Here is a 72,089-nt window from a genome sequence, read left to right on the forward strand (position 1 = left end):
GGAATTAGAGACAGAAAGATCACTTCACAACAAGTATATGTTAGCTTCTTTCTCTAATTTATGGGCAGGAAGAAACTTCTAGGCAATCTCTGATTTTCCAGTTGAGTGCCTTTCAAAATTTCCTGCAGTATTCTCTGGCCCAAACGGTTCCACTTGATGCCACATAATTGGTTCCAAACTGAATTATCTCCCAGATAACGGTAGCAGCTTCTGCAACAGTGCAATTGCTTTTTGTGCTTTTCTGCTTCAGGGAGACAGCACACTGCCTTATTTTTTTCTTGTCATGTTTTGAAATTTGGTCTACTCTGGCTGATAGAGGAGTATCTGTTGTGGTGGGTCTGATTAATACTGTAAAGGAATTGTTTTAGAGATGTTTCTGGCAGCAAATGTATTTCAGTAGATGAACTGCTGGATATCTGAAGGTTTGACACGTCTATCCTGCTAAATACCCATTCTTGCTTTTTTTTCTCAAAAATGGCCAATCCACTACTTTTGTTTCTATTCTTTCTCATTCCCCTGATGCTGTCCTCCCCCATGGTTTCTGTGGCAACAGTTTCAGAATATATTCATCCAAGAGGTGTTCATTTTCTCAGCTACTATACTTTTGAAATATACAATTCGAGATGACAGGTATCTTATAAAATGGTTTTATGTGATATAAAACCATTTTCATGATATTTCAGGTTGCAATAGTGTTCATTTATAATACTTTCTAAAGTCATATTCTTTATGTTTCAGCTGAAGGAAGATTTACTCTTCCATTAACTTAGTTGCTAAACAACATGTACTTCTGAAGATCATAGAAATTGAAATGATTTAATGTCATAGATATTAAACCACTTTACAGTGAATAGATGTATTTATGAACAAGACCTAGTGTGCATTGACATTGTTCTTAATGCATCTTGATCTACTAGATTTTTCCTATGTATGAAAAAAGTCAGGGGGGCAGATAGCTAGCTTTGTGCTTCTTTAGTGCAGGTATCAACACCTTGAACAAGTCATCCAGATTTCTTCTTACAATCTGCAGACAACCAACATGGCTAAGCTCTTTCTCAAGTAGGTCCCTCGGTTACCTGGTATGACTACTCTGCACATCAGCTTTATTTTCCCACATGTCTGAGGCTGGCGCGCTGCGGTCCCTTCTAGCCAGACCCTATTCTGTGGTCAGGTATTGGAATGGGTTGCCCAGGGAGGCGGTGGAGTCGCTGTCCCTGGATGTGTTTTAAGAGGCGTCCCGACCGGGCGATGTGGCTTAGGGTCACAGTGCTGGGTGGACTGAAGATCTGAGGGATCTCTTCCACCCTTGTCGATTCGATGTCTCAGTACAAACTCTGGCGCCGCTGACGGATCTGTCGGTTCCGTCCTTGCCTCCCGCGGCGGCGGAGCTGGGCCGGCCCTTGCGGGGCGGGGCGGGGCGGGAGCCGGGCGCTGACCCGGCGGGAGGCGGGGCCGAGCCGGGCGGGATCGCTGGGAGCCGGCGGGCGCGGGGAGCGGCGGGAGGGAGGGAGGGAGCGGGGCTGCGCGGCGGCGGAGCGAGCGGCGCGCCCGGCCGCGGGGGCCCCGCGCCGGCGGGGGCGGGGGGTGCCCGGGGGGGTGCCCGGGGGGGTGCCCCCGCCGCCTGCCTTCACTGCCTGCCTGCCCACACTGCCTCCCTTCACTGCCTCCCTTCCTCCCTTCCCCTCCTGCTCCCGCCCGGCCCGGCTCCGCTCGGCTCGGCGCTGTGATTGGGCGGAAGATGGCGCTGGGCGGATGGAAATCCTAATGACAGTCTCCAAAATCGCCTCCATCTGTACCATGGTGAGCGCGGGGCCGGGGCCGTGCCGGCTGCCCGGGCTGGGGGCGCGGGGCCGGGCTGCGGGGGAGGCGGGCGGGGGCGCGGGGCGGGAGCGCCGCCGTGGGAGGCGGCCGGGAGCCGAGCGGGGTTAATCGGCTTTGGGAGACTCAGCCTGGATGCGGCGCCGAGCGGCTTGAAGCCGGGTCCCGCCTGCGGACGGGGCTGGAGCGCGGGGACACCGAGCGCAGCCTTTCCAAAGTGTGCCGAGAGCGGGGACAGCGCTTCGGGGCACCGCCGTCGCTCCCATTGCGGGGTTGTGGGGGTTACGGTCGGGCTTGTGGAAGAGCCCTCCTTCTCCCGGCACCCTCCGGAGCGTCCCTGCTCTCCCTCCGAGTGCCGCGCTCCTGAGCTGGGCTGGAATCGCCCATCCGCGGGCGCTGCTCCGGGTTACCCGCACACGTGCGGGCATCCCAGCGCAGCCGTGTGATCCGCCTGGGGCGCAGCGACCCGGGTCCCCACAGGAGGCTTCTGCCTGGGATTGCTTTCTCATTGCTCTCTCTCTCGTGGTGAATTAGAGCCATAAACAGAAGCACAGATGTGATAAAGCTCTCTTGGGTTGTTTTAAAGAGGGGTGGGGAGCTCAGTACATTTGGTGATGGAGGAGTGATGAATTTAAGGAAGGAAATATATCCCTTAGTCAGTAGAAGTTAGTGCTTGTTATGGAAGAGATGTGCTGATGGTTCATAGCAGAAGTTCTTACATTTGTGCTCTCTTCTACCTATTCCATGGCCATGTGAAAGTTCTTGTTACCAAATATGTTTCCAAGGGGAAGGGAAAAGATGAATAAGGGGAAGAACACGCTCTGTCATCTACTCTGTTAATTTGCTCCCATTATTATATCTCATCAAACAGTGGGAAATGCTTACGTTTCATATTATTGGAAACTGATTTATGATTTTCATAAATTGTGCTGCAAAGAGGTTTGAATGTCTCAAACAGATATTTTAGAGGTGGCCTGTGAGAATTTTGAATGAATATCTGTAAGCTCATAGGATGGGATTGCTCAGGTGGTGTTTAGTCACTGGAATAATGGGGTTTTTTTTGATATGGGAGATGACATATTTTAGTTTGGAATTGGAACAGTTTGACTTCTTAAATTTATCAGCTGTATATTTATCAGGTGTCATACTGACATCTTGGTGTGGCCAGATTGGTAGGACGTGTACCATGTGCTTCAGGAGTTTCCATTCTCTGAAGGCAGGTTTTAGGTTGCTGAGGAATCAGTGTGATTGTTCCCTGAGCTGGGGAGATCTTTTATTGCAATTCTAGCTGACATCTCTTCACCCAGAGCTGGCCGCTGGCCTTTGTGTCAGCATAGATTCCGTGCTGGCCTCTTGATTTGGGTCAAGTGTGAGACCTCACTGCTTGCTTCTGGACTGCATACAAACCATAGCCCTGGACAGGCAGACAGTTTGAGATTATTCTGTGTGTATGTTTATTAGAAATGATGTTGTGTCGCTGAGATTTAGGTCAATCCTGAAAGAAAATTTTCAACCAAAAATCTTCTTATTACTGACTGAAGTGTCTGTATCCATAAAGCTGAAATTCTCATGGCCATTAAATGCTATCTGTCCAATCACTGTCATGTGCACTGGGGTGGATCAACTCCAGGCATAAGTTTTTTGCTGAGCCTTTTTGATCCATAAGCTTTAATAATGCTGTGATATGGGATACCTAGCATAGGATACCAGCTGTAAAAGCTTTTCAGCAGTTAATATAAGACTGTGCTTAAAAGTATATCTGTAAAGATAGTGTGAAGGAACATGTAGTATTTACTGTGGTGTTGTTCAGAACCATGTGGTTGAGGCGAGGCAGATCTTTTTGACTCTAACAAGAGTCAAATACTTATGTTTAAGCATATGTTTTACAAAATTGAAGAGGATTAAAATTGATGAGTAATACTATTTTTTTTCTGGCAATGCTTCTTTGTGTCAACACACTTTGATAAAGTGCCAGACAACTACCTAAGAACCCTTACAAGTCTTTCTTGCCTTTTCTTGCCTGTTGCAAGAACTTTCAGACTGTTCTGTGTCTTCTTGTGAAGGCAAAAGTTCTTGTTAGTACAAAACCAGTAACAGGCAATTTTTGTCAAGAGACAGTTTGTGCCTACACAAACCTAGCATGCATATACACTTACAGTCTGTAACAGAGCAGTGTAGAACTGTATTGAAGAAACTCTTCCATTGCACTTCTGCTTTTCATGACTTCTTTTTTTTAATCCAAATTCAAGTTTTGCTTCTGCTGACCCATTTGCATTTTATGTGTCTTACCACTGTTGTTCAAGCCCCGAATATTACAAAGTAGTATATTGTGTTTTATAGAATGGGCAGGTTGTGTGAAGAGTGATAACCAGTATGTTTAGTTTATCTGTGGTACCTTTTGGGGATGATCTTCCAAGAGGACATCCTGTCTGTGTTGTTTGGTGCCTTTGTATATGCTGCATTTGTTCATTGGTCAAACACCTCAGTGTTGCTCCCAATGTTAACAGAGCTCTTTCTATAGTAATGTATCCTAGTGTTGTTTTGCCTTTCAGCTTCCTTAAAATTCTTTGCTGTATATCACCATTCACATGCTTCCTTGTGCTGTAGTAAGTCTTAATTACAAAGCTGGAGATTGTGGAAAAGCTCTGAAAATACCTTTGCCCTTGAGTGCTTTAGCCACTGTTCTTGTTGCAAAATGGATGAGGTTAAAATTGTGTGGTCTACTTTTAAAATTATTTTTAACATCTTTGCAGTAAAAGTAGAACTTGGTCTTTACCCTCATCCATGAGTAAAACTGCAGTCAAAGCCGTACTTGACTGAACTGTATGGGATTTTTATGCATGGCTGAGGAGGGATAAAGTAACCTAGGCTAACTGCAATGAAGATGTGCCCCATGCTATACTCACAGATGGCATCTAGTACTTCTGCTTCTGTTGTCTAGAATCCAGGAAACGCTTGCTAGCAGTTAAAGGCATCAGGTCTTTGAGTAGCTGAAGCAGAGAGAAGATAGAAATTACATTTGTAGCTTACAAGCTGTGAAAAGCCTCTAAGATGTCAGTCTCAGACATACGCAAGGAAGTTGAAATGGCAATAGTGCTTGTTTTCAGTGTTTCTTCTACAAAGTGGTTGATGATGTTGGCACAGCCTGAAAAAGCGTGATAATATTTTAAAACTATGCTAATCTAGAAGCTGTAGCATTAGACGTCAAAATCTTCATGTTTTGGGTGTTTGTCTCTGTATTCCCTTCTGTGTCTGCCTTCTCAGCATCTGACATGCAGGGTCTGTCACTGAATGCCTTCAGTGATTGTTTCAGCCCCCCAGCAGTGACATCAAACACACTGTTGGTGGTTAGATGTTGATTGTGTGATGTAACAGTGTGTTCTGCGGGAGAACCTCTGCTTATCTTACAATGCAAATTTTTGTTCTGTTTTTGAGAGGATTAAGACATGTGGAGTCACTCTGAATGGCTGGCTATTGTCCCTTTCCTGCCTGCCTCCCCTCGAGGGGCACTGCCACGAGCACACTTGTGTCCATTTCGGTCACGTTTCACAAGGGTGGAGATGTTTCAGGGGTACTAGAGCTGAAACAAGCATGTGTGAGAAAACAAGCATGTGTGATGTTTCCTCATCTTTAGAGGAAACAGACCCTGGAAGTTTCCAGCTGAGGGAAGGCTGAGGTGCGCCTACCTTGAGTGTCATAGAAGAGAGGCTTTATAAAAACTCCCCGATGCAGGAACATTTTCTAGCTGACTGTGAGAGAGGTGTGCATTTATGGGCTTTCTTACTGCTTCAGGAATTGTTTGTTTACAGTCGGGTTTCAAACCTGATTGTGAAATCTGCCCTTAATGTAAATTGATGTTTGCCAGAGTCTGCAGCCAGCCAGCAATGGCTATGATGTACTCAGTCCTGTCCTTCTAATTGCACTGTCTTCTCTGAAGCACACATTATAAAACTTAAACATTAATTGATGATCAGGTTAACAGATTCCACAGGAAACTATACAGAGCGCCCATGCTGGAAGAAAGGAGAATTGAATTACAGGTAGGAAAGAAAAGTTATGGGAAAACAGCTTCAAAATGGGAGGTGATGGCAAAAAACCAAGACAACAGCAGAGAAGGAAAGGACTAAAGTCAGACAGAGGAAACCACAGTATTGTGGGGTTCCTTTATCCAGCTGGCTGGCTTGCTCGTGTAGCACAGTTGGCAAGAGGGAGCGTGTGCTGTGTCTCAGCCAGTGCATTTCACTCTGGCACCATGACCTGCATCTGCGTGCTCCGGAGTGTTCAGACACGTGTCTGCTGTGGTGGCCCTGCTGCAAGCACAGGGGTTTCTGGAGAAGTATTTGTTAGGCAGTTGGGGTATTTTGGAGAAGTATTTGTTAGGCAGTTGGGGCAGGAGCTTGCACCACAGTGAGGAAGTCCACTCATCTGTTGGAGTTCTTATCAGGAGACACTTGGATGATAAACATGACATTAAGATTCAAGCATTTGTCATCATCATTTTTCTAGCTGTAACATGCTACAATAAAAGATGAATATTTATATTTGGTCTTTTTAACACTAGGTTTGTGGCACTGTTCAGTGTAATAATTAATTTAGACAAATTTGTTTTTAATTTTCATCAAAATAGGAATTTGACTCTAATATAAAACGATTGTCAAATATGAGACACAAAGAAAAAATTCTCAAAGTTACCTAGTTGTCAAGCAGTATTTATACCAGCACAGGGAATGATTAAGTTGACATATTACTTACTTGGATGATTTATGCAAGTGTTCCATTTTCTTTTTACCTACACACGTGTGTAGGTAATTAATCTTGCATGTTCTAAGCACAAGGAAAAATTAAATATGAATTTGGACTCTGGTCTTGGCGGCAGAATTTTTAGCTGTGTCAATGGGAACAACTGATCCTGTTACTAGACAAGGCTTGAATATTTAGATCGGTCAGTTATGTAGTCTTTGTATTTACTTTTTACATTCCTGAAGCAACTAATTTGCATTAAAACGTCTGGGAATGATTCTGTAAAAATGTGGCAAAAGGGGCTTTTCTATTCAAATTTCTTGAGGGGAAGAGGTGTATAAAAGCCCTGTGTAAGGGCTAACTTTTGTTAACAAGTGGTTTGTTTCAGTAAGATCTATCTTATCTTTCAGTTGAGGAAAAAAAGAATCTAGATATTTTCTGTAGTGTAAAATCAGAAGGTTGTATTAACATAAGTAGACCAGAATAGGAAAACATTTTTTACCGTCTTTAATAAACTCAAATTCTTTTTATGATTCCATGAAAATGGGAAGTTATAAAAGCAATATATTTGTTTTCTGGAAGTGGAATTATGTAAGTAATAAAAGCATGTGAAACACACCGCAGGATGCAGTTTATCAAAAACAACTATTGAGCAAATGTGTTTTCCCCACTCGCCCTGCATTTTGGGTAGTTAGGTGAATCTAATTTTTCTGAAATATTAACTTGTCTTTGACTTCAGTACTCAAAAGGAATCACACTTCCCACTTAGAAGGAAGTGCTGCTATGTGTAGTTGCTTGAAGGAAAATATATTGTGAATGTTCAGTGGGGCTCCAGTAGATGGGTTCAGTAGACATACGTAATGTGAAGAGAAATTAATTTTGTGCTTTGGTATAGTTTTCCTTACCCAGGCAGAAGTGTTTTTACTTCATACTCAGAAAATCTTTTGTCTTAGCTGCACTTGATAAGAGTATATAGGACTATGTCTTAGACTGATTAATAAAATAACACTATTTTGAAGTATTTAAAAAGCATTAACTGAAACTATCCAAATATTTAATGTATTAATAATGCATATTCTTTTGCAAAGAAATGAACAACAAGGATTATTGAATCCCACTCATGTTTCACTGCTGCTTCCTGGCTAGAAACAGTATCAAAAGAATTGTGTTTCAGTTTTGGTTGCCACTGAAGCAATAAATATAAGCTGATTTAAGATAGCTGTTCTCTTTGCTCTTAGTCCTGATGCATGTGAGTACACAGAAGTGTATGCATTCGCATATTCTGATTTAATGTAAGTGGAAGAGTAGAATTCTGCATTTCTTCTTTAGCAGAGAATTCCTGTCACAGTGCATTGGGCTGTGAAATTCTGTATATCTTCACTATTTGCATAGAGAAGGGAGAATCTTTCTAATCAGAAAAAAAAAGTGAAAGCACTAGTGAGTGCTTCTGTACTGAGATTTATTTTTGCAAATTATAAATAATTCCATTAATTTTACATTTGTTCAAGAACATTGCTATTCCTGATTACTGAGTTTCCCTTTTGTTTGTAATACCCTTCTGTCACTAGAAACAGTGATAGTTCTGTGTTGTGTGGTTCTTTGGTTCATTTACCTATAGCTAAGGTCATGTCTAAAAAATTTATCTTGCATATATACCTGTGCAACATGGTTTATTTATTTGAGTCACCTTTAATCAGTGTTGTTCTTGCTTCTTGAGTGAGGTGGAGAGCATTGTAGGGAAGGATCTAGCATAGATCATGCATAGTGCATGTGTGAAGGGAGAAATGGATCTTCAGGATGCTGGAGACAAATGTAAGTTTTCAGAAAAGGAAATTCTTTTAAAGGTGAAATTCTGATTTTACTCAGAAAATGTACAGCTTAGTTAAAGTAGAGGGTAAAGGTGTTAAACCACTGAAAAGATGACCCACCAAGCTATCAAGTGATCTTTATTGTAGAAAGGGGTAGATCAGACCCCCAATCCGAGGCCAATAAGCTGTGCAAGCTTCCAACACGTTAGGCTGGTTATGAATCAAGGCTTTGTAAGGGAAATTCTGCCTGCTAGGTTGGATGCTAATGACCAGGTAGGACACTTTAAAACTGCAATTGTTTGCCTGCTTGCTGACATGTTTTTAGGCAGTATTTTTAATGTAGGGCGGCATCTCAATTTAGCACGCTTCGGTTTGCATTTTGGGAGCGGTGTTAGAGTGCACAAATTAGGTGACTTTTGGAGGAAACTACATCAGACAACACGGATCAGCTGCAGCTGGTGTTCAGTCACAGAACCAGCCTGTAACCAATCTGGCAAGAATGCTCTGAAGCCCAAGGTGTGTATGTCAGATCCCAAGCACCAACTGATTTGTTTTACAGATTGGCTCTGATTATCTTACCCCTGTGTCAGCTGTTGGTGTGTCTCAGAAGGACTAGTTCAACATGAAACACCACAACAGTGCGGCCTCTGAGGCTGTGAGAAAAGGCAGTCATAAATGGCATTTCATGATACTGTTTCAGCAAGTGAAAAACTAAACAAACAAAAAAACAAATCTGCGTTTGTTTGTCTGTGCTTTATTTTTTTCTGCCCTTTTCCATTGAAATGTATGGCATCAGTGGGCTTTTTAGTTTATTTTAGAAATTTGGGATGATGTATATTTGTAAAACATGAAAATCAGGAAAATACAACCTTGCACATTTCAAAGATAATGCACCTTCTTATTCCACTGTATTTCCTGGGCTTTGATTCCTCTAAACTGAAATAAAACCCTCATCTACTTAGTGTCAAATGTGTTAATATTTACAAAACTAAAGCTCTTAAAAAAAAAAGTTGAGAAACTTACTTAAGGTACTTCCATGGTAAACACAGATTCTTATCCCTTCATTAAGAAATTAGCATTTAAGGCAAATGTTATAAATCCAGTAGTATAGCTTTTTGCTTTAACTTGATGGAGGAGATAAAGCAATTTATGTTCAGCTGATTTGAACATGATTAAATAAAGGTTACTTTACTTATCATTTTGAAGGATGAATTCTGTAGTAGTTCAGTTTTACACCTAACTTTCATTAGATTTGTGAAGGTTTTTGTGTAACTATTGTTAATTTAAAGTAACGAATAAAAAGCAAATCTTGATTTCATATTTTGTTCTTGTTAAACAGAACTTAGTTGCAGAACTTGCCCCATTTAAAGCTATTTTTTATCTACCATAAGAAATGAGTGTTTTGTCTGCCTGCAGTATTGTGTCTGTGCTGGAAGGGGGTCAATGTCAGGCAGTGCTTGGTTGTGCAGCTGTACAGCTTTTACACTGATGCTATGCAAAAAGTGGTGAATCCCAGAATTACAGCAATATTATCATCATCTTGAACTTCTGCTGTGCCCCTGTTGCTTCTCATTTCTAGATAATGACCATGTGTGCTTCCCCTCAGAAGGACAAGGGAAATAGGAGGTGGATGTGCTGACCAAACTTGATGATGTTCCTTTCTGTCCCCTGTGTAATACCAAAGCCAGGTTGCAGTGTGGAGACTGAACACCCTGTTGTATGTGTTATTAAGTGAGCCCCCCAAAAAAGAGTTTATTGGGGCATTTTCCCTGGGGATCCCAGTTAGGTGGCAGAGGAATAAGTTCTCTACTCCACAGCATATAGCACAGCCTGAAATTTCCCTGGTCTGGTTCCCTAGTCCAGTAACTCCAACTTGGCTGATGACAAGAGAGGCACTCCCACTTCTGCCCTAAGCCTGCTCATGTCCAAGAGATGATACAGTACCATAATAGTTGGTGCTGCTGCAGTGCTCTCCCCCGGCATCTGTTTTTGCATAATGGAACAGTCAGCTGGGACTGATGATGTGGACTGTAATCATGACTGGGAAAGACTTTGAAGCAAGGGATAATTAGGTTTTAAAATAGCTTTTATGGGTCAGTTGTGAAGATGCATTTCAGTGTGCTCTTGCTGTGTTTCTGCTCTTTGCAACCAGTACACTGTGCACAGTATCAATGATTACTTTGGAGGGAGAGATAGCATCCTTTATGACAGACAAAAAGAGAGCTGTAAAGGGAAGTCTGAGTAGCTCGGGGGGTTTTACACTGTTGTAAAACACCCGTGCTGGTTTGTAATAACATTCACAAACAACTGCATTTAAACATAGATGATGCCATGCTTTGAAGTCATGTGAAAGTCTGAGCCTTGAATGAAGCTTCTTTGAGTAATCAGAAAACCGTGACGATCTGGTGCTATCTCAGCATGTCTTTCTTATTGCCAAGTCAGATCTTTATTGTGCTACAAAACTAAATACAGTGTTCAGGTCTGCACAAACAGAAACATCAATGTTTATAGCATAATATTTACCTTTCAAAGATGGAGTTAAGTAGCTACTCCACCCTGGCTTTGAAAAGAGAAAGAATTTCCTTAAACCTGCTCTTGAATTTATTTTTAAAGAGGTAGAGATTTTAACAGTAATGTAAAAGTCCCCCACAGTTCCGTCTTTTTCATAGTTTATTTTTAATACTCACCTTGCTGGAGTTTGTGGGCGCATTTAAATAAGGCTGCAAAACTAAATATTCAGAATCTCAGAGTGCTTTAATCTTAAATGAAGGTTTATACCCCTTTTCCTTGCCACTCTAATCTCCATTTGAAAACACCTTCTAAAGTAATAAGCCCTGCAGTTAAATCCTCAGGAAAGGAGAGGCTTTATCAAGCTGGGTAATTGGAAGGGATGTGACTGATGACAGCAGCCAGGGCTGTGCTATGAATGGAGCAGAACTGTGTTGTGTCAAGCATGGAATTTTCCTGGCTTTTGCCGTATTCTGTTAAAGTTGTCACCTCCTCATGGGCCTTTGAGCACATGCTTCCAGTTTCAGAACTGCTAAGGTAGTTTGTGTAAAGTTCTGCCATGCCATGCCATGCCATGCCATGCCACATCATCATTTAATTTTAATGGTATACATTTTAACACAGTTCTAATATTCATTCTGTTTCACTTCTCCCTGTCTGTAATTAATCTGTGCAATACTGTGTGCTGGTTTTAATGCAGTCCATGATTTTGATGTAATTTGATTGTTGTAATATGTCATGTAATGGCTATTTGCTATATCTTGGGTGTAAAAAATGACCTTGTTGGGATGGAGTTGCGCCTGGTTTTAAGGTTCTTTGCTGTGTATTATCCTCTGTTTTAGCTGCACTTAGACCAGTTGGAATATTCATGCTCATGTATTAGTCTCACTGAGGATATATACAAACAGATATAAATATATAGATACCAGTTTTGTTGAATGTAAAAAGTTGTATACATTTCCATTTCTCTAAAAGCAATCAATGTAAGAGCTCATCCAAAGCTAGGGGTTTTATGTTCTCTGAATTTTCCAGCATACAAGCTTTTCTGTCTCTAAATAAAAAAAGAAAACAATGCTTTTCTTTGAAACACAGTGTTTACTGCATCAGTTCAGTCAGCAGCCACAGAGTAACCAAAGAAACATTCTCTGACTTCTTTTTGAGGATCAGACCAAACAGATTTTTGGGCAAAGGCTGCAGCATTTGTAATGCACACCATCACTAGCTGTTCCGCATTTTCTTTTGGTTTTACAAAGTTCAAGGCATTTAGCAAAGCACTTTGAACAACTTATATTTTGAGTGTAGGTGAATCAGACCAGTCTCTTTGCTTCCTGTGAACAATCTGCATCTCTTAATTTTTTCTGGAACATGCTTTACAGTATGAAAATTAGTCTTCTTAGGAGGAGCTCACCAGTTGGCCTTGCATCCTGTGTCTGACCTGCTTTGCATTAGTGCAAGTGTTACTAAAGTAATTTGACTCTGGAAATAATAAGTAAAGAACATTGAAGCAGTGTAATTGCGTGAAAATACATAAAAAGTGTATAACTTTAAGATGCTTTTGAACAGCAAATATTTGGAAACATGTCTTAAGGTAACTTTTAGTTGTAATCAGGTGTTTTGCAGGGTTTTTGTAATGGATGGTTACTTAGTTTTGTTTGTTTATCCTTGCTGAAAAACTCTTTTCCACAGCTGTTTTCACTGTTGCCACACTAATATTTTGCTGCTTTTGATTTTTTCCTAGGGCGCCAATGCCTCAGCTTTGGAGAAAGAGATTGGTCCGGAACAATTCCCAGTCAATGAGCACTACTTTGGTTTGGTTAATGTGAGTCTCAGACTGTAACTTACTGCTTTGGAAGGACAGGAATGGATTGGTTAAACAAGACTGGGATGAGTGAATACTTAAAATTCTGAAAGATATAATCACTGAATATTCATACTATTGAAATGTGTTTCAGTATTTAGTGTATTTGTTGAAATATGCTACTGGATTGCTAAAATGGGCTCTCTATTGAATACTTTTATTTAATTTTATTAGTTGTAGAGTAATTCTTACGTCACTTTAATGTTATTAAAATGTGTAAGTCATAAAGAAGGCTATTTAAAATACGTAGCTTGTTGTTCATAATGTGCCAATCAAGTAAAATAAATACATTAAAAGAAAAAAAAAATCTTATGAAAGACTGTGATGCTAGGAAGTATTTATATTAAGATTAAAAAAAAATACAGCCCAAAGAAGGACACAGAAAAAATATATTGGACTGCTTGAATCAATAATTATTTTTAAGGAATGATTTAAACTTTAATTTCTGATATTATGGATGAAAAGTGTATCTTGTTAGAAATTGAATTATACTGATGTGAAATATTAAATTAACTGGGCTTCAGAAATGGCATAGTTAAAACAGGTTGATTTAACCAGAGCTATTGTCTTGCTTTTCTTAATGGAACTGATTATTTAAAAGTTGTCCTGTTGCTGTCATGTGTCTCTACCTCCAGGTGCTTAGCACTGACCTGGTTTGAGAGTCTGCAGTCTGAACATGCACTCTGGAGTCAGTGAACACTGACAGGCTGACTTCCATGCATCTCAAAACACCATCTCTTAAATTCAAGTGATTCCTTTCCTTTCTCATGAAAGCTGCCAAAGCCCCCAGGTTACTTCTCTCAAAGAGGAGATGCAGCAGTTTCATTGTTAATGCCTGTCAGTTCTGCAGCTGAGCTGAGGCTTTCCGTTTTTCCAGTGACAGGGTTTTCTCAAATCTGTTACTCTGTTGACAGATAAACTGTTTTCCTAATTTCTTGTACAAGTCCAGAGAGGATTTAAGACTTAATGGTGAAATTGTATTGTACACCTAATCTTAAAATTTTACATAGTTTTTACCCTTAAGGTTCAGTAAAGGACAATCTTCTTAATATGTCATGAAGATCAACAAATCCTGGCTTTTTGTACTCAAGGGGGAGTAGAAATTTGAGTGGGTATGTGTCATTGCACTCATTTAAGAGGCAGGCAGCTACAATATATCAGAGTGCTTTTAATTTTCTGTGTTCTACAGGACTTTTGCTTATTTTAGCTTCAAACAATAAAATTTTATGGGCTAAAATTCTTTGAATTGTAACAAATAATAAAATGGGATCTCATTATGTTTATGGCATGCTGGTGCTGGTTTTCAGGTACAGTGATGGGAAAGGAAATTCTATAATGTTGATGCCTGAATGGTTTTCAGGTCTGTTCTGCAGGTTGTATTTACTAACACAGCACATCCAGACCATAAATGTGTAATGAACTTGCAGCATGTAAATCTGCCAGGAAAAGGGAAAGTAACTATGGCCAATGACTAGAAAGAATGACAGAGATAATGAAAAGAAATACTAGATAATTAGATAATAAATTAGTGCTATTAGATTGAGAAGTGATAGAAATCACAGTTTTTGCCTTCATTGATTTCTCTAATTTATTTGTAGCAATTACAGGAAGTGAATTTCCTAGAGGCTTATTAACATTTACTGCTAAGTTTTTCTAATTTGTTTATTGATTTTGTTTGTCCTAACTTTCTCCAGGGTAGTGGGAAAAAGGGAAATAATGTGGAAGTCAATAGCTTTTTTCTAACTGTGTGATAGGTGGCCATTCAAAGTGTCTGGAATACAGAAAAGCATTTTAGATAAAGATGACAATCCTGAAATAGAGATCAGTCAATTTTCCACATGTAGCATAAAAGAGGAGGAGGCAAAAGCCCTGTCTTACCTCTTTTCCAGCTTTGTGGTAGAATCCAGGGATTGTTCAGAGGATGTGCTGAAGGAGCAATTTGAGAGGTAAAAGACCTAAGAAAGGGCAATTATGGGAAACATATGGAAGACAAGATGGTTTATGGGAATGGAAAATTCAGCTTATACTTGAAGGGACAATATTGTTCCCTAAATCAGCAGGAAATATCTAAGATACATGGTAAGATGAAAGCATTAGGAATGTGATGTCCCATGCGTCTGGATGACCAGGGGCATCAAGTCTGCTTATCACTCTTCTTTCCCTCTTCAGTCCAGTAATGCAAACTGTTCGAATCTATGTGCTTCACAAATTACATCAATCATTTTATCCAGTGAGGACAAAATAAGATTTTTAATCTCAGAGAGCTGCTCTGGAAGCTCTTCAGCAGTGTACCAGATTTCTCGAGCAGGTTTGGTTATTCAATCTCTTGCAGTGGAGCCATGTGTTTTGGAGAAATCTTTTTCCCTGAAATGGCCTATTGCAAGGATGAAAAATTGTTAGAGCTGCCAGTGCATCAGAGCTGGGAGGAACCCCAGAGCTGCTCAAAAGCAGTGTTCCAAACAGATCTAAGTTCTTGTAAATCTTTTTGTTGAATGGGGTTCAACAGCCACGTTTCTTCCCAGTTGTATGTGCATCAGAAGAGTAAGCTATAAGATTATAAATGTTCATAGGTGTGCAGTGGTTTTGTTGCACAGTGTTTTTGTTTTGCCTACTGTCTCATTGCTCCACATAGGTTTGGGTGTTGTAACTTTGCTTTCAAAATTTAAATGAGATCAAGAAAAGGGGTGTGTGTGTGTAAAACATAGTGAATGCATTATTTTCCTGAAAGGAAACAATCTGATTTCTCAGAATTTAGAGCAGAAGAGCAGTGTGAATAGATAAAAAAGAAAAAAAGTGGATTTTTTTTTACATCTCTTAGTCATGCACAACGTAAGATGGTCCCAAAAAGGTCTTTTTGTGTTTTCTCCTGCTGTTCTGAGGCAGGCTGGACAGGCATGAAGTGCCACAGTGCAGGGCTTGACTCCCAGGTGCTGTGGCTCTGGGGCAGTGCTGCCTGGGGTGGGGAGGAGGAGGAGGAAGAGGAAGGTGTCTCTTGGCAGCCCAGCCCAGTGCTGAAGGTCCAGGATTAGAAGGCAGAGTGTGAGTGGGTGGTGGGAGCTTGGGAGACTGGAACCAGGTGTTGGGTGTTTCTCTAAAGTTGGGAACTGAAGTAATACTGGTGGTAAGACAAGCATTTGTTCATTTAGCAAACTGAGTTGTGTAGTCCAGAAACCTCCCAACCATTTCCCACTTGTTGCATAGTACAGGTACAGCCTTTTAAATTTTATTTCATGATTGGAAGCATTTATTTTAAAAATATTTTGAGTTTCAAAGTGATAAAGACTGATGCTTTAGAGATAAAACAAATGGGAACTAATTAAATTTTCTTCAGGAGTTTGCTTTCAAACATTCTCCTGTTGCCTGCTGTGTTTCTGAATCTGGTTGGAGAAAGCCTTTTATGAACTTGGTCTAGTTGCTTTTATTTCATACTCACAGGCATGTAGGTTAACATACATTCATATTAAATGAGTCTGAATTTTGTTCAGTGTTCTGAGGTCTTCATATTTTGTCTGTCTCTCACTGCATGGTTGCCATTCTAATTAATTCATCATCAGACTGCTCCTTTTTAAAATTGGAATCTTATGAAAATTCTAATTTGCTTGCTTTTCATCTTTTGACACTTGCTGTAGAAATTTTAGCAGTTTTCCAGTTTGATTAAATTTTAAGAACTTTCTTAGCACTTTAATGTAGTTCTCTTTTTACGGCTGTTTCTAATTAAAAACTCCTAAACAGCTTACAATATTAAATGTTTTGATTGAAGCCACTGTGTGATTTCATCAGCTTCCTTTAAGGTAAAAAGCCCCAATTTTCCTCTTAAGTTCATTGACTTATTAGCAGATTTGGACCACAAAGAAGCTAATATAAGCATTTTCCTAGCTTAAAAAAAGAAAAATAATGGATGTTAAATTCATCACTTTTTAATATGGATACCTTAATGACATCTTAATATTTTTTAAAATATGCTTCTTACTTATTCTTTGAGTGTGTCTTGGTTATTTAGAAAGTAGTTCTTCGTATTTCATTTGTTTAAAATAGAGGAAAGTAATTAATTTTTAAGTTTTGTAATTAAATTGCATGGTGCTCTTGTTTGTCTTAATTGGGAGAGAGCAAAAGCTATTTACTTTCCTGTTATTCCTAAGGTGTGAAAACTTTTAGTTCTTTTTCTCTATTGAAGGAACCTGCTCTTAAAATATCTCTGAAGGCAGTCTTTGCTATATAATTCTCCCCCTCACAATGATAAAGTCTCAGAATTTGCTGCCTAGATGTGCTGCTGTCTCTGTGTAACATAAATCTGAATGTTATTTCCACATTTTGCAGAATGTGTGCAATAAGTGGATGCTTCAATTTGCAGGTTTTGTAAATGCAGCTGAAGGGTTGGATTACTTGCTGAGGCCCTCGTAAAGATTTTTCCCACACTTTCAGTGTTGGATAATAGGTTCCACTGGAGGAGGGCAGCTTAAAATTAGGATGGCAGCATAAAATTAGGATGGCTTTATCCCCTGATGGCTCACAGCTCCTTCACAGGGTTAGTGGGGATGTTTGCAGTGCTGGGGGGAGCTGCAGGCAGCGTCAGTGACCTCAGGTGCCTGAAGGAGTCTGAGGAGGGAACACTGGGGTGTCCCACCTGGGCTGTCCTGGTACAAAGTGGGTTATGGATGCTTTTCTTGCGATTCTGCTTTCCTCTTTCAGTCCAGTGGCTTGTCTCCTTCAATGTGTGCACGTCCCATTTGTGTTCTCTTTTCCCTGCAATCTTGATTTCAAGCTACCAACTGCCATAGCTTGGAATTCTAAGCAGGCCATGTCACAAATTTCCTTAAAGAAATCTTGTCACCCTGGAATGAGAACTGAAAATGTAGGAGCAGGTTAAAGTAGTTATTTCAGACATTGATGACAGCTATTAAGATTTGGAGAATCTAGTTCCTGAAGTGTGTGAGGCACTCTCCATTTTCAGCTGAATTTCTTTGCAGTACAAGGTCATGCTGTGCATGTTCATTGCTGTTGTGACTGATGTGTGGTAGACAGATATTTTTACCTGAGCTTATTTTGGGAGTTGTGACATTGAGGGTATTTTTTGAACATTTTGACCCAAATACATAGAAAATATTACCAATAAGTTAAGTTTTAAGTGAGACAAAATTAAATAGTGTTGTTCAAATTAGCCTAGGTGTTTCATGCACTTACATACAGCATACTTGGTAATCCTTTGTGCAATGTCAATACATTTTTCTACCTTAAAGTCAGAAAGAAATGATTTGTAGAAAGTTGACCTCTGCTTATGCACTCTCTTACAGCTTGGAGTTAATTTTACCTCTCTACAGTAATGCCATGCAAACTTACAGATCTCTCTCTTATTTTGTAGTTCGGGAACACGTGCTACTGCAATTCAGTTCTCCAGGCACTTTATTTCTGTCGACCATTTCGAGACAAAGTCTTAGCCTACAAGAGTCAGCCAAGAAAAAAAGAGAATCTCCTTACATGCTTAGCTGATCTCTTCCACAGTATAGCCACCCAGAAGAAAAAAGTTGGAGTAATACCTCCCAAGAAATTTATAACAAGATTACGAAAAGAAAATGGTAACTTTTTTTTTCTTTTTCTTGTGTAACAATTATAGCATTTATAATTTGATTCTGAAGCTGACACAGTGTATGCCAGCTAAATGCCTATGTATCTGTGCTCTGTTGAGTACCTATATAGAAAGTGCTCTTGGTGCTGAAGTATAAACAAGAGGTAAGAGTGTAACCCCAGAGCAGTTTTGAGAGGGAATCCTTGTTTCTGTGTATTCAAATAGATCTAAAGTGCATTGTCATTTTGTCACTATCTGCTTATGAAATTGCTTGCTAGTTTTGTTTCTCTGGGAGTTTAATATTTGTAATCAAAATTCACTGTAAAACCTTTGCCCTTTATTTAAAAAAAATATTTTTTGAATGGAGGAATCAGTCTCCCAAACTGAGTCTGTGAAAAGACTTGCCCATAAGAATCCAGATTAAAGCCACCCCACCTTTTTAAATTGACTTAGAATTTATATATATTTATATAAAAGTAGTTGACCTCCTTTTAAAACCACTAAGTAGTTTTGGCAAATTATTTTTTACATGTCATCATTATCTTAAATTTCAAGAGATTTCTAGGGATTTTTCACATTTCTTGTTTCTTATCTGCAGGCCTAATTTGTCAGAATGTTCTAGAAAATTATTTGATGTTAAAATATAAATAAAGCCTTGTAATCTGCTATTCAATTTGGATACATTTTTATAAAAATACAAATTTTTTTCCTTAAGGAGTAATATAGTTAAATAAACTGTATGATGTCCTAAACGCTGCTGCAATAAACGTGTTCAGACTGTTGCAGTCTTTTCCAAGACCATGAATACACACTGAAAAAGCATTTAAATGATGACTATCTCTGTAGTAAAAACAAGAAATAAAATATTATGATGACATTCCTAGTTTGACATGGCTCTTCCAGCAAATGCACTCCATGAGCTGTAATGATATTGTTAAAAAAAATCTCTTGGGTGCTGTACAATCACTTGCCTGTGCAGAGCAGAAAACTCATTCCCTTCTTTGGCACGTATCTTTGGGTAAGTGTGCTTGTGTTTGATACATTTACAGAAACAGTTCATTATAACAAATGCAGAGAATCATTCAGATGGAAAGCAGAAAGCAAACCACAGGAGCCATTAAGTTCATTATAGAAAGTGTTCTTTGTAATGTGTAATTATGTCATGCCACTAAAATTCTACGCAGAGCAAGGCAATTGGAAACCCTTCAGTGGAGAAGTCAAATGTAGAAGTTCAACCCTTGTATTTTTGGGCCTCTTTTAATGATGATACTCTCACCTTTTGTACAAATAAATAACTACATTCAGGCTGCAATTACACGGGTATCATATATGCTATTAATGGTATATAATTTTGAGCCTTAAAGAAGAGTTAAAGAGCCAGGTGGGTGTGTCTAGAGTCTCTTCAGTCAGTATCCAGCTATACCAGGGTGATAACTGAGGAGACAGTCTTAGTGTATTCCAGACTCCAAGGCTGCTGCTCCGTCTTTATTTGCAATGTCTGAGTACAGCATGGATATATTGTACATCTCTGGGCTGGAGAGGAGCTTTTCACTGGGGTGTGTAGGACAGGACAAGGGGGAATGGCTTTAAACTGCAAGAGGCCAGGTTTAGTTTAGAGATTAGGAAGAAATTATCATCTGTGATAGTGGTGAGGCACTGGAGTAGGTTGCCCAGAGAAGCTGTGGGTGCCCCATCCCTGGAAGTGTTCACGGCCAGGTTGGATGGGGCTCTGAGCAACCTGGTCTTGTTGGAAGGTATCCTTGTCCAGAGCAGGGGAGCTGGAACTCAGTAATCTTTAAGAAGCCTTCTAACCCAAGCAATTCTGTGTTTCTCTATTAATGACCTTAAAGTTTAATTGCTTGGGAAGCAGCTGCTGGCTTGAAGTCAGCTGGAGGTGTACTGTTACATTTGCATGAATTTATTCTAATTGTAAAATGAGCAATCTGTAGCTTTCACTTTGCTGTAGTTAATGCTTATGACTGACTGGGCACAAAGCCCTGACAGGCCTGTGGTAGTACACTGTGAAGAACCTCTGAAGTCTTTTACCTCAAGAGACTTGTAGCTTTTGCCCTGCCTTGATTTACTTGATTAAATAAAGACCTTGCAATTGGCTAGATTGAATTCACTTGTCTCAAAAATAGTGTAGTAGTTCATTAAATAAACTACATGGTTCCTACTGTTGCCTGACCTATTGCACTACTTAACCTCTCCAAATGACCTAGATTAGCATCAAGGTTTCCCTACTTAGCTAATAACCTTAGACCTTTTTTTTCTATTTGAAGTTTATTCCTGGATGCCATCAGGTGAATGACTGTAAAGCTTCCCTGGAGTGCCTGTATTTCAAAACCTGAACTTCACTGAGTATCTTTTTCATTCATATATCCACTCCTGTACACTGAAGACCTGTCTCTTAGAACATTCTTGGACGGCCAGCAAAGTGAAATAATTGCACATTAAAAGATTTGTGTGATACTAGCTTGGGATATTGATAGGCAGGTAAATTTCCTCTTAGCAATTCCTAGTCAGAGAGAAAAGAAGTAACTATTACTGAATCTGTGTTGTCCAAGACACTGACCTAAGCTTGGCAGAGATAGCATAGTCTCTGTAGGAGATCCAGTGGCATCTGGAGGCTGGGCAGAATGACCTGTGCCAGTTCTGGCAGCACCCCATATACACCTGTGTTTGGGCCATTGAATTTTTGTGCCCTGCTTTTCTTGCAGTATGGTTCAGTTTTCAGGTAATTCCAGTCAGCTGGGTGATTTCTGTCAGTGCAAGCTGACTTGCTGTCCCCTCTTCCCACCCCCTATTTTTTTGGCTTAGTTTATCACGTAGGCATTTTGGGTTGGTGTCGTATTGCTGTGAATGATTCAAGATGTGAAATCTTGACTGGTTTTGAAATCTGACTCTGTTAAAAACCTTTCTGTAGCACAGCACTAACTGATCATTTAGTAAGCCTTGTGTTTTATCTCGCAGAACTGTTTGATAACTACATGCAGCAGGATGCACATGAGTTCCTGAACTACCTTTTGAACACCATCGCGGACATCTTGCAGGAGGAGAGGAAGCAGGAGAAGCAGAACGGGCGCCTGCCCAATGGCACCGTGGACAGTGAGAGCAGCAGCCCCCCAGACCCCACCTGGGTGCACGAGATCTTCCAGGGAACCTTGACTAACGAAACCAGGTGTCTTACCTGTGAAACTGTAAGTTCTCATGGGCTTTGTAAACACCAACGTGCCGCGTTCAGAGCTGCGTGCTTCACAGTTCATTTCTCCCAGCAGAACAAGACATTAGTTCCTTTCTTCAGTGATCTTTATGTTTGTGTGAATATTTGTGGTTTTTCTTTGTTAGTAAGAACATTCCAGCAGCCGATGCATGAATTGTAGGAAGAGGCATTTGGTCAATATTAGGAAAATGCCCAGTTGGATTTTTTGTCGGTGTGATCATAATCACCTTCAAAATTTAGATCAGAAAATTCTAAAGTGGTGTACTCTTAAACAAAGTAAACTCTGTGATTTAAGGGTGTGAGGTCCTTCTCAAATTTAATGTCTAAATAACTTAGTGTTGTGCTTACTGATGCATCTCATAATTAAGTATTATGAATCAGTTTCCATGGATTCCTGGTTTTTAAATTTAAAGCTGTTGAAATCAAGATACTAATGGTTGGCTTTTGGCACTTTGGTAGTAGACTGGGATTCTCAAACAATATACCTTCATGTTCATGAAAAGTAATCCTTCCTTAAATGTCTGTCCACAGGAATTCTTCTAATACTACATGCTGAGAAATAAACTCTTTCTCTGAGTATGCTATACTAAAATATTTTTGAGAGGTTCTACAATAAGAGAAAAAATGTATTTCATAAAAAATTGGATTTTACCAGCTTGAGAAAGAGTAAAAGCAGCACAATTGAAAAATTACAGTAATTCTGTTATGGTCTGTTCCTTAGAGATTGTAAAAAGCTAAATGGCTGTGGTTTTTGTATAACTTCACGCCAATTTTCTTTAACTTAATTAGGTAATGCAGATATGTCAGCATGACGTTGGAAGGCAGGAATTCATCAAATCTGTATATTTCTCATGTAATTTTCTCAGTCTTCTAGAAATACCCGTCTCTTTTATTTCAAAGAAAAGAGATTGATAATGTAATGTATAATGTAACTGCAGACTATGAGTAATTTAGGTGCTCATTCCATGCTACCATATTTTTTTCTAGCAGATTTCCCCTCCCTAATCAGTATTTCTTGGCAACTGTCAATTGTTTCTCTTCTAGTTCTTGAGCTGTTCTTTTTTTTTTTTCCTTGAAACATGAGTTTAGCCTGAGTCTTTTGACACAACTGGCATCATTACCTTTCCTCACTGTGGCATTATGAATTACTGCTGTCAGGATTTGGATCTAGGTACCGTCCTTAATGCAATTTTAAAGCACTGATATGCTCTTTGCACTGATAAAGCACTGATATTTTATTAGCTAACAGGTCTGTCACAATTTTGAGAATTCTACAAACACTGTGTAGGTTTTTTTTTTTCTATTAGCTGTAGCTAATAGAAATATTCAGCTATTGCTGAACAAGATGATAATCAAAGTAATCTGGAAACTATTTTATCAGGTTCTGTATTTTTTAGTATGTCAGCTTGTGTCCAAAACACAGTGACCTGAAAATGAGCACTTAGAAACACACTTGGACATATTAAATGGGCAATATTACTGTGAATAGTGTCTTATTTTTAAAAATAATGAGTATATATGATTGTTTTGATGCTTATTAGGAGCTGTTGGCATTTAGATTCTTTCTGTATTTAGAAATATAAGCTAAAATGTTAGGAGTACTTGGAAATAGCTCATGTACAAGATTACAAGCAATAGTGGATGAATTTCTGCTTCTTAAGGACAAGACGATAGCCCAATATATTTTCAATTTAAATTGGAAAATTATTGCATATTTAAATACAAAGCATATATTTATATTTATAATGACTGTCACTATCTTTGCTGAAAGTGACAGTCATTATCTTCTAATAGGACAAACCTCCTCAGTGTTCCTAAAATGAGCAAAATTTTATTCTGATTTGGGTTATCCTGGTTGTGGAAAAGAGCGTCCTTCCAGATGCACTGTTTCATTAGCCCATCTTAAAGATAAAAACTGAACTATCTAAAGATGCATCCTCGGTTTAAGTATGGACAGTGGAGTATAAGGAACATAGATATGATTCTTTAACAAAGATTTGTGTTGTGAATTAAGCCAATTTATGAAATTAATATGTTACAAAAGGATTGTAAGTTGTTTTTTCATGTTTTTAATGTGGTTTCTCTTTATAATGCTTTCATCCTTCCTGGACAGAGGCAGAATGATGAAATGAATGTAAATTTTAGGGCTAATTTATAGAAACTATCTGGAAGTTAATTGGTTTTACGGGTTTCTCTCATAGTTTAAGGAAGGATAACAGTAAACCAGAAAGTATTATAATTGGCTTCATTAAATTTTGAACAGCTAAATGTGGCCAGTACCTCTGCAGAGAAATATAGGGAATTGTCAAAACCACCATATCAGTCTCCAGGTGATGGTCTTGCTCTTGGGTTCAAATGACTCTACGAGGCATAGAATTCTTTGGCTCAGTTCTGCTTTGGACTGAGAGAAGGCAGTAAGGAAAATCCCAGTGTTCTCTCTCATATGAGTCCTACAGAGCCTTTAGCTCTGCTCGATTTTCATTTCTCCTTTTTTTTTTTTTTTTAACCAAGATAAGTCACACACTTTGTTTCAGCTTCTTTTAAAACTGCTTTCTGTTTTAGCACACACGGCAGTCTCTAGCTGCAAGAGCTCTTTTGCCAGTGAGCAGATTCACATTGCCAGTGAAATCCCCAGGTGTAGGAAATAATGGATTCTGTGAGTTTCAGCCTTCTGAGCTTTGTGTTCTGTGCAGCTTTGGTCATCAGAGTGCGGCTGAGCTGTGTGGGTGCAGATGATGTCCTTGACGTGGGAACAGCACACCATCCCCTTCAGCCAGAGCTCTGGAGCATCCAAAGTCCTCACTATTACTCAGATGTTCCTGTTAGGAGCACTCAGACAGCTTTTTGAATACATCAGGGCTCCATCCTGCAGGTGCTGAGGTTTTCTGATCATGCCCATCATTTTTTTCATTCTATAGATGATTGAAATATATAGAATTGCTGATTGTGGTCTAAGCATAGTAATGTTTATTTGAAACAGAACCTTTACAAAAAGTGGGGGGAGGGAAACTTGTAAGATTCCAGAGTGGCTTTAAATTTTTTTTTAATTAAAACTGTATGAGTTCATGTTAGAAAAAATCTGTTCAAATAGTAAGGCTCAAAGAATCTTAAAAATTAAGAATAACAATTTATAAATCACCAACCTAAATGGAAAAAATTCCACTTGGCTATTCTTGCAATGAAGCCTTTAATGGTTCCTCATGATCCTAAGTGCACAGTGGGCTGTCTAACCTGAGTGAGGTGTTTTAAGGCCATATTATCACAGAGAATGGAAATTGTCCTTTTGCAAACTTCTGTTTTCAGTACCAATCTCTTTTTGACCAAGTAGAACACATCCTTTCCCTCCTCTCCATTGCCCTTACAGCTTTTGTGTGGGATAAAGCTGTCTGTGAAATCTGTATTGTTTCACGTAATTTTCTTTGATTAGACCAAAAGAGGAAGAATTATCTAATTGCATGTCTGAATAACACTGATCACATGACTCCCTAATTCCAGCTGTCCTAGCTGAAGGCTGCAGCAGCAGAGTATTTTCTGGAACTGATTTTTTTTTTTTTTTTCTGAGCCATTCCTAATCCCCAGTTACAATGATTTCCACCAGAGTTCTTAGTATTATAAATGCAGGTCTGATAATTCCAAGAGTGATTTGCAAGGGGATATTTTGAAGAATTGACCACACAACTAAACCATAACACATCCCTGAATGCAGGAAATGTACAGCACCCTGAAGGTGCAGGTGGCTTTTTTTTCCCACTTTAAACATTCTGGAAGTTTTCCATATGTGCTCTGTGATCTCTCTAAAAGTATAAACATTATACTTGAGCATCTGAATATTGCAGTAGAAATGATGTGTACTGACTTAGTGGTGTTTTTTGACATGCACACTTAACTCTTGGAAAGACTAGGGACAGAACAGTGGGAGCCCAATCTTCTCACAGGTATTAACAGAAGCTTTCAGCTTAATTTCCTGGGTGTTTGGATTTGCCCTGTGTTCTTAATGCTCAGATATGGTTGTCTTGACCATCTGCCTTTTTCTTTTTTTCTCCATGTACACTGCCCTTAGGAGCTGTGTGTTTCTCATCTCTTGATTATTAGAGAACAAATTTCCACTTCCTCTTTTTTTTTTCCCCTTCTGAGTTGAAAAGGGAACATAAATCTCATATGTTTAAAAGATTCAACTTACATTATTTCCCTGTACCTATTTCACTTTTCCTGCATTCAGTCAAGAAATTGCAGCCAGGTATCTTTTCTAAAAGCATTTACTTCTGTATCTAGGCAGAGACCATTGTCATGAGTGGCATTGAGAATATTTAGATACAGAGAGGACACACTAGCAGGCAAAAGTTAAGGTTGCACATCACTGGTTTTTAAAACTTCAATAGCATAGTTGGTTTTCAGGGCAGCTGTGGATTTTTTCATCATTTGTCAGGGTTTGTGGTGGAATTTATTTTCTACTTCTAGAATGTTCTGTTTTACTTTCTTGTTACTCTTACATTTTTGTGAGAATTGGCTGCTATTCTGCCTGTGTCAGACCAAGCTCTCATTTGCCAAATTTAGTGTCTGCTGCTCCTTTAGGAGTATGAGTCTAGCCTGGAATAGGCTTCAAAATATTCATGCTGTTTATTGGGTACACTGTGACATGCAAATACATAACTTTTGGTTCAAGGGAGTCAGAGAAGAACAGAAGTGAGAGCACTAAGCAGAAGAATCACAGTGATTCTGTTCTTTTGAAAAATGTGAGGTGTAGAAGAAACTTGGCATTAATATTGTTGATCTGAAGTCACAACATAAAGAGAACTGGCATTACATACACCCAGAGACTCATACACACCTCACCCTTCCTGAAAAAAAAAAGAGAAAATACAGAAATCTCTGAAATAGGCTACTTGTAAAATTTTTTAAAAGGATATTATAGGGTAAAAGATACATTCTGTCAATAGAACGTGGTACTGAAAAACAGAGGTAAATTAGTATTATTTGTCTTAAGTCTGTTCTGTTGGGTCTTCTTTTCATGCAGGTAAGCAGCAAGGATGAAGACTTCCTAGACCTTTCAGTTGATGTGGAGCAGAATACTTCAATCACTCACTGTTTAAGGTAGGCACAAAAATCCAAATTTTTGTGATTTGCCCTTACCTGTTACCCAGAAAGCAGGAAATAAGCTGCCAGTTCTATCTTATGTAGATTGAAGTGTATTGTTTTGTTGATATTGTACATTTATATGGATATTTCATATTAAAGAATTAGTGTTTACAGCTTTGTTTTTTTTTTTACTCAGGGGTTTCAGCAACACAGAAACTCTGTGCAGTGAATACAAGTATTACTGTGAAGAGTGTCGCAGTAAGCAAGAGGCACATAAAAGGTACAGCACAGTTGGGGAAGGAGACAAATAACCCATGCATTCAATGAAAATACTCTGGTACTGCTTTTGTGTGTCTGTGTAAAGGAGAGAACACTCTTTTCCCCTTAGTTTTTCTACTCTTCTTCCACTTAAAAGTAACTTGCCTTCCTTTCTCTCGCTAGAATTCAATGTGTCTCTTTCCATGAGTAGTGAGAATCCATGTAAAGTGTTTTGGGACTCCTTTGATCATTATTTATTTTACAAATAAGAAAATGAATAGTCTTAAGACCAGAAAAAGTTAAAAAGCCAAGTCTAAACAAATTGTCAGGGGCTAATAAAAAATAATTGCCAATGTCATTGATTGCATGTGACTTCTTAAACTTAGTTTTGTTTTGAAAATGAAATAATTTCTCCAGTTGCTGGAAGATTCGGTTTGATAGCACTTTTTGTAACTGTTGTTGTTAACTGAGTTTCTGATTTCTTGAACATGTTTGATTACTTGTGCCAAACTGCTTGACAGAGCTCCTGGAAATCATCCGAAGCTTGGTGGAAGCCTGAAAACCATTATGTTTGTTTAAAACCAATTCCTGTCTGCCTAATAGTTCTAGTCTTGTTTACACCTTTGAAAAACCTGTCAATTTGTGTACTGTGTGGTTATTTATTACCTGAGAAAGTATTTGGCTGAAGGACTGGGAGCTCTGACATGCTCTACTGGTTATGCCACTGCTGCTGGTTATTTGGTTTACCATGGTTTGCACACACTGATTTTGCATATCTCATCTGCAAGTCTGCCTTCACACATTGCCTAAGCTTACTAATTGGTGTCTGGTAGAGGTTGTGGATCCAGGCCTGGCCTGTGTTCTGTTGCCTGAGCTCTTTTTCTGTGTGGGAGGTAATGTGAGCCATGACCAACATAAATTGGGTTGGCATAAACCTGTACTGTAGGCACTTCCATGGCAAAACACAGCTTTGATTGCTTATGTTTTGGGTTTCACGTGGGGTGTAGGTTCAGTTTCACTGCAGTCATACTTTTCTTCCTTTTCTATAAAACAGTTTAGCTGTGATGGGGACTACTCAGCTCGCAAAGATGGTGTACCAAATTTCTTCACCATTGAAAGAGCTCCAATTACCAAACACAGTTATATTGTAAGGAGAGGACTTAGTTTTGAAAAGAGAGCAGAAATTGTAGCCATAATATAATCAAACTATAACTCACCCTAAAAAATAGTTGCTTCTGTCATCTTTCTGCCCTGCTCCAGCTGTTTTCATTGCCTGGTCCCCTTGTGGGCAGTGAGTTACCAAGGAATTTGTCCACAGTCCCCTATCTTTTGAAAACCAGCCGTCTTTTACAAATTTCCTGACATTCTGAAAGTGTGGCCTTAATAGACCTGTCTGAAACCTGGGCTGTATTGCTGAGACTTTTGAGCTGCCTTTTGGGGCTGAAAGTTTGAAAAGGCAGCGCTGTGCTGGTCCAAGGCACTTGGCTGTGCCAGGAAGCAGGGAGCTCTGGTTTGGTTGCTTTGGTAGGATGGGCAGATTCATTGCCCAAAGATTTGGAAATCTGTGATGCTGCCAGGCCAGCTGTGGTTGGCTGAGGAGGATTTGTAGGTACTGATGTGAGATATCAATACCTCCTGCTAGGGAAAGGGGCCATTGAGCCCTCAGTAGAGCTAGGTCACTTTCTGGCTTTGACTGCTGTAAAACATTGCTGCAACATTTGTACCAAATTTTTGTGCCAGAGCTCAGCCTTATCTTGTTTAGATAGCAGGAGGTAGGTGCATAACAGCGGGCTATTTGTGTCCCTTGGAAATTTTAAATGAATGGCTTGGAAATGAATGGCTAGGAAAACTTGGGAGTAATACTTATGTGACAAAGTGGTGTAACAAAGCTTATTTTAAAGAGCTTGTTTGACTTGGCTGGTTTACTGGGAAATTCAGCTGGAACAGGACCTCTGAAATAGCTCTGTTGCAATACCTGCACTGTACATCACGTGGGATCTAGGTTTTACTTTTGGAACTCCGAAAAGCTATGGGTAGATAGATTTAAAAGTTGAATTCTATGCTGTGTGATCTATATGTCTAAAATACTATGTGAGCTCATCACAGTTGTTTTTATGTAGTATATCTTACTGTTTTAAATACATTTTCAGTTCTCTCTCTTTCAGTCAAAGATCTTTAGTTTAACAACATCGGATTGTTTTGGTTTCTTTTAATGCTTGCAAAGGTTTTTAAAAACTTCAGTAGAACAAATTTCTTGTTTTTTGCTACTGACTGAATTGTTTAGGATGAATATTGAAAATACTGCTGGTTTTTTGGCTTTGCTCTTCCTTTCAGGATGAAAGTAAAAAAGCTGCCTATGATTCTGGCTCTCCATTTGAAGAGATTTAAGTACATGGATCAGCTGCATCGATACACAAAACTCTCTTATAGAGTAGTTTTTCCTTTAGAGCTTCGTTTATTTAACACCTCAGGAGATGCCACCAATCCTGACAGAATGTATGACCTTGTTGCTGTGGTAGTTCATTGTGGAAGGTAATTACTCTGCTATAAACAAGGGACTTTTTTATAAACGTAACTGTGCTTAAAAGAACAACACAAAGCCCCCAATGTCATATAAATCAAATAAAGACCTCTTAGAAAGTAACTAACTTTTATAGGAAAAAAAGTGTTGTGGGGAAAAGCTTTCAGTCCTGACAGAAATTATGGCCTTGTTGCTTTGAGAGATCATTGTGAAACATGGTGACTGTATTTCACATTACAGATCTTTATATGAACTTAACTGTGTTTTAAAAAAACCCACAAACCACACATTATCATACAATAATATTTAAAAACAGTTTCTAAGGAAAACAGCTTTCTTAGGAAGGAAAGCATTATAGAAAGAATAATTTATAAATCATTTCCTTTAGGGTGTGGTTTTTTCCTTAAAGCTTGAGCAACATTTTCTGAAATATATCCACATATTATGAGTTTTGTTGATTACTTTGTTTCTCTGCTTTCAAAATAGGACTGTTAGATTTATATTTGATTTTGCTATATTCAACAAATGTTCTTGTGACTTCAAGAACATTTTAAACCAGCTTGTTCTACAAACTGCTTATTGAGTGGATAAAAGCCTCAAGTTGAAAATTTGAAAATTACAATTTGACACCTAGAATTGCAGAATAATTTATATTGTAAGGTTAAATACTGAAACTCAAAGCAGGGTTACTTTGACATTAGATTAGGTTGCACTGATCACAGTTTCATAGCTAGGAATCCTAATTTCGCTTTCTCTTTGGACAATTTGCTCCACTTATTCAGTTTTCTCACAATGACTAAAGAGTAGACTTAAGATAAATAGATCTCAAATTGGACAATTTTGGAAAAAAAGCCTTTGTGCCGTAGTTTTCTGGGACACTCTTGTTCTGGATTACAGGGGAAAATCTTTCTGGCCATTCTGACCGTTTCTGCTTTCTTGGGGACTTCTCCATTCTTGGAGCCACGAGCAGGAAGGAGATGCCCACGCTGTTTTCGTGGAGATCTGGTGCCCAGACATCTCCCTCAGGATGGCACCTTCCCTCCCTGACCTGGGCACAAAGCCATGGGAGTGCTGCTGGCCAGTTACTGGGGCAGTTCCAGAACTGCTTCAGCTGGGTTGTGCACTCTCAGTTGAAAGGTTCAGCTGCTTCAGAAATTGTGCTGTTTCCTTACTTGAGACCTGATGACAAATAAGGCACTCCTGCAGTTCTGGTGGGTTGTTTTTTCTGGCACAGCCGTGGAGAAATTTCTTGTCTGCCATAACTGAAGAGGCTGAGCATTGTGACGGTTTTAATTGGGAGCCCTTCTCATTGCTGAGCTTCTTGGGACTCCTAAGCTGCCCATTTAATTCAGTTTCTGTTTACAGTGGACCAGATGAAGAGACTGGAGATGAGCAGCAGCTCTACAGGCTTTTTCTTTCTAAAGATCAGAAATAGTTTGAGATCTGTTCTGTCTCTATGAAATATCAGAATGCTTTATTGATTTCACTTTTCTGTCTCTTTTTGAGATTTCATTTATATTGTCAGTGCCTGTGCTGCTCATTCCTTATTTGAAATTGTAATACTTTATTTAGCATAATAAGTAAGACTATTGTGAGGATGATGTAAGTAGAGAGTAAAAAGAAAAAACACGACACATCCAAACAGAAATTGTAGTGGTAGCCATTTTAATTACTGTTAAGTGCTGCTTTTCTACAAGAAAAATAATTAAAAGGAATGCATCTCCACATATATGTAAGTTATGGTTTATGTTCTTTCCTCATTTTGTTTTACAGTGGCCCTAACAGAGGACATTATATTGCAATAGTGAAGAGTCATGATTTTTGGTTGCTTTTTGATGATGATATTGTTGAGGTAAGCCCAACCAGAGCACATGCACCTCTCTTGTGGATCTGATTATTTGAAGTAGAATGACTGGTGTGCTGATGAAAAGAGGCTTCAGCCCCAGTCTAAATGAGCAATAATTGTGTGTGCAGAGCTGTGCGGCACAATTTGACTGTACAACGCTTTGCATTCCATTTAGGTTTTTAAAAAGAAACTCATTTGTTCAGGACCACTGTCTTTCACCATTGTTTAATAAACTGTTTTGTGGCAAGGCAAATAATGATATAGATAAAATGGGTTTTAGTTTACAGTACATAGGAACTTAATGCAATACTTACAGCAGCACTTAAGAATTTATATATAAAACATACATAGCTGCTACCCTCTGTGCAGTTGATGGCTGAGGAAAAGCTGAAACATAACAAATTAAAGAATTATTTGGATTTTATTGTGGTATGTAATTATGTGAAAGTTAATTTGGTTTTACAACAACTTTTAGAGTGGAACCTAATTTTATGTGTATATTATGCAAGACATTCCTACTTCAATTTTTTTTGTGTTTTTACATGCAGAAAATTGATGCACAAGCTATTGAAGAATTCTACGGGTTGACATCAGACATCTCAAAGAACTCTGAGTCTGGTTACATCCTCTTCTATCAGTCCCGGGACTGAGGGGGAGCTGCGGTGAAGAGAGATTCTTGTGTCTCACATCTTCTTGTCCTGGAGTGGAGCAAGCACTGAAGAGAAGGAAAGCAGGGAGCTCTAGGGGCAATAGCACAGTTTGCACACAACTAAGGAAAGAGTTTGGGGTTCTTAAAATGTTTATATCATTTTCATTTTATTTGCTCAGGTATCATGCTGACTACACATCTCCACTGCATCCCATAAAAGCAAAAAGAGAGATACCAGCCACACTTGCAGGAGCTTTCCTTTGGGGAATGCCATCTCAGTGGTCCCAGTCCATTCAAAGCCCATTGAAGCCTTCCATGGACTTCAGTGACCTTTGAATCAGGTTTGGTGCAGTTAGGAGCGTTAGAAATCTGTATTTTATACAGACTTTGTGTAGAAAAGGTAAAGGATTCCCTGTGAAGTTAGTTTCCTGTGCTTAGGTTTGAAAGAGTGAGGTTTGGAAGGTTAACATGTAAGCAAGAAGTTATGTCTGGGCCCAACTCAATTGCCTTCTTGATGGAAGTGGTTTAACTGAGGGTGTGAAGTGGTGTCAGGGAGGCAAGGATGCTTTGCTTCTCTGGAGAAGCTTACATTATTTATAACGTGTGATCGGGAACAATCAGTCAAGGTTATGGCTTTTCATCTCCGTATGGGGAAAGATTTGGTTTGTAATAGTTTATTTTTTATTTATAAATTATTGTAACTTAGGATCTTGTGTATTGTCCTTTATTCTAACAAGTATTGGAAATTTTATATATTAATTTGAATTTAAACTAATTATGTTTAAATATTAAAGGAGAGACAATAAAAATTACAAAAGCGACACCTACAATATCTGAAAATTTTTTAACACAGAAGAGAGATTTCCTTCTGGAGGAACTGGTATCCAACTCAGGTATTTTATTTAATAAAGTCAGAGTAGACTCTTCCCATTAACGGGTGAAAAAAGGGATGTAGAAGACTTAAATCATAAGAAAACGTTGGTGCAGTGGTGGTATACCAGTCTTTGTAGTTCTTTGATGATTTGTTAATGGTTCATACTCCAGGCAAATTAGAATGATTTGGATCGAAGTAAATAATTTTAAGAATATTATTTCCTCTCCTAAAAGCAGATCAACTTCTGTTAAACATTAAATTAAGTCTGAGTAATAAGAAGAAATCGGTTTGGAATTTCATGAGACTGAAGGTATACCACATTCTTGTGAAAGTAATAATATTTAAGTCTTGTATAGTGGAAATTTTTTGAAACTAAGCAGTTTACCTTGCTTTAAGCTTATGAAACAGCGTTAAGAATTAAATCTTGGCAAAACACCTGATCTGTAAGAAATGTGAACTGCTTGACATTCTTCACTTAGGAGTACATTGTCTGACAGTAGCTGAATGTAATTTCTGGAAGGTCATTGGATGTGCATTCCAGATTATGGCAATCAGGTCTTGGATGTCCTTGTCACTCCCTTGTCAGCTAGTGATTTTTACATTACTGTAATTTTCTAAGGTTATTTTATTGGTACTGTTACAACTTTTGAAAAGAATGTCTCCTGTCTGCTGCTATAACTGACTATTTACTTACCTGTATCTTTTAGCTCAGGAAATGACTTCACCTATTCACTCAGTTGAACAAATCTTTAACAGGGTCACTAAATAAATTGGGCTATTTAGCAACTGTCATACTATAACAAATCGCTTTTGTAAGATGCAGAGTTTCTAACGCCTTGGTTTGGCTAGAATTCTTTTATAGAAGATTATGTATCATGATTAAACTACCAGCATTGTAAAGTAAAGGCTAAATATTCTGGGAGGTGCAGAAAAATATGATTGGATTTTTCTGAAAGGATTCAAATAATGTTAACATCTATTTTTTGGCTTTCAATAAAAAAAGGTTTAAGGGGTAAATCAGTTGCATAATGGTGCATGTTAGAAGGATGAAGTCCTTTGCATACTAAAGGTACAGTATTGCAAAAGAACTGTCTATTACCTTTTGCTAGTTTGTTTGGTCTTTTTTTTTCTTTTTCTTTTCTTATTTTTTTTTTCTTTTGTTTTAATGTAGTTGAAAGCTGAGGCTAGTTGATAAATGTTTTATACTTTAACAAAATTCAAAGCATTTTTGTTGTTTCACTGGTTTTACTCCTGCTATGTATTTTTATAAGATACTGACTTTTATTTTGTATAGGGGTTTTGAGATAGTATTCCAAATTACATATTTCGTTTTTCTTTTAGTGCAGCTGAAATAATTATAAGTTCTTCATTAAACTGATATCAGAAGCTGCAACTTAAAACAGAATTAAAAGAGACAGAAATATGAAATATAACTGATTGGTATGTAAAACATTATAGGATTTTTTCTTGACTGTAATACAGTGAGGAGTGTGGGAAAGTTGTCAGTTGTTGTAAATGGTGGAATTTATTTGCTGTGTACCTATGTAAATGTCAATTGGGATTGCAGTCCCTTATTTTGTATATTGGAGCAAAAAACTTCTATTAAATAAAGTTATGTTCTCTAAAGATACATGCTGTATCCTTTGTGGAGTCCAGATGATCAGTCAGCTGCCTTTTGTACTTTATGATGTTTTTTTTAAAAAAAAAAAAAAAACAACTATGTGGAACTTGCTGTGCTAGGCCAGCTGCCCTGAGCCCTGGGCAGAGAGATGTGTTTAAATACACTGCATTAAGTGTCTTAATGTGGTGTTAAGGAAATCACAGGGTGGCAGCTGTGTTTGGGGTGGAGTGCTTCTCTAGCAGTAGTTTTTGGTAAGTCCTTGGTCTCTGAGCTAGAAGAGAAGGGAGTTTTAAATACTGTTCTTCCTGGATTTCTCCTCCCTTAAAAATAAATTTGTCCCTTGCCACAAAATACGTGTCCGAGTTACCCAAGGGATTTCTTGGGTGGCCACCTTGTGGGAGGGAAAACAGAAGGAGAGAAAAATGGGAGAATTTACATCATTGACATGTGAGAGACAAAGGACAGGAGTCCAGCTCACAAATACAAGCTGTAGCTGGTTACAGTGTCCATGGATGATCCGGGATCTTTCTTTGCATGCAGTCCTCTCTTCTTCTGTGATGCAAGTGAATAAACGCGAGGTTTCACAAACAGCTCAGACCATGCCATATTTGTAGTTGTGATGACTGTGTCTGTAGCCTTCCACTGCCCAGAAATGGTGACTTTTAGGTGTTGGGGTACATGTATGAATGGTTAAAAACCAAGCTGTGTTTTCAGAATTTAGTCATAAACCAGATTGCATCTCCTTAGCTGGCATTCAGGTGGTGTTAGCACACAGGGATTTGGGGCCACTTCAGGTCCCCACCACCTGTGCCATCTGCGTAGGGCTGGCAGATTAATGTGGGATCCACAGATCTGCATCCCTCTGAAGCAGCAGCTTGAAGCTGGGTAGGACATCCCGACGTGTTCCCTGTGGAAAACGGTGGTGGTTTCTATCTGTGGGTTTGGTTTTTTGTTTTCATTTTGTTGTTGGTTCGGGGTTTTAAAAAGTCATCTGAGAGCAATTTCTTGAAATTGTGTTCATAGATGAAACCACCTCTTTGGTTACCTTTGTCTGTAAAAGAAGGAAACGTCTCAGTGCATGTTAATTACCTGTGGGCTGCAGTATTACACTGACAGTACTTTCGTGACTTTTCTAAAAGTTTAAACAGTGCAGGTATTGATTGTTTGCTTCCAAAGAGTGGCTGTACTTTGTAAGGTTTCCAGTTTTCCCCACATTTGTCTGAGTTGATCTTAACTTTGTGTGTCTTGGAAATTCAGGGGTTTTTTTCCCTCTTGGCAATACAATATGCACTATTAATGGTTTTGGTCTTACAAGGCTTCAAAGTCCTCTAACCTCTCACAGCATAATGTGAGATGTATAATACATTAGTTTCTTTACCTGTGAGTCTCCAAGAACTCAATTATTACTGAATTAATATTCTGCATAATCTGTATTCAAGGGTGGTTCACTTTGCAGCAGCTTTGCCACTGATTGATTGCTATAAATGAACTGTGCAAGTCAATTACCATGCAAACAAACACAAGCTTCATAAATACAGAGATCCCTGAAATCCATTGTTTCCTGTTTTAATGATAGAGTGTGGTGAGGCAGTAATGAACTTTCTTTGGTATTTGTTAACATATATTCTTTGGGGAACTTCTATACTAAGAGTGTGCTGGATATATAAGGAAGATTGTAGATATCACCAGTTTTGAAATTAACAGAGTAGTATCTTTGGCTTTTTTAATAAAAGTACAATAAATAAAATTATATTCTTTCTTTCTCTCTAGTGGCTTGTGATTGCTGCCTGCATAAGAGCTTGTAAGGGCTCAGAAGAGGGTAAGGTGCTTGGTACCCAGGTCATTGTTATAGAACCCATGTTGGCATCATTAGGGAACTCTAAATACAGAAGGACCATCAGTCTTGTCCTTGATCTGCATTCTGCAGGTTACATAATTCAGGATATCCAGGAGAGAGAATGCACAGCAGGAATCCATCTGGAATTAGAGAGACGTAGCTTTACAATTATTTACTGGCACAACAGATACAAAAGCAGCATTCCCCCAAAAGACAAAATATTGTATTTAGTGCAGATTTTTGGTGTTTGGAGAATTTAGGGGATGCTCAAAACATCCTGCCATTCTTGACTTTTTCATGCCTTTGTGTGTGTTTAATTTGCTGTTTGATATTTCTGTCTGTACACAGATACTTAAGGTTGATATGATTGTATTAATGAGTGCTCCTCCAGAAACAATTTATGCATATATGGAGTGTAATATTTTAGTAGTCTAATCTACAAATATTTTCTGACTCTTCACTAGGAGTCATTTGTGTATTTTCTGTAACTGATTTTAGGAAAAAATAGTGAAGGTCTCAGAATATTTTATTATTGTATTATTAAGTGATTCATTATCTAGGGATGCCTCTGCTCTCGAGTTCATCAGCTGAATTTGAGTGTCATTGGGTCATAGCACAAGGTGATGTGCATCAGCTGCCTTGAGGTGTGATTGTTATGTTGCTTCAACTCTGTTTCACTGAGTGTTGCTTTGTTGCAGTGGCTGCCGTGATCAGCTCTTACAAGATGTGCTAACAGCATTCAGCTGGCGTTGCCTATTTCCAAGCTTGCACATTTATTTGGCATTCTGGAGAATCATTATCCCAACGTTGTGTCACATCCATCTTCTCTGCATCTTCCATGTCAAGGAAGATTGCCAATACACAGCCTCAGACAGTGTTTGGTAAATCACTGAGTTGTATGTCAGAGATGAGATATAAGGTATTTGCACTGACAATATCTGGTGCTTTCTGTTTTTGTCATGTCTCTGTGGTGAACATACTCTTCCATATAAAAAAGATAATTGGAATCATGGGATTGAACAAATGCAACCTTGGTGTACCCTTTTCCTCCTCTTTTTAAGGAGACTGTGAAAGGCATGCAGTGTTTCCCCCTATGATTGCTACATAATCAAAAGCATATTTGAAAAATGAAATATTTGTTTTACACAAGATGCCTTTTAAATTGTTTTTGAGCTTATTTAGAGTTGCATGGCATGGCAATGTTACACAGGGGTCATCAGAAGCAGGTTATGAGAAGACCTGTTAGGAGCTAGATGCCAAAGAGGTGTCACTGTAATTGCTAACCCCAGTCTAATGTGGCCCTAAATTTTGCCAAACAGCTACCAAGAACCTTCAGTGAATATTGGGAGAAAAACTGCATTAATCAGGACTGTACTTGCTGCATATGCAATACTCTGAGACTCTTTTCCAATTTTTTTTCATAAAAGAGAGACAAACCATTTTAAATGTAAAATTTCAATATTTATAGGATGTGTGTTCGCTCTTTTTTGGTTTGTTTTTTTTTTTTTTTTTGGTGAGGGTGTTGTTTCTTTGTTTTTAATTCTGGTAACTTTTCCTGTATTGGAGAGTGTTAAAGGGAGATACTACAAGCTGAGATCAACAGGTGTGTTCCACAAATATATCACAACACCAATTAGCTTTTTTTCCTCCCCATATTTTGCATGTAGAATTATTCATAATTCACCAAAGGAGAAAATAGACAAAAATTACTCTAGTTCCTAAGTTGTCTTTTGTCTTTATTCATTATTGGATTGTGTGCAAGTTAATATGTATTTGTGGGGTTAAAAAATTTCAAAAATAACTTGGCCATTTAAAGAAAGTAGAATGCATGGTAATTTTGTGTTTCAGTGAGTAAAGACATTTTTTTGAAAAATATGAAGCAGTGAAACACTGCTTTTGGACAAATTTGGTAAATTTAAAAAATAATAGTAAAAAATAATGATAAAATAAAAAATAATACCAAAAGATTGTTAATAAGGATTACAGTGAGCGGAAAAAAGCCCCAGAGCCTTGAAATCTCTGAAAGCAGTGACAGGCTGGCTGATGGGGCAGTCTGTATGACACCAGTTATCAGCCTGCACTGTGAATCCATGTGTCCAAAACTGGCGTCTCCTGGTGGTTTTGCTGTACATCAGGTACATCTGCACACACCAGGAGACACAGCTGTGTGTTCAGCTGGAAACTTCCACGGGGAACACAACTGGGATAGTAGTGACAGCACAGCAATATTTGTCTCTAAGTGCACAAATGCCCACCTTCATTTTGGAAACAGAGAAGGAGGAACGTGAGACTGCGGCTGCCAAGTGTCCCCCTCGCAAAAAAATAAATCTCCGATTTATATGGGGATGCTGAGTCCTGAGTAATCCAGTCCCACTTCAGTGTTTTCCATCAAGAAAATGTGCTTCAAACAGCTGCCACACATCTCAGGAGGTCTGGCCTGCCTGGCACTTGTTCTCCTGTGTTCTAGTGTTGCAGCCACCTATGTGAAGGGCGATAAAAATTCCATCTTATAAAACACTCCTTGCAAAATTAGTGGTAAGCCTGGACAGAAAGCTGCCTGAACTGGTTGCCTGCTCTTCCTCTTGTGTGCAACAGGCATAGCAGCTTCAAGGGCTTAGCATGTGCTCAGTGGTTTTCATAGTTGAGACATCTTGTTCCAACTTGCTCAGTTTGGTGGTTTAACTGAGGGGCATTTCAGCATCTGCTTGTGGAAATTATCTCGTTGAACCATGATCTGACTCCAATTTCCATTCCTGGCTGGGCATGCATATCAAACATTTCCTGATGTTCTGTGCCTGTTTACCTAAGTACTAAGAGCAGAACTGTGAGGTTTTTTGTTCGATTCCCTCAAGGTTTGGGTAAGATTGTAGGGGTCAACATGCAGGAAGGTTACAAAAATCCAGTTAATCATTAAATTTAATAGGAGTTACATATTTTAAAAATTGTTGTTGATGAGGAAAACAGATCATGTTAAAAAAAGGCATGATTCATGGGAAGCAAGGAGTGATGAAAGTTTGTGGCCTTGAATATCTGAGAGAACAAACCTTTTCAAGTGCTCCCTAAGAGTATCTGGACCCTCAAAAAGCAACATTTCTCTCTGAGCATTATCTGATATGGTGATTCAGTGCAGATCTTACCTTTTCTGGTGAAATGAAAAGCAATGAAGTATTTTTCCTATTCTGCAGGCAAGGTCTGCAGTAATTTTGGGGGCTTGAGGTGTTTTTCATTAAAAATCATTTTGATGTTTTGTGATTAATGATTTACTGGAATCCTTACAGATGATTAAATTTGGTGAATTAAGGTTCTAAGTCGCCTTGTATCAAGGCTGGTTTCCCATTGTTGCTGTTATTTTTTAAATTATATTAAGGAAGATGTGAAGATCAGAATCCAGCTGTCACATTAATGTTCCATTTATTTGGCTGATTGCTCTGTTGTGGATGTCTAGATAATTATATGTAAATCACTGACTTCTTGCTAATGGCCAACTTGAGGGGTTTTTTCCACAAATCTGTCAGTTCTTGAATGTTTCTCCTAAAGTGTGAAGGGGAATTAAAAAAACGTTTTGACATATTCATGCAAATGTAGGCTGAATGTAGATGTGCAAATGCTTAAAGTGTGCTATCTGAACGTGGCTGTTTTCAAACTGCTGCTTTTGAATGGGGAATCAGGCTACGTATTTAAAAACAAAAACTGATGAAATGTAAGTGCCTGAAACTAATCATTGCAATATGATTTAAAATCCTGCTTGTCTCCTCAATATTTTTTCAGTGTCAACAGTAAAAGTCCCCTGAAATGAAAAGGAGCTGCATAATCCCAGTGTCTTTGGAAAGGTCATTACAATGTGGGTGCCTAATACGGAGTTGGAAGCTTAACTTTTTATACAGAGTTGGCAATTTTGGCCTGACTTAATAAATAGAAATTTTCTGTAGTTTTACATAAGATAAAGAATCCATTTTGTGCCTGGTGATGAAAAAAATTTTTGCATTAAAAAAATCCCTGTTTTCATAAAATCACTAGAAATAGCAATGGCCAAAGCATTAGGGCTGTCCTAAGTGTGGCATATTTAAACCTGTGTGAGCAAGGGCTTGTGTTTATGGATGATTAATACTGTTCATACAAAAAGACTAACATCAGCAGTGAAGCTTCCACATGTTGTGTGTGAAAAAGCAGTTCAGTTTTAAAGAGGCTTTTGAAAGCAGTCTTTGCTCATAACTTTACTGTGCTCAGCTAATTGAACTATTCTTTCTCATTCAGATACCAAGTGGGGCTTGGAACAAAACATTTACAGTAAATTTGGATGCTTTTATAAATTCAAGTGAATAAGTTTCAGCCTAAAACTGAGTGAAGTATGCAGCCAAACATAGTTATAATTATTTCATTCACATGTCAGTAATGGCTGACTTATCCCATAGAGAATTTTAAATCTTCAATACTCAATTAATAAGCCTTGGAAAATTGTGCTTAGTCTGTTTTCTTATACTGTTGACCTGCAGGTTTTTTGTTTTGAGAAGAACAGCTTCCTGCTAGAATATGTTATAAACTAAATGATAAAGTTAATTAATATAGATATATCATTCTGTGAAACTGTATAGCTTTCATAAAGTACTGGAATAAACCTTGATAATGATAATGTTGACTAATAAAGTGCAATTCCAAGCTACAGAATGGCCAGCTGACTGGAGGGTTTGGATTTTTTGTTCTGTAAGTCATTCTTTGGTTGCTGGATGTATACATGTGCCCATCCCTATGCCTCCGCTGTGCCCTGAGATGAAAACCTAAAACTGATTTCCCTGTTTCTGGATTAGGACTGATAAACCATGAGGAATAGTGACCATTGTGGACAATAGAAACAGGCATTAGTGTTGCCCCATATTGCTGAAGAGGCAATGCTGTGGTTGTGCCTGAGGAGAGCAGTGGTCCCACCAGGATACCCTGGGACCTGGGCCCCAGGACTGGCTCTGGCTGCTTTGTGGAGGGACAAACTCTGTTGCAGAGTTCATACACATTAAACCAGTCCTGCCAAGGCAGTGCCTTCCTTGTATATGTACTAAACACTCAATGTCATCAGGAATTTTGCTGATGACTAACGGTGTACCAGGGATTTTTTCCTTTAGAGTGCTGTTGTGAGGAAAAACAATTGCATTCATGTCATTAATACACGCTTGTAAAAGCAGGGCTGCAAGAGCAGCTGTCTGAGAAAAGGGAATCTGGTTCTGTTGAAACATGTTTCTCTTTCCACATCAAAATAAAACCCAGCAATTTGCTTGGGCAAACAATGGGACTGGAGAGGGAGCACAGAAGGAGTTCCAGCTTGTTGAGCATGCGGTGGCCACCTCCCAAGCCGCGCTTGTCACAGCAAACACAGCACCCAGCATGCTGAGCCCTGTGCTAGGGCTGTCCTTCCAGCAGGACACTGCCTCAGATCCACTGTGCTCTTCCTGGTCTTCAGAGCACCAGCAGAATGTGTCTCAGCTTCCTCAGAGCCCTTCCATCTCTCCCTGAGTCCTGGTGGGTTGGAGATCACCAAACCACCAAGGGCCAGGGTAAAATCCGCTAATGGTGTGTGGCCTTTTCTAGAGAGGGTCCACTCCTGTTCTATTTATGGACTTGTGTCTTCAGAGCTATCACTGGGGAGGAATTTCCCAGCAAAGAAAACTTGGCTAGAAATTGATTTGTGGAAACTGAAGTGTTTTGTGGGAACATAATTCACCAGTTTTTGGTGAAACAGCTGCAGAGTGAAGACAGTGATCCATTCACTTGCCTGACAAGTCATTGGATGGGTTTATGGGCAGTCCAGATTTCTGGAGCACTACAGGGTAGTCATGAGGGTTTCAGACAGTATAAGTATCTTGAGTCTGCTGTGCTTGTTTAAGTTCCCCACAAGATACAGTGGTTTCAGATGAAACATTTGATAAGCCTGATAACATGCATGCACTAAGAGGCTGGATTGAGACTGCCTTCCTCCCTTTGCTACCTTTGCATGCTTGGCTGGATTTCACTAAAAGACCTTTCACCTTCTGGATTTCACTGAAAGACAACAGGGAGAAGCAGAGGTGGTTTATTGTGCTGATAATTTATCAGTATCTAGAAGAACTGAAAACTTTGGATATGTACAGGAAACCCATTGGAGCTCATAGAGCAAGAAATAGGATTATTAGCTTCAGAAGACTTTGGTATTAAAAAACCATATGAGATAGCAAGGGAGTTTCACAGAGACTTTTGAAGAAAATAAGTGACCTTGGAGTAATCTTTTGACTCCCCGGGGTGAAGGGGATTGTTTCCCACTTAACCCTCTTTTTTCATGTCTGCCCATGGCAAGTTTTTTGGAATTATCTTTCAATGCCATCCCCTTGTTTGCTTAAAATTGGTTAGTGAAAGAGCAGGAGCTATTCCCTTCCCAAATCTGTGTTCAAACAGCATCTCTGGTCATGCCACGTCGTTCAGGGCTTCGTCCATTTTGGTCTTGAAAATGCCCAAGGCAAAGATGGTACAGCCTCTTTGAGCATCCTGTGTGACTGCTTGACTGTTCTTGCTGTGAAAGTTTCTCCTTGCAAGTCTGAACTTCTCCCTCTTCAATTTATGGCGATGATCAATCATCCTCCCACTGTGTATCACAGAGAATAGCCTGGTTTTCATCTTCTGTGTTTTAAAATCAAAGACCTATTGTTATTTAATGTGACCCCTTGTGCATCACAGAGCTGTAAGTTTCATCCTGCTGCTCCTGGGGGACACCTCTAAGTGGTAAATTCTCCTCATTTAAGGTGCCTCTTGCTGGCTTTCTTATGAGGCTACTTGTAGCAGCTCAGTACCCTTCTGCCTTCAGAATTTTCATGTGGCCTTGTACATGGTTGGTTTGAGCCAGTGATTTCCTCCCCCTGACATGGCTCATCTCTTCTTCCCTGTGTTTGCCCTCACCTCACTCTCCCTGACTCTCCAAGTTTCTTTGTTTGTGTCTAAGTCACATGTTCCACAGGACCTGCTCCCCATCTCTGGATGCTGCCTCAGAGCAGATGTCTGCACCCACATCATTCTGCTTTCTGTTCCTCCCTCTGTCTTCCTCAGCCTCAACTCCCAGCCTAGCCCATCCCACCAGCTCCAGCCCTGCTCTCCTCTTGCTCTCTTCCCTCTCCTCTGGGGTAGGTCTGAGATTTGGCTCCTCTGCATTCAGCCTGGAAGTTCTTGGCCTCTCCCGACCTGGGCTCAGCAGCAGGATATTTCTGCTGCAGATGCAAAGCTAACCCCCAACCCCAGAATTTAATTTGTGACTCATGAGTTCTGCCTTTGAGAGCTGCAGGTTCACAGGCTGCAAGCAGTCCATGTCACAGGGGGATAACCTTCACCAGGGACTGGGCCATGCTGCTTGCCAGAGGGGACATCACCACTTACTCTGTTTTCAGCCTGGAAACTCCTGTGCAGTTCTTCTGTCATACCATAGAAAGCTACACATTCCAGTTTTGAGATCTCCTACCTGTCAGGGTCTGCTCCTCATCTCTATCTGCACTTTGGCTTGGGCAGCTGTGCCAGCTTCATTTTCCTAGCAAAGTCACAATAACTTTTTCTTCATCTCCATTTACGATTAACATGAGGGCTCTGCTTAAGATTTAGTAATTTGTAAACTAAAAGCATTGGAAAGATGACTTCACTTCATGATCTTCTTCTCAAGAAAAATAATCCTTGGAACACCTGTAAATTATCTGAGGTACTGTGTCTGCTGCTAATAATATCCTATTTATTCTCATTTTCTACTTTTGAGTTTGCACTGCTCGTATCTATTTATATCTCCCAGTGAGTTGCTGTGTTATCCTGAAACTGTAGGAGGATCAGGCTATTTCCACCAGTTCATACAGCCTCAGTCCAGTGGGGCTGGATCCCTACATGCTGGAGAAGGTAAACCACAGCAATAATTATCTGTGGCAGGAGGCATTAATTACACAGGATTCCTCATTCTCAGCTGCACGTAATGCATTGCCATTTTAATTTCCTGTGCTGCACAGCAGACATACTGGGCTTTCCTGATGCTGTGGTTAAGTCATGGTGGTGGAGCTGGGGCCATGAGGGGGTCCCAGGGAGGCAGCAGTGGGGTGCAGTGCTCCAGCTGTGACCCCCAGCCTCAGGACTGGGCAGCTTGCACAAACTGTTTCACCTTGAAGCCCAGCAGCTGCCAGGTAAGGCAAGAAGGAAACGCTGAGATAAAACTGTGCTACAGCAGCTTTCCTTCCCTCAGCTGTCCTCCTGCTCCTGGATCTAACAGCAAGCCCAGAACTCCTCAGTTCTGCAATAACAAACCAAGCTTGCAGGGATGATTTCTGCCTGGCCAAGAGCATGTGGCAGCCCTGAGAATTTCTGGTTTTCTGTCCACAAGTAATGACTGGCTGCAGGACAGACCCCTGAGAAGTGGCGGGGAGCAAGTTGTTAACCATCCATCCAAACAACAGTCCGGTTTGACACACTGGTTTTCGACAAAGTTTAGAAATGGAGTTTTCCCAGCCCCTTGCAGAGCAGAGGATGCTGCTGCTCCTGCCTTTGGTGGCAGCTTCTTCCCCAGCTGCTGCTCCAGCGGCTCCCCCAGCACAGCCACACCAACCCCTTTTGGGAGGGATATGGCTCCCCAGCACCCCTTTTCCTTGTTGGTGTATGAGCTCTTTGCCCCCAGGGGAGGTGAGCAGCTTGGCAGCAACACCAAAGCCCTCAGACACTAACTCTGGGGGAAGTGTTTTATAAACATCACACTATTTTTTACAAAATGTAGTGAGACTGTAATCAGGAGTAATGAGAGGAGGTGCAGCTCCAGCATGCTGCTAATTAGGCACTAAAAACCTGAGCACAGTTGTCAGCACCTCTATCTCCAGTGAGAATTCAAAATGTGGTATTCCTCCTCTTCCAATTCCCCCAATGAATAACTCAAGTGACATTCAGTTATAATCACAAAAAGTTATGGCAAAACCTATTCCCTTTAAGCTGTTGCACATCCAACAGTCCCTGGCAAAGTCAAGAAGGCTTATTCCAATTATTGAGAGACAAAAATATATTGCTATCTTTTTTATAAACAGTTAGAGAAAATTGCACTTGTTATTTCCCCACAGCTGATGGGGGTAGTGCTGCTTCCTCGTTTGGCTGGAATCCAGCCCCAGCCTGAGCCTGCCTTGGCTTGTTTGGGAAATCAGTTCCTGAGCTGTAATTTGTCCCTCCAGCTGGTGCCTGTGCAGTGCTACTGAAGGGATGTGCTAATTACCTTGTATTAACTCAAGCTGAGACAAGCAAAGTGCACTTTCTAATTTGTAGGTGGAATGAAGATGTTGGACATTGGTCCTGTCTTTAACAGCCTTTGTGCACACATCCAAGCCATGATCATTCCAGCTTCTCCAGGAGAATGCCATGGGAAAAGCATCAAATGCCTTACTGAAGTCCAGACAGACAACATCCACAGCCCCTCCCTCATCTTCTAAGCTTGTCACAGAAGAAGATGAGGTTGATTGAGCACAGCCTGCCTTTTGCACACCCATGCTGGCTGGGTGCGTGCCCTCATTGTCCTCATGCTGCATGGTGCCACCAACCTGCTCCGTGACCTTTTCTGGCACCAAGGGCAGGCTGACAGGCCTGTAGTTCCCTGAATCCTTCTTCCAGCCCTTCTTAGAGATGGGCATCACATTTGCTGACTTCCAGTCAACTGGAACATCCCCATTGAGCTAGGACTGCTGGTAAACCATAGAACTGTAGAATGGATTGGGTTGGAAGGCACCATAAACATCAACTAGTTTTAACCTCATTGCCGTGGGTACCGACATCTTCCACTACACCAGATTCCTCCAAGCTTCATCCAGCTGGTCTTGAACATTTCTGAGGATGGAGCATCCACAGATTCTCTGGGGCAACCTGTTCCGGTGCCTTATTGTTGCCATCTCATTGCAGGGGGTCCATACTCTTGTCTCCTTATCACAAAAGTTCCATACCTTCTCAGTGTTTCTCATGGTCATCTCCTCAGAGCACTGACTCTTTCATCTTCACAAAGCAGCCAACTGACCCCAGTTCCCTTCTCACCCAGCCACCCCACTCTTTTATAGCACTCTTCTTCTCACTGGCTACAGCTGTGGCCTGGTAAAGTCAGGCCTGTTCCTAATCTTTGATAGTTGGCCCAGCTGCAACTCCTTAGGGGTAAAATTACTTTCTACACCATCTTTATTTTCTTATATTCTATCCCCCTACACCTTATCACTCTCACAGTAAAGAATTTCTTCCTAATATTTAATTTAAACCTATCCTCTGATGGAAAGTTGCTTGATGAACACTTGATCCAGGTCTCTGAGTTCCCTTGGATGAATCCTCTCCAGCCCCACAGACTTGTTTCTAAATGGTGCAGCAGGTGAGGATAACTAAACATTTCCCTTTGGAATCTGAGGGCTTCACTCCGCTCCCCATCCCTGTCTTCTGTCTCAGGGGTGAGCCCTGTAAACTCCTTTAGGCAGGCCATGTTGCAAAGGCTGTGGGCTGTATTTATTGCTGAGATCTTGCAGGAAGAGAAAGTGACTGCTTTTCTTTAGAAAATCCTCACTTTTCTAGATCACTCCCTTGTCTTTTGAAAATCCCTAAATGGAATTTAGGATAAAAACCCTGATAGTTGGCATTCCTGATCCTAGAAACAGGTTGATTAGCTGGGATATCCAAGGGAGTGTGGCTGTTCATCATCCTGGCCTGTCATTCCCCTGCGCACTGCCAGGGGCTCAGGACCCTCTCCCCTTGTCACTTCTGCTGCCAGCAGTGCCCTGGGGCAGAAGGACACTTCCCAGAGCTTTGAAGGCTGGGAAACTGGAGGTGAAGATGTTTACTTCTTCACCTGACATTTACCACAGAAGTAACAATGAAATCCAGCAGTGGCATACAGCTGGCAGGAGGTGCTGAACCCGGGAGTCTGGTGAGACAAGCAGATGGGTGGCTTTAGCTTCAGAGAGGAGTGGGTTTGTGCTCTCAGCCCCCAGAGATGTGCTGGGTTCCAGCTGCTGCCCCAGGGGATCCCACAGGATCCTCTCCTCACCCTCCACACCCAGTGACTGCTTGCTGCAAGGCAGATTTCCTCATCTGAGAGACCATCCTGTGGAAAAGCCTTCCCCCAGTTTTGTGCCTCACCCACAGCCTTCCCCCCGTGCTCTTTCTCCAGCAACTTCTGAACCAAACCCATGCCTGACTCAGGAGTCTCAAAGGCCATTGTTAGGAAAATTAATCCACAAACACCAGGAGTTTTTGTCCTAAAAGGAGACAGAAGGGTGCTTTTACTGTATTCAAATAAAGTGAGAGGCCATGGGGCATTCCTCTGGGGTCTCTCAAATTTTTAGAGGATGCAGCCTCCCTTTTTATCCCAATTTCCCAGCCACATTTCCCTTCTCTCTTTCCCCATTGGCTGAGGTACTTGAGAGGTTCCTGATACACCTGATACTGAATGTATAACCCTCCCTTTTAATTTTTAATTCTTACGGAATTTAGGGGGTTTTCTTCCCCATTGTTTCTTTCATCTTTCAATGTCTAATTTCATTTATCAGCAAACCTAAAGTTTATTTGTAAAGGCAAATATCCTTTTCCATTCATCAATCAGTGGAATCCTTCCCATTGTTTCTTTTATCTCCCAGTGCTAGTTTTATTTACCAGCAGACCCACAGCTTGTTTGCAAAGACAAATCCACTATTCCTCTCATAATCAAGTTTCTCCAAGCTTCATGCATGGTGTTGGGTGGGTAAAGGAGAAGACACAAATAATTATTTCCACTAGTTGTCTCTTTTAAACTTTTTATAACAGGTTTTCTTGAGGTATTTTCATTATTGGGGAGTGAAAACCATCTCTGAGAGCTGAAGAGGAAATAAAAAGCTCCCTGCCAAGTGTCAGTGACTTTACCCAAATCCCAGGGACGTCTCCTTCACACCACTACCCTACCAAGCTTCTCAGAGTTCAGGCTTTTATAACAGCATGACTCTTGTACCACGGGGACCATGTATTTTTGTAGGCTGGATCTCATTTTTTTTCCATCTTAGTTTGTATTTTCTATTTATAAAATTATTCTTCTTCCAATATCTCTATCAAAACACACACCAGGGCTCATTTTTCCTAACTATTTATAGTCCTTCACTGCATTTGAAGTTTTTTTTAGGGCCCTCAAAGCTTGGCACAAGGAGGCTGGCCAGGGGTGGGGCAGGGTTAAGTCACGGCAGGATGTTTTAATTCCACGCATGACGGGAAAGCATTAACCCCAGTATCAGTGCCTTAGTTTTGGTCAATGTGCCTTGCAGAGCTTACCTGGCGTGTAACTCTCTTAAGAAACATCCTAAACTAGGGCATATTCTTGGTATAAGCAAAAATACCCCGGAGTTTGGCACTGCCTCTGCTGTGGCCGATGTCCTTGAGATGTGAAGATGCCTGGGCAGGGAGCATCCCGCCCGCCCTGGGGCAGCCCTGGGGCTGTGCTGCCCTGCTCCAGCCCCGCACACAGCCGGAGCCGGCTCAGCCGAATGAATCCTCCGAGCTCGGCAGCCTTTGCATTTCTGTAGGGACCCGTCTAAGCCCTTAAATAGCCCTTGCTGCTTTGAGGCTAGACACAGGTACTGAAGTCCCGCAAATATTTCAGCTGTCATCAAAGGCAAGAAAGAACTTGAGTAGGCAGCGGCTTATTTTTAGACCTGATGATACACCCATGGAAAAGGTTTTGTGGTTGTGTTGTGAATATCCTTCCACTTAATAAGACTTATTCACCCACTCTGCCACAGTTTGCTTGTCTGGAGTAGGCAGTGACTTGGAGTTTCAGTCACAAATCCTCACCCTCAGTTTCTGAGGATCTCTCCCAGCAAGGTCTGCTCCAGCCATGTTGGGGACAGCGCTGGTGTCAGCCCTCCAGTGTGTCTGATAAGGCAGGGAAAGCCAAGTAGTCTGTCATCCCTCTGTTATCAGCAGCAGGGAGGGACACCTGGTGAGCAGAGTGTGGGGACTGGGACTCTTCCCCTCTCCCCAAGCAGCTGAGGGTTGCATACTGCTTGCTGTTAGCAAAACACTCCATCCCCCTCTTCTTTAACCGTGGAAATTGTAACCTGATCTTCTGGCAGTGCTTCTAGAAATCTCTGGGCAGCAGGGTGAGAGTGTCCCTAGCAGAGAGGCACGCTGGCATCATGATGGCTCAGGTCCATGTGGTTAATCAGTCCCTTGGATAATTAATGGATGTTTTTCAGATTGGTAGGTCCTGAAGATGATTCTATTATTCAAGGTAGTAATACTAGAGAGAAGGTGGGAAGAGGCCTCTGGGCTGTGATGAGCAGTGGGTGTACATGGAGCTGCAGTGAGCAGGGGGGGTATGGGTAGCACAGCAGCTGCCAGCCGTGTTTGCCCACGTTAGTTAGAGCCTCTCTGAGAATCAGGTTGCTCTGAAAATGCTAAAACCTGCTTGCAAGCAGTCCTAACAGCGACACTGAAACTTGAACAGAGATCAGCTTGATCTGGAATGAGATGAAACGTCCCTGGGTTTGGATATGAGGAAGGCCTCCATCTCCAAGTCTTGCTCTCTGCAGCATTTTCTGCTGACTTGCTCAATGCAGCTCTCTCTCAGATGGCAAGACTCTGGTTTTTAGAGTTGCTTGCCTGCTCTGTCTATGCCACCATGTAGAGTATTTTATTCCAGTGGGGGATGAGAGATAGAAAGGGAGAGATGCTGCAAGCCTGATTGCAAGTGCCTCAGTCAGCAGACCTTTCAGTGAATTCCTCTCACCTCACATGAAACATTCTTATTTCAGGTATGTAATGTGAGAGATGTAATTAAAGAATGAGAGGCCAGGCAGTGCAGCAGTGAGCCCCTGTCCCACAGGAGGTGCTGCCTGCAGCCACAGAAGCCCTGAGGAGCTCAGTGCTGGGCAGCTGGGGACAGCCACAGGTGGATCTGTTTGCCATCTTCCCTCTGCAGAGCCCCAGCTGCCCAGGGCTCAGTAGCCAAGCTCTCCTCTGGACAAGGATGTTCATGTCCCCAGCAGACAGGGCAGTGCTAACGTGCCCTTCTGGGGGGTCAACCAGAATTTCCCCAAAGACACAGCCAGACCCAGCCTGGGTCCTGAAACAGCACATTTATTTTAAGACAAGTAAAAGATTCAGTAAGACCTACAGGAAGGTTTCTAAAATGCTTTTTATTTTTTTAAATCTAAGTCTACAGGAAGCAAAGATGTTACATTGCAACACTCACACTGGGCTGTTTGATTTAGTAGGTCAGGTTGAGCACAAATGTAATTTTGTCTGTCCCTCTCTGCCTGCTGTCCTCAGATATAGGCCAGCTTCCTTTTAGATACAGTCTAATGGTAAAAGATCTGATTTCCAAGGGCCCGACCTAGCTGTGCCACCTGCTGCCTCCAGCAAAGTTCAGGAGCTCGGGGGTGTGTGAAGAACCAGAGTGCCAGCAGCACATGGCGCACACAGCCTTTCCCTGCAGGTCTGCCAGGGCCTGGAATCAGCTGTGGTGTGAGATCCACGCAGAGCAAAGGCTCATCCAGCTCAGTGACTGGTTCAGGGCTGTCCTTTGTTCTCCTCCTCTGCTCGTGGTGCCGCACTGAAGGGTATGAAAGGTGTAGGAGTGCTCATCCATGTGCGGCTGCTTGGAAGGGGAGTGGGAAGGGAAGGAGCAGCTGGCTCTGCTGGTGTGGGTGCTGTGAGAGGCAGTCGTGGGCCTTTGGGGTTATTTCTGGTGGGGACTGCAGAATAACTCGGAGAAGCAGCATGTGAGCACCAGGGCCTGCCTGCTCAGTGCACGTGCCTGCTGGGCTCCCTTCATCACCTCTCTTGTTGTGCCTTTTCCATGAAAGGCTGTTGGGAGCTTGGAGAGGCTCTTCTTGGGGAAAAAACTGCAACTGCCAAGAGGAAAGAGAGAAGAGGGGCATTAAAAGGAGACCTCACAGGTGGAATATCCTTCTACATCCAGAAGAGCAGCAGAGCAGCAGGAAGACAGGAGGTCTTTATGCTACCTTTCCACAGTGCCCTTAACTTGCCCTGCCTCTCTGGGGGAGTGACTTCAGCAGCACCGACTCAGAACCGAGTGTTTGCTTCTCCAAGTCAAGAGATAAGCACGAAGGGTTTTGTTGGTGTTGCCCACATGGGAGGTATGGACACTACAGCAAGAACAGGAGAATAATTCTTGCTACACAAATTTGCTGCTGGATGAGGGTTGGAGATTTTCAGGGTGCCAGAGGGGTGCAAAAACATCCATGCTCTGATCTAGGAGGGTGGGGGCTCTGGCAAGCCAGACACGGCTTGTGTGTGAGAATTCAGGACATCCCTCTGGCTGTCCTGGATTGCCAGAACCCCTGCCAGGGGGCTCAGAGACCCTGGCACAGAGCCCAAGACACCTGTGACTTTGATTATGATCCCTGGAGCAAATTACCAACCTTATATGAGGATCTGCAAGCCATGAAAGTCTGAGTAGAAGAATAATTAGTTTGTCATGGGGTGAAAAATAGATTTTTGGGGGTTTTTGAATGTGGGTTCAGAAGGTAAGATGGAGGAATCTGGCCGTGTCCAGCCTTTCTCCTTCTTCTTCTTGGCCTCCATCTTCTGCTGTGATGCTGGCACTTTTGGATTGGTTTAGAGTAGAAGCTCACTGTCTAACATAGGTGATAGATATTGGGAAGTTATGGTAAATAAAGTACATGTAGTTTTTAGTATAAAAAGATAACACCGCCCTAGGGGCAGGCAGAGTGCCTCTGACTGTCTTGTTGAGCAGAACTCAGCAGGTCAAGAGAAAGAATTTTATAGATACAATAAACAACCTTGAGACCGAGAAATGAAGAGTTCTGACTCCTTCTTCGAGTGCCAGGCTGGGAAAAGAGGCTTTCTGACGTATCTCAGGGTCACTCTGACCAGTAAAGTCCTGAGACTCGTGGACAGACAAAGCCTTTTGCTGCAAGACTTTTGCCAAGCAGCTGTGCTTCTCCTGTCCACCTGACTGGCAACATGCTCCTGTCTGGCTCCCTTTCACAGAACCACAGAATATTTTGAGTTGGCGGGCACTCCTGAGGATCACTGAATCTAAATGTAAAAGTGCATGGCCCATATGGGGATCAAACTTGCAACCTTGGCACTATTAGCACCATGCTCCCAACAACTGAGCTGATCTTGGGGTCTTTACTCCCACCAGCTCCTGTGCGGCCTGACCTGCCTGTTGGGATTGCATTAGTTCAGCCATAAATACAATAGCTCTGCTATTTATTTCAATTAACCTGTTTGCTGATTAGAGCAATCAAGCTAGCAGTCACACATAGAAAGTGGCTCAACATATTTTTTCAGTGGCTAATGCTGCCAGCTGAGGTCCCACAGGAACCTGGGATCCAAGGGCTCAGGTGCCTGGGCTTGCTCCTTCCCTGGTGCTGTGTCCCCTGCAGATGCTCCCTGCCACCCAGCTGAGTCAGCATGTCAGTGCCACCAGCGCTGGCACAGCCATGAAGAAAAGCTCTTTGCAGGAGCATCACTGTCTTCTTTTGCAATCTGTAGTGTTCAGGACAGCACCCACTCAGCTCCTGGGCTGAAAATGCGAGTGACAGTAGATAGGATCATAGAATGGATTGGTTGAAAGCTCACTCAGTCCAGGACAGGCTACACCTCCCACTAGACCAAGTTGATTAAAGCCATATCCAGCCTGGCCCTGAACACTTCCAGGAATGGGGCATCCACAGCATCTCTGGGCAAGCTGAACCAGTGCTTCACCATCCTCACAGCCCAGAATTTCTTCTTAACATCCAATCTAAACCTCTCCTCTTTCAGTTTAAAACCAATCCCCTTGTCCTATCACTGCAGGCTTTTGTAAAACATTACCCTCTCCATCTGCTGTATGTGGTATGGGGCTGTGGTCCTTCTTGTGCACTCCCCAAAGTCTGTCCCTGCCTGCAGCTCAGGTGGGGAAGGGCCAGGAGGTGATGGCTGGGAGCTGTGGCAGCTCCTGCCTGTACTCCCCCCGTGGGTGCAGGATGGCTGCTGGGGTGTCAGGAATATGTCTTGTGCCTACAGACGTGGTGAGAACCTGCAATCTTGTTGCTTTTATCCTCAACAAATCCTATGTAGGTGGAACCAATTATATATAATGTACTTCAGCTTCCTAAATGCAAAGCATAGGAGGCTAAAATGTGCCCCAGACTGACGTCAGGAGTATTTCAAGTGTATAGCTGAAGGCAGTATCCCTTTGATATCTGTCTATTAGTATCTGTTTTGCTGATGTCATGGGTAGCTTTTTCTTCCATTCATCTGTTTAGAGGGTTTTTTAAACTGTGTTTTAAGTAATCATTTTCACCAGCAGAATGAAAGAGAATTAGCTAAGCCCAGGATGGGAGTGCATGTAGCTGTTGCAAGAATATGATGCCATGGAAAATACTCCCTTGAGCTTCCTGGGTTCAGAAATAAGCTCAGAGTCACATTCTGTGGAGGTGCAGAGCACATCACGCACAAGCCAGTGGACTTCAAACTGTGCATGTGTCTCAGCTCTTGGGGATTCAGGTGATGATTTTATTTTCATAAGCACATCTATTTGGTAAGAAATGGTTTCTCAGTAGCTCTGGAAATCCAAGGGCTGGCTCAAAGCTGGGCAGGCAAATAAATCCATTTCTGTTTCAGGCAGCAGGGAGGGGGCATGTGGGGGAGTGTGGGGGACATGTGGGGGCATATATTGGAGTGGGTTGAGGATGGAAAACAGCCTTCAGGGGACAAGAGTGGGGCTTTTCAGGGGCTGCTGATTGGGCTTTTCATCCCAAATCACCTTCTACCTCATCTCCTTGGGGAAGGGAACACCTCCCATTAGGGTCTCACAGGTCCTGGGTGCCAGAGCCACCCTCATGGCCGTGCTGCTGCCTCCCATCGCCCCACCGGATCAACCCACGTGGAGAAGGTAAGGGATGCACAAGGAGTCAGGGAATGCAGCCCCCACAGGTAAACAGGAAAAAGATTCTCCACGGGTAGTCAGACCTGAGAAGGGTGTGAGATGCAGACTTTCCATAACTCTCAGACCTTAGGCAGACAAACAGGAGTCCTGGGATTGCATGACAGGCTATTGGAAGATGTGCACTTCTCACTCTTATTGAAAATGCTACCAATTAATACAAGGACAGAGATTTATTTATGAGATGCTGGGCTTATTTAGCACACTCAGTAACCAGACATCTCCTTTTCACCAGTCAAGGATTTCCACCAGTTCAGGCCAGCCCCAGTGCCTGCATCTTTAACTCCCACTGACATTTCCACTGCATGGGGAAAAAGATGGTGAAAAATAACAGGAAGATTTATCTGTCTTCAGAAAAGGCCACATTTTCAGTAGCCACTGACAACCTTTACATTTAATCTGTAGCATCTGCTAGCACTGTATTTGTAGTAATGCTTCACACTGTGGATTTGGTATAAACAGTGGCTTTACATAAGCTGCTGCTTCAGAAAACTCATATCAAGCAGCTAATAAAGTGTAATTAGTAACCTGGGCCTTTCGTGATGTTACTTTAAACAGATTGTTCTCTGTGGATGGTAACTGTCAGTCTGTTCTCTGTATCATTTCCTTGAAAGCTCTCACAAGTAGCTCTGCCCTCCTGGTAAGGGCACTGCTTGGGGAGTTGGGAAATGAAGAGAGAACCTGAGCACAGAGGCAATTAGTTGAAAGTACATCTTGTCCCTTGAAAAGCTGGCCCTGTTAAAGAGCACTCAGCCCACCACACTCAGGCCTGAAAGAAAACACCCTGAGAGGTCATTTGGGAAAAACTGTGTCTCAAAAACAACATGTACCCAATCCACTCAAGGTAAAGGACATTCAGGTTCCTGACAAAGCCGGCAGCCATCATCCTGAGGGCTGTCTATACCAACAGCTCTTGGAAACTCCTGTTCCTCCTGTGCCTCTCAATCCTTTTCAGTATTGCCCAGCCACCACGCACTGCCACAGTCACTGCCCATCTCAGATATTGAGGAAGCTGGAAGAAGTGCTCACTGAGCCACTTTCATGGAATCACGAAGTCACAGAATGGTTTGGGTTAGAAGGAGGAGGTGGGGGCAACAGCAAACTAAGGCCTAGAAGCTGGGAAAAGCTTCATGGGGTTCAAAAGCATCATGAGAACTCCAAATATCAGCCAGCTGCCTTGGAGAATGCAAACATCTTTCCAGAGGCAGGTCCTCTGAAGCCACTAATGCTCAAACTATTGTAGTTCCCCTTATTTCATGCTTGCAAATGATGGAGCAGAGTGATTTTGGCTCAGTCTGTTCCAAGTCCACCTGAATCTCATACCTACCCTGGAAAAATCAGCACAGAGTTAAAGCTGATAAATTTAGACAGAAAATAAACTCCTCAGTTGCAACAAATGTCTACACAGTACAAAAAGTCCCTAAGCCTTGCCTAAATGGACTATCCTGAGCTGGGGAGCATCTCTCCATTAGTGAGCAGGAGGAAGATATGTGAAGTGCACTGATGCAGATGCAGCAATGCCGCTCTGCCCTGTCTCCTTGGCTGTGCTGCGTTTGCAGATGTACCCAGACACAGGCTTGCACTAAGTTTATTTTCTTTCTGTTGTTTCTTTCTCAGTCATACCCAGAAAATGCAGCTCCTCTGACTGATAAGAGCCTCCACAAAGCACACCATGTTTGGTGTTCAGTGCAGGCACATCCCTCTCTCGTCCTTGCTTCAGTCATCACTACACATGAAAGCTGCAGGGGACAAAGCAGTGATGAGCAAGGCAGCAGAAAGGTCAGTGGAGCAGGGATGCTGTGGTAGGGATGTTGTGGCCTGAGAACCTTGTTAGTCAGAGGGAGAGTCATGCTGGGGTGACTCAACTTGGGAAAATGTGCTTTTTTGATTACTTAATAAAACATACTTTAATTGTTAGGTTTTTTGATTTAAACAAGTGCTGTTACTGATTCATTGCTAGTGGATATCAAGGAAAGGGAATGTGATGGTACAAGCTTATCTAGCAGACTTGTAGCTGCCACTGCAAAACATGCTCCATGTGGTGCCACCTGTATGTTAGGCTTTCATTTATGCCATCCCTGTGATTTTGGTGCTTTACAATTTTGCCAAGTGGGTATGATTTGAATGGAGTGTTGCCATGCAGGTAGCCTGCCTTGAGCTCCTGTTAGTAACAGGATTGTGGTGTTTCTGCTGTTTCTGAGAACTAAATTAGGTGGAAATGTTTTGCAGATCACTGTTTTATACATTGCAGGACATAACAGCAGATGTTCTGGTCTCAAAACACCACCACATGACATGAATGCTTTGAAATGCATCAGCCTCTGCTTTCTCAGATCTCATGTGCTCCCCAGAGGCTTCCCCAGATCCAGCTTCTCTGCAGATGCTTTACACCAGCTCTGGGCCTGCTGTGCCCTGTGCACTGCCTGCCCTCCACGTTGGCCATCTCCAGGGCACAGTGACCCATTGCTTCCCCCACGGGGCAATGCCAGAGCAGGGCTTTGTCAGCAATAATTTATTTCAGCTCCTGGGTGCCATGGGCCAGAGGCCAGAAAGCCTCTCAGCCGTCTGCTTTTGATACTTCTCCCACTGCCAACAGAGAGGCAAGGAGGGAAAGGAAGTATCTTTGCTTGAATGCCAAACTGAAATAAGTTAATTCAAGGATAAAAGGTGTGTGGGGAGGAGGAGCAGGGCCTGAGGAGACAGACAGACAGACTGGAGACAGCAGGGGCAGAAGGGGTCACACTACCTCGGAGTTGATAAGCTGATGGAGAACAGCCTGTAACCAGCACAGCACACTCCTTTCCTGAAACCTGGAACAGGAGCCAGCCCTGGCAGTTCTCCACATTCCTGGGCAACCAGCAACATCTCTGCCCTCAGCCAGCAGTCGGGATACGTGGGCACTGGCACAGGGGTGTCCTGTGGCTCCTGCAGCAGCTGGTTGGCCACAGATCCTCACAGTCAGCCTGAGGAAAGCTCGTGTGAGTCTCCTGGGCTTCAGCAGAGAGGAATTACTGCTCACACGTGCCCTGGAAAGGGAAGGAAGGAGAGAGGAAGGAGTGGGCTGTACACGCCATTGTGCCACAAGACCTCTGCTGTGACAAAGAAGACATTGCTGAGAACACTGAGAGCACCTGGGAAATGCCACCACACGTGCAACCTCCTCGCCATTCCTCAGAGAGAAGGAACAATCCTTTCTTGTTTCATTCCTCCTTTGAGTAACCCCATGTTTTAACTGGCAAATCCGAGTGGGTCCAGGAGCAGGGTCCTACAGCACATCCCCTCCTGCTGCAGCTGCCAAGCTCCTCACCCTTTCTGTAAGTCATTCAAATCATCAGCTTGGGTCTACTTGTCTAGGAAGGCTCTGTCCCAGGCTCTCACTTCTCACATCACTCTTCAGATTCTGATTCCTCAGTGTATCAATTTTAAGTCCACTTACTCTCAGGCTTGTCAAAGTTTTCAAAGTACCTCATGTGCGACAGAAAGTGCAATCTCTATGCTAATAGGCAACTCCCCAAAGTACAAACCTGACAGAGTATTTCTTTGTTTGGTCATTCTCCTATTGGTGGCATTTGTAACACTGAATGTTTTTAGAGATATTACTGTATGTCAGCTAGAGTTATTGCACCAGACTGAACTTAAACAGCAGCACTCTATTGCCAATATTGAAAATCCACACTGACTGAGACCTATGAGCCTACTGTTTTTTGTTCCTGTTTTGCTTAAACTTTAGCCCAATCTCTTAAACAAGACAAGAAATGCATTTGAGAGCCTAAGCTCTATATCCACTGAGCTTTCTGGAAGATGGATTAGTGAATTTATTTGCCATATAAAATGTAACTAAATAAAGCTATAAGAATGTTCACTGAGAATAATTCAGCACTGGCAGAAAGACAGATTCTAACATCTATGTGCCTTCTCTTCAACAAGGTTTTACAGTTTTAAAGGAAAGGACACACAGTCCCTGAGAATTAAGAACCGGGTGCTCTCAATCACTCCCACTTGCAGCTGTGTTGGTCTAATTCTGTGCAGCCTAGATGGGTGCATGGGGACCTGTGTCCCGGGGAGGAGAAGAGTATCCCAACCCTTACAGACCATACCAATGCCCTGGCACTTTGTTTTGCCTAAGAAGTATCACAGAGCATAAAGTTTTTGGGTGGAAAGGAGGGATAAACTACCAACAACAGCCACTCGCTCCGCCCCCATGCCTCAGGAAATCCCTCTTCCATAATTCCAGCTCTTGCCCTTCCTGCATCTTTCCCATGCCCACCCAGCCTTCGCCCCGGCCCGTGATTTTAGGAAACATCTTCTGCCCTCCCCTTATGGTCATATTTTCATAATTCCTTTTTTCCCACTGTCTTCCTCACTCTTCTCCCTTTGGGCAAATTGTAACCGTGATGTCCCGGACATCCCGGCCCTTCCACAGCGCCTTGGCTGCTCTGGGTGGCCTTCAAGCGTGCCATGGCCGCAGCCAGCTCCCATCCCCACCGCCAGCTGGGCAAACAACAGCAAGAAGCCCCGTACGCCTCCCTGCAGGTTTATCCGTAGATAAAGGCGGTGCGGGAGCTGCCGCACCTCGGTGGGAGCGCGGTGTCCGCCCGGCCCGGGCGGGCTTGGCTCGGTGTCGCAGCGCCACCTGATGGGACAGGGCGGCTCCTGCTGCGGCTGCTGGTGCCCGGTGTCGCCTCCCGGGGCCCTCGGCTCCTCCCGGTCAGCGGAACACGCCTGAGCCCGCCCGGACACGCTTTGGGGGTGCCGTGGCTTAACCCCGGGTGGGCATCCAAGCCCTGCACAGCTGCTCGCTCAGTTCTCTCTGGATGTGCAGAATCCGGTCCCCATTGCTGCCCGAGCAGTTATTGACCTCTACTACTCCCTCAAGCCTGAAAAGGGGTGGAAATCCTGAAAAACCTTGGAAAGCAGTGTCTAGGCTTGCAGCACATGCATAATGATTCCTTCGGTGGAGGATTAGCACAGAATTAACAATAAAGCACCCAAAAGGTATTAACAAAGTTCCCACCATGGAAAAATTGATTGAAGTCGCATCCTACACAGTCCTGGAGAAGACTTCTTGAAGAATAGTAAGATTTCCATCCCCTCTGCTTCCCACCTTGCTGTCTGTATGCAGCACATTTGCACTCAGAGGCAAATTCAAGTCCTCACCGGCAGAGCTGCTGCAGATCTGCTCCACTGTTCATACCTGGGACACAGCCTATTGCACCTCACACCTCCCATTTCCAGCAGAACAGACGTGCCTCATTTCCCCTGAGGTTGTGTAAAACTTCTGCTGTGCACCCCATTGCAGGTCAGGCCGATCAAACGGAGGGACAAGCTCAGGACATGGGGAAAGGCTCACAAATTGTGGATTCTAACCTTGTCCTGCCATATCCATACATCAACCCCATTTTTTCTGCCTGTGAAAGGGTAAGAGCATGGGAGCCCTTTTTGTCTGCAGTCTAATGAGGTCCCAGGAAAAGCAGCTTTAGGCTGTGTAGGGGCATGGTCTGCAGCTCTGCAGGGGAGACCTAAACATTCTTTGGAGACCTGTGCTTGTGGGTTCCTCTTTAAGCAGCAGATGTGTGACCCGTGGGTGAGCGGGGCGTGCCACACCTCTGGCCTCAGCAGCCCCGGCCACTCTGCCTCCCCTGCCTGCTGCACACACAAATGTGCCACTGGAAAAGTTATGAGCTTTTTATTGTCACTTGTGGAGCGAGATACTGAGCCATCGGAGTGCTTATTCATTTCTGGTTATCTGATTGTCGTCATGTTTCTGAACTGCCCGTTGGAGGTAAGAGATAAACCACAGCCAGCCTCAGACTCAGAGGCGCCTTTGACGTAGCCAGGTTTTTTTCACCTGGGGATAATATATTATTTATTGACTCACACAGGGTCACCTGGAAATTCTTCATGCAGGGAATCGAAAGGGAAGAGTAAATACTAAAACCAAAGTCTGTCAGGACCTCCTTTTGCCAGTGGGATGGGTTTTTTCTGCTTGGTGGCTCTGCTTCTTAGAGGGAAGGGAAACTCCTGTGCCCTCTGTCACTCTGGGAAGAACAAATGCAGTACGGAGAAACACAGGCAGATGTTTATTTATTTCTCAAAGAATTCTGTTTCCCTGTTTTCATAACCTTCCTCTTTTTACACCAGCTTAGAGGTGCCAAACTACTTGAAGGAGTGAACTGCAGGGATCAGCTCAGGGATGGTGGGGAGAGCCAACATTACTGCCAGCAGGAGAGAGCGTTGCTGTTCTGTAGATTTCCCAGGTTTGCTCTCTAAAAATTAATCCAAATCCATCCCATGAAGCAGCATTTGCACTATAAAATGAAAAAAACAGGTTTTCCTGAGGCTCAGGGGAGTGGTGTATGCACAGAGCATTCAGAGATAACAATTTTCTGAACAAATCTTTGATGTTAGTCTTTCACCACATAATTTCAATGGGAGCAGGAGAGACATCCATCTGCTAAAGGGAATATTTGCCTCTTCCATTCTGCATGCAGCTTTGCTGTTGCTATGGTCACATATTGTTATAATTGTCTTTTATTAAGGAGAATCTCCCTTAAAGACTTTTCTACCCAATGCATCCTGCCAGCTCTCTGGTTCATGAATACATGTTTACCTATTTAGCCTGCCCAATGATGGCATTTTTAAGGCCTCAGGGTATTTGGTTTCCAAGCACTGAGAGAATTAATAGAGAAGTTCCCAGCGTGATCATGATTTCCTGAAGTCAGAGTCAAATAGAAAGAGGTGGCATCAGATATTTTTATGTCCCTTTATGGAAAAAAACAAAAAGTGAAGATTTTTGCTTTTTCTCAATCAGAGATCAAGAATAATAGGCTGAAAGAGATTAATTAGTGTAATTTGTCTGCTTGGATAGAATGGCTTGCCTGCCTTCTGACAGAACTTTCTCTCCCCCGTTTTTCAATGGCCTGCAGTTGACATACATATGGATTCTACAATTTCCCTGGAGTCGTCACTATGCTGGGGAAAGTGTCTTATTTTCAAAAGTAAATTGCTCTGCATCAAAGCCTCGCTGTGCACCAGGCTGGGTGTGAGCAGTGAGACCAGGGCCCTCTGCACAGGAACCACAGGAGTTTGTGACATCTCCATCCCCGTCACTTGCGCCAGTGCCTCACCACTCTCACAAGTTAAGAATTTCTTCCTTGTATCTGGCCTGAATGCCCCTCTTTTAGTTTAAAACTGTTACCATTGCCCTATAAATGACCCCATGGATGGTATCTAATTGGATCAGACCCATATTGGGCTTTTCTTCACGTGCCCTCCAAGATGGGAAGTTAATTGTTGGTAACTATTTCCTTCTTTGGTCTGAGCACACAGAGAGGTTGAGCTGGCAATGTCCCTTCCATGCTGAGTGTAAAATGTTGGCTGAGTTCAGTCTGACCTGGCAGAGGGATAGAGCTTTCAAGGAAAATTGTGTCTGTATAAATGTCATGGAAGTGCATATAGCCAGACAGAGACAAGGACCCTTCTCAGCAACTTTTCTGAGCAAACAGCTGTAGCTGAGCTCGTGGCTTGTCAGACACTGAGGAACCAGCACAAATGAGAGCTCTTGTGAACCCTCCAGACAAAAGCAGAGCTGGAGCCAGGCTTATTGCCACTGATGCCGGAGTCAGTCACAAGGCAGGTCTGGAGGCAAGCAGGCTGTGGGAGGCACAGGGCTGAGCACAGCAGCCCCAGATCTGTCCCACAACCACTTTGCCTCTTCTGCTGGGTTAACCCCAGCTCAGACAGGGTGAAACACAGCACACTGGTCCAGAGGAACAGAAAGCAGCAAGTGTCACCCTGTAGCAAGGCAATGCTGCTGCTGGCTCTGCTGGACAGGGCATGAGTGCTGCTGGGTGGTCAGCATTGAACAGTGGGACTGTGGAGCCAGGACCAGGGGCCAGGCTCAAGTGGCTTCAATGGTTAGGAGTTTGGTGCTCAGAGGGTAAAATGCTAAAGTGTTGCTGACATTTTGGTGGTGTTGTAAGGACTTGCTTGCTTAGAGGGAAAATGGGAAAGAAGGAAAGGGAAAAACAGGTGGTCAAGTGGCAAAGATGAAATGGCATAGTAAGAAACTCGCCCTTTGTTTTCCTGAGGTGAAGAAGTGGAAGGGCAGGTTGATGGGGTTGCATTCCTCCTCCTTATCCTCAGCATCCCTGAGTTCAAGGAGCACTGCCAGACCCTTGGCAGCAGAGCAGCTCCAAGAGTGCATCTCAGTCCCCTGTTCAACTGTGTGATTATTTGCAATTAGCTGTGTGTAAATCCAGCAGCTGGAGTATGATGGGAGTTACCTGATCCAGCTCTGGGGCAGCTCTCAAAGTATTGGGAAGAGCACTACTAGTCACTAAACCAGGACGGCACCAGGATGATGGTGAGGTCATAGGAGCAGCCTTACCAGCCCAGCTCAGCACCCTGTCCCCAGCAGGTGGCTGAAGAGAGAAGGAGGTTATTTTAGTCTTGTTGAATTTGTGTTGATGCCCATCTCTGGTGGAAAAAAACAACAGAAGTGGTTCAAGGGAAAATAGAAGAACCAAGCAAGTATATTGAGACATTTCAAAAATATCTGTTCTATTCCACAGTGATCTATGGCTCAGAGACCTAAGACATCTCTGTGGATTTCATCTCCTTGAGGATGTCCAAAATTTATGTGAATCCACACACATTTACCTTACATCCATGAAGTCCTCTCACAGGGAACATCACAGATCTAAACATTGTGCAACTCCATAAATTCTGCACTGTATAAAAATAAATCACATTTTGTTTTCATTGAAATTGCAGCCAGTTTTGTGTGAGTTGCTCCCATGTTAGAAAAGGCTGATGGGTGGTTTCTTCACCTTCTTCCTGTTGTTTGTAATTTATAACTTGCCAGAATAACTTCCTGTCTTTTGGAGAGCTAAAGAGTTCTCTCTACCAGTTTTTTTTTTCCACACACAGAAGCCTTTCTGTACCTTTGTTCACCTTTGTCAGCTTTCTCCATATCTTTCCAGCCATAAAGTAATGTGCCTTGTCACCTGCCAATAGCACAGTGTAAATGCTAAGTAAGGACAACATGTGCCAATCATTAAGCTCAAGGGAAATGTTTGGAGGTGTTTCTGTCCCACTGAGGTGGATTCGGAGCAAACAGACACAAGGGGGGACCAGAGTGTGGAAGGTGGAAAATCTGCAGCACCAGAGACTGAGCAAATTCTAATACCTACAGAAAAACAACGTTCTCAAACAGCTGATAAAAAATGCAAATTTCTGTGTACTGAACACAGGACACTGCCTGCTGAGTCCTTGGAGGGAGATGTCTGAAATGTTGGAAGGGCTGGACATATCCTTAGAGTAACAAACCACACTTCTGGGTCTCCCTTGAACCAAGCAATGGACACAGCCTGAGTCGAAGACTTAAGCCCCTCTGCAGTATCCAGCTGTGTGCAGTGAAATGCAAAGAGTCTGTGCTGGCAGGTACAGGGCAATGCAACATTTAAGTGTTTGTCTTAAATTCACAGAGGGCCTGGGTTATACATGGAAAAGTCTCCAGATAGGTGAGGTCTGGTGTTCATTTAATGTGGCAGCCTGGATCTTAATATCAGGTCCCCCTAAATTCTTAGCACAGTCCTTGGAACAGTGTTCTTCTTTTTTAATATTCATCACTGAAACATATAGCTATAAAAACTGACACAAATCATGGCCCCTTTTTCCCCTCCTAGAGCTCCATCTGCTGCTCAAGGTGATTTTGCAGTCCCCATGTGCTGGTGACACCGAAATTAATGAACCACAGACAAATCACTCACAACCACTTCCTCTAATAATTTCCCTGAGTTTTCCTGCCCAACTCTGTGGCTAGCACACACCCTGAGGATGGAAAAATGAGTCCAGTCCCCGCCTCAACAAGTTTCAATCCACATCTGCATCCTGCCAGGAGGGGTCTGTATTGCCTGCTGTGCAGGTAGTCAGTGTACACAAGAAGGGAGAAGAATGCAAAATACAGTTCTAGGTCACCTGAGCATTTTAGAGGGGAAAGAGCCTTCTTTAGGTGATGCCTTTTCTGCCCTAGAATCACAAGCCAAAAAAGATTAAAATTATAAAAAAGCAGTAACCGTTTATTGAAGGTCCTTCAGGTGCACTCATGGCAGAGTGCCCCCATGACAAAGGGCTTTGGCAAATTATCATAACTGACAACAATCCCCAGTTAGAAGTACTTAATTAATTAATTCCCCTCTTGGTTTAGCCCCCTTCTGAAGCCTCCCACCTTGCTTCTAGCCCCACACTGTTTATGTCTAAACACATGGAAAAGTGACATGGCCTTGGTTCACAGCAGAAGCAAGATTAGATAGAATAGGATTCCAGGAATGTGTTTGTCTAACAAAATACTGGCATTAGTTTAAGAAACTATATAACTATACAATAGTAGTCTACAGAGCCACAAATATGTGAAAAAATACAATAAGTAAAAGTCTTCTGGCATCATAGGAGTGACTTTTCTGACCTGCTGCAGACATCTGCTCTAGGCAGAGCCCAGCTGTACTGCAGGTGACACTGCTTCTCTTCATGCATTTGCAGGAGGAGCACAACACAGGTCAGCTAGACCCACAACTGTGTGGTTGTGCCTCTATGTGATGAATATCCAGGCCTAGTGACAAAAGTGAAGGCTCTGTTGCCTTGAAAATGTGTTGCTAAGAAGAGGCTGAAAAGTGTGAAATACAGGCAGCAGAGGAAAACACAAGCAGTGCTGTGGAAGGAAGGAAGAGGCTGTTACTCATAGCTTATCAGATACTGCAAGGTTTAAAACCACGCCTTCAGAAAGATCCCAGAGCCATTTTTATTGAAGGATATGAACATTTATAGAGCTCTACATATTTTAGTGAGCCATGTAAACACTAGCTAATTCATTTAAGTAACAGCATAAAGCAAGTTAAACCATTTATCTCCTCAGAGATAAACCAGTCAACAGAGTTTAAAAAACAAATCAAGTCCCTAGTAGAATGGTTATTTAAAAGGGGAAATGTTTACAGTGTTTAATTTATTTCTCCAGAATAAATTCCCTGATATTCCTGCAACAGATGAGTACAGAAAAAAAGGAAATTCATTTGGAAAGCATGATTTCCCCTCCAGTGTTACAGCCACATCAGCCCTTGTTTTCAGAAGCATTGTTTTTCATCAGCTGGTGAAAGCACCTGGAAAGCTGGAGTCCTAATTCCAGTGATTGCTTCTTCAGCTCTGATTTTCCTCTTTCATATGCACACAAAAGAAGACTTTAACAATGTGCATAAAACATTCTGATGGTGAAATTGGGTTCAGCTGCTTTTCTGCTCCCTCCACTCACTGTGCTTAAGCTAAATGAAGTGGTCTTCCCAAAGCTGAATCCATCTGAGTCCCCAATCATTGTCTAAGAACTGGGCATTTATTTTCCTTGCAGCCTTCCAGTCTCTCTCCTGAGCTCATGAGCAGGAGCACAAACCAGAGCTGGCTGTGTTAACTGGGGGCCACATCACCCACTGCCTCTGCAAACCCACACCTGGCCTCTGGCAGGACCTTACATAGCTGAATAAGGGTTTTGAGGATGTAGCCATATAAACTAATGTAAATACTACATAAAAAATAATCTTCATTGTGGAGGAGGAAGTAATGCAACTTTATGAGTGGGAAGGTCAAGGAGTGTTATCTGCTATTACCCATGAGCTTTGTGGTCTCCATTCACATTTGATCCATTTGCTTTTCTATTGACACTGGCTTGGGATAGAGGAAACTCAAGCTAAAATCAGATTGCCTGTCAAGATCCTGACAAAGGAAGGAAAGGGCCCTTGATTACAAGGGACCTGACCTGCCATTCCTCATGGAGCTCCCTGTCCCTTGGCAGGGCTTGCTGCCCTTTAGCTGGCTGCTCCAGGTGCTTCAGCCTGGCAGCAGGTGTCTGCTGTAACTTGCAGACTGGCTGTCATCACCTTGCTTGGAAAATTTCTACTGGAAGAAGTTTCAGAAGATATTCCTCATGAATGACAGCACTGTCCCTGCTGGGTCCTCTTGGTCCCCTCAACCAAAGCACGACCAGTGTTATTCTTTGCAAAAACAGTTGTCCATCTAACAGTAGAACACATTTAAATACCATTATAGATCCATTACATGAGTATACAGATACATGCAGACACACACCAGATTATACAGCAGGAGCAACCTGCACACATAGTAAAGCTGGATTTTTTTTTTTAAACAGCTGTTTTTCAAAAAATTATGATAAGGTGCTTTGTAAACCATGGGGAAAAAATCCTACAGTCTATAACTCTAAAAAATAACAAGTAGAAATTAAGAAGTAGGGCAAAATTTGCACAGGATACACAGATAATTTAAAAGGTATTTTGCTTTGGAAAGTAGCAATTTAACAGCACTGCTGAATTGCAGGACATTCACTGGCACAGAACAAAACATTCCTGATTATATTCTGTCTCTTCAGCTCAGTTTTGCAGATTTTTCTCTCAGGAGGTCTGAAAGAAAACTACATTTGTCTCCGTTTTCAGATTTATGCCCATGAACCATAGACTGGGATATGGTCTTCCATATTTTCATTACAGAAGTTATAGGAAGACTAAACCTGTCCCTTGTGATTATTTCCCCTCTTGGTCTAAAATGCAGCAGCAGGGAATTCTCTGCCAGTGCAGAGACAATCGGGAATACTGGGCCATAGTAAGGACTGAGTGAACAGCCCACCAGGAGAGAGGCTTTGCCCCTGCAATGAGTTTTCTGGGCCTAGGACAGATAAACTTCCCCATTGACGCAGGCTCGTGTGTGCCTGCACACACACAGAGGCAGCCAAGGCCTCAGGGACTTTTGCCACCCTGCTGTTAATCATTATCCAAGCAGAGCCTACTCTTTGAGATCTCTGACCTGTTTTGCAGCCCTGGAGGGGTTTATTGCAGGCAGCACAGCCTTGGCCAGTGTTTGGATTGTGTGCTGACAGGCAGCCAGCTGGCCCCGGTTCAGAGCCCGCGATACGGAGCCTTGCACGGCCGCGCATTTGTACTTCTTGGGAACAGGGAGCAACTCCTGCTTCCATTGGCCAAGGGGGAGCAGGCAGTTCCAGGGACATGGGGTGAGCAGGAAGCAGCCAGGTGAATTTCCCTTGGGTGATAATGAGGTCATGTGGATGTGGTATCTGCAAGAACCACAAGCATGGATTCAGGACTGAAAACAGTCAGGTCACTGGGGATGGTGCAAGGAGAGGCCCTGCCTTGAGTGAACTATGCCAAACACAAGAAATCTCCAAAGCTCCAAATCTTACAAGATTCATGCACACAGAAAAGATTTCTCCCAGAGGTCTTTAAGTAATTTATAATTTTTTTTTTTTCAGGTCTTTGGGAGCTCTTTCTGAGTCTTTTATGACTTGCTTAGCCTTGAACTTCAGCAAGAAGTTCATTCAAGCTTGATTAATTCAAGAATTTGTGTTGTTCTATTCACGCTCCCCTAAATTGTAGATAATTTAAAACAAAGAGGAATCAGAACCATTTTGTCAAACATTTTGATGAGCCAGTATCCTGCTGAATCCTCTATGTCGTTTCTTGTTGGTGAACTCAGGGTATGCGTCTGTTTCGAATCTCATGAAAGTGTCACATTAAAAAAATCCATAAAGAAATGGAATTAGGAATGTAAACCCAGTAACCTTGCTACTGAAAATATGATTATCTTCAAAGATCCCTTCCAAACCAAACCGCCCTATGGGTCTGTGACTCTGCAATAAGTGCATGATCATGCAGTCACTCAGGGAAGTAATAGGGCATAAATGAATGAAAAGGTTCCTTCTTTTCAGTACCAGAAACTCATTAAAATCCCCTGCAATTCTAAGGAATGGCACCAGCCACATTACGTGGCAGACAGATCAATGGAGTTTCTCTGGTTCAGGAGGCTAAGCCCTTGCAGAAAAGTGTGCTGCAATCAGGATGGAATCCTTCTTTCTTCAGAACATAGAAAGGTGTGACTTTCATAGAAGCAGGAAAGCATTGAATTGATTTTTCTTTTTGGCACGTCTGGAAGACCAGTACAATTTGAGCCTCCTCTGTTGGCTTGCCAGTTCAAATCCTTGCACTTTGCAGAAATGACAGTTCTGTGCAGGAACTCGACACTAATGGGACAAGGAAGGCTGCATACTATTGACAAAAGTCTTTTCATCACTTACAGCCAGCTCACTGGGTGCATAACCCCAAAATCCTTTGAAATTTTGGGGACTGAATTAAACAAAGCTCCCTTCCAGCAACTCTCTGCTCTGTGGCTTCTCTAGTGCCTGAGAAAAGGCAGCTTGTGTCCAGTGGGGACACAAAGGTTACAAAATCTTCCCCCAGGCTGTCCCTGGAGCTGTCTTTAGATCTTGAAGGAAGGGCTTCTTGATGAGGGGGATGAGTGTGTTAGTGTGCACCAAAGGTGTTGACTGCCATGCACTCTCTGTGTTGTGTTTTTGGGGTCTTCCTGAAGGCTAGAAAATTATTTACACTCTGCTGGACATTTGAGGGTATAGGTGAAGTAGGTTTGCTCTTCCCTTGATACACATCTGTGAGGAGGCAATGATGCAACTGATGACATTTGTTAGCAGAGAGAATAGTGCAGAAGAACACAAATGAGAAGTATAGAAGTGGAAAAGTTAGGAAGAGAGTAAAAGAAACAGGAAAGGATAAGGTTTAACTTTGGCAGCAGTTTTCTTAGAATTGGGATGGAGAGAAGAGCTGAAAAGAACAGAGAAGTGAAGAACAGTCAGCAGTCCCCAGTTGTCTGATTTATAGGGCCCATATAAACCCTCAGTCACACAGCACTTTTGTTTTCCAGAAGTCCCAAGCCATGGTGCAGCAGACACCCATGCTGTGGCTGCACAGGCTCATGCAGGATGCCTCGTGTGCCTGCTGTAGGGTGCAGCCCTCTGGACAGCTCTGCAGACCCAGCGCTGTCAGCACCACCCTTTGTCTTGTGGTCAGAAGACAAACTGCAGGTGTGTCCAGTTCAGGATCTGGACATATTTAAATTAACTTTTCCAGACCTCTTGCTCTGTCTGCAGATCTCTGTGCATGTGCTGTTACTCAGGCACACATGATTTTTCGTGCAGGTAGTTTAATATGATGTTGTATTCCCACATCCTAATTATCTCCCCTGTGGAGGCCCCTGGTTGGGAGCAGGAGGTTCCTGTCCTTCTCATTACTTTAGCTGATTCAAATCCTTTCAAAGAGCAAGGCCTGGAACAGCAGTTTCATGACCTACAGTCACCTTCAGTGCCGAGGCTCACTGAGAGGCCACCCATGCAGGGTTTGGGCAGTAGTGTGCACAAAGTGACACCCGAGCTCTTGCATTTTCCATTAACTGCCACACAACAGAATAAGTGCATTGCCCATATTTCTCTGAGTGGTGCTACATGAAATGCCAACACTTAAAACACCTTTGTATTTCTGTAGAATAGCACAACCTGACACAGGAGCAGAGCAAGTTCACACAGCTCAGAGGTACCACAACGTGAGGGTAGTTGATCAATCAACTGACTAATTGCGTCTGACTGCAGCAAGGAGAGATTCTTCTGTCCTGTGTTCGCTTGCAGTGAAGCGAGAAAGAGAACTGGGTTGCCCAAATGGCCTGGGGTGCAGGCTACCCAAGGCAATCAATTGCTTCACTCAGTCACCCTCACTGATGATGGGAAAACAAAGTGCCCCTGGTAGCCCTGGAACCTTCAGCCGTGAGGCTGCCTGCAAAGAAATGCTCAGGATAACAAGCATTTTATATTTTTTATATATTTCTAAAACATAACTGCTATTTTATCACCTAATCAAGCTATATAGCAGTATTTTATTGCCAAATCTGAAATTTATTATGGGTGCTTTGTGGTTATACACCAGTGTTGAATTAGTGCTTTATTACTATAAGCAACTGATAACACCTACCCAATTAAGGTATCTTTGTATCTATCTCTATTTGGAACTGTTCCGACACCAAGTTCTTGTCAGTACTGAACAATTGTTATTATTAGTGACTGAAACAGGACTAAATTAACAGCTAGAGAAGCTGTGATTGCACCACTAAACTCCTAAGTAGTTTGATTAGTAAATAATACAGTAATACCAATTAAACATAACAGCTGCTTATCTCATGGAGATTATAAAATAAATATATAGTTGTAAATATATCTTGTTATGGTACAGTATAGTTCGCATGATTTAAAATACTTTTAAGAAATAATTACGCTTTCTAAGAAGTCAGGCACCAGAAAAAAACAGTGGTCTGTATCTCAACATTGTGAATACATCATCACAAAAAACCACAAGCAAGTAAAAGGAAAATATAAGACAGGTAATTTATGAGATATTATTTTGTGATACTAAGTTCTAAGTAGTATTTAATGTTCTGTTTTGTGTCTTTACTTTACAAAAAACTACAATCAAAGATGGCAGAATTTGCATGAAAATTGTGGCTTTATGGCAGAAGGATTTGATCTTGCTGTTAAGCTGGTCTTTGTGTTGCAAAAATAGGCTGTATTTTGACATAGACCTTCCTGTGCTTTCAGAAAATCAAGGATTTGAATCCTCTGTGTAACAAGACTGCAATACCTGCTCCTGGCTGCAGTTTCCTTTTCCAACTGCACCCCCTGAGGCCAAAACTGTTCCAAAGAACAAGAAATACCCCAATGAGTGATGAAATGGTCCCCAGTGGGGCACAGCTCCTTAACGTGTAGCTCAGGAAGGTCATGGAGCTGTAGACACTGTGCTGCTGAGAGGTGCTCCGTGCTGCCGAAGGAAGCAGAAATCACTGCACAGCACTGGAGCATGGCCCTGTTCTTGAGGTTTGGGTGTCTCAGGACGATACTGGAGGCACCTCATTTTCTATTTTCTATTAGGGATTTAGTCTTCTGGGAAAAAATGTCAAGGAGCCCAGAGAAGATACAAGGCAGATCAATTTGATTTTCTTATAAAGGAAGTAAGGAAGAGGCAGAGACTGTGACATGAGTCATAGTTGCGGTAACTGGCGAAGGTGGGAACAGAATGTGGGTTTCATTATTTCACTTAAAATTTTTTTCTATTTTTTCCTTCCTCACTTACAATTTTATTCAATTCCTCTCCTCCTCCCCTATTCTCCCCCCTCCCCTAGGACTGACAAGTAGGAAAGGCAGATGATGAAGTATCTGCCACTAAAATTCAGCAGGCAGCAGGGCTGGTGAAAATTCCATGCTCCCAGCATTTATGGTAGGGTGCAATCAGTGGCTTGTGTTTGCTATTTGAACAAAGGAGCTTTGGAGTTAGAGGGAAGGGCTTCCCCAAGAAGCTGCTGACTCCTGAAACCTGATGTCCTGTTCCTTATCAGGCTGGTTTATGACAGGTTTCATAAATGTTTTATGAGACCCTGATGACTGCATGGCTAAGCTGGGTGGTGGCAGCTGCCTCCAACTTTGTGCGTTATTGACAAAGGATCAAAGACCAGATTTACCACCCTGATAAGATCAGAAGGATAAGAATCCTGAACTGACTTTTTTCCTATTTCCTGCATGAACAAACACGTTGCAGGATTTATTGACAGAGGCTCAATGCTGAAGACCTTGTTCGGACAAAATTGCTGCCAATTTCTACACCTCTTCCCCTAGGCTTAGTGAAATTCCAAGAAATGAGCAGTAAAGCTTGAGACCCTTGTCTCACCACTTTGACTGAAAACCCTTCTAGCAAGAGTCTCTGGATAGAGGGACCTTAAGGGGATCATTGGTCTTGATGGAGTCAGGTTGATGGGAACCACGATGCATTGCCAATTTCCCAATTGTTTGAAAGCTCTGGTGCACAAGGCCTCCTGCCACACCTAGCAGAGCTCTGTCTCACTTCCATCTGCAGTCCTCAGGATGGGGTCTGCTGACCACCAGCTGAGACCAGTGGATGCAGCAACTGGGAACATGGGCTGCACGACAGAGGCCAGCCAAGCCTGTCACACACAAAGCATCTGCATTTAGGGCATTCCAGTTTAGCACATCTGACTTTCCA

At 42.1% G+C, this 72,089-nt stretch overlaps 1 protein-coding gene across 1 annotated transcript; it reads left to right on the forward strand.

Moving 5' to 3' along the window:
- The first annotated feature begins 1,620 nt into the window (after positions 1-1,620).
- Positions 1,621-34,372, forward strand: USP12 (ubiquitin specific peptidase 12). The gene is made up of 9 exons (XM_058018611.1): positions 1,621-1,800; positions 12,613-12,693; positions 18,092-18,305; positions 21,269-21,495; positions 26,533-26,609; positions 26,791-26,874; positions 29,187-29,384; positions 31,147-31,225; positions 31,768-34,372. Exons 1-9 carry the CDS (start codon positions 1,753-1,755, stop codon positions 31,867-31,869), a joined length of 1,110 nt encoding a protein of 369 aa, XP_057874594.1. The 5' UTR covers positions 1,621-1,752; the 3' UTR covers positions 31,870-34,372.
- Positions 34,373-72,089: the final 37,717 nt, after the last annotated feature.

Source organism: Melospiza georgiana, chromosome 2, assembly GCF_028018845.1.
Source record: "Melospiza georgiana isolate bMelGeo1 chromosome 2, bMelGeo1.pri, whole genome shotgun sequence".
In the NCBI taxonomy this organism is placed as follows: domain Eukaryota; kingdom Metazoa; phylum Chordata; class Aves; order Passeriformes; family Passerellidae; genus Melospiza; species Melospiza georgiana.

Coding starts and splice junctions, on each gene's coding strand:
- USP12 (XM_058018611.1), top strand. CDS start 1,753: ATGGAAATCCTAATGACAGTCTCCAAAATCGCCTCCATCTGTACCATG. Junction 1,801..12,612: donor TCGCCTCCATCTGTACCATG/GTGAGCGCGGGG, acceptor ATTTTTTCCTAG/GGCGCCAATGCCTCAGCTTT. Junction 12,694..18,091: donor ACTACTTTGGTTTGGTTAAT/GTGAGTCTCAGA, acceptor CTTATTTTGTAG/TTCGGGAACACGTGCTACTG.